Source organism: Arachis hypogaea, chromosome 19 (assembly GCF_003086295.3).
Source record: "Arachis hypogaea cultivar Tifrunner chromosome 19, arahy.Tifrunner.gnm2.J5K5, whole genome shotgun sequence".
Taxonomy (NCBI): domain Eukaryota; kingdom Viridiplantae; phylum Streptophyta; class Magnoliopsida; order Fabales; family Fabaceae; genus Arachis; species Arachis hypogaea.
The window spans coordinates 18,189,975-18,254,985 of record NC_092054.1 but is presented as its reverse complement, the minus strand read 5'-3'; the positions used below and the strand labels follow the sequence as shown (position 1 = coordinate 18,254,985).

At 38.0% G+C, this 65,011-nt stretch overlaps 5 protein-coding genes and 1 long non-coding RNA gene across 15 annotated transcripts; 1 reads left to right on the top strand and 5 right to left on the bottom strand.

The window, feature by feature from the left end:
- Window positions 1–16,530: 16,530 nt before the first annotated feature.
- Window positions 16,531–19,201, bottom strand: LOC112776678 (large ribosomal subunit protein bL17c). The gene is made up of 2 exons (XM_025820905.2): window positions 18,757–19,201; window positions 16,531–17,221 (listed from the first exon to the last, which is right to left on the bottom strand). The coding sequence occupies exons 1-2, from the start codon at window positions 19,025–19,027 to the stop codon at window positions 16,812–16,814; spliced, it is 681 nt and encodes a 226-aa protein (XP_025676690.1). The 5' UTR covers window positions 19,028–19,201; the 3' UTR covers window positions 16,531–16,811.
- A 2,185-nt stretch (window positions 19,202–21,386) lies between these two features.
- On the bottom strand, window positions 21,387–23,470 carry LOC112778042 (uncharacterized). Its single transcript, XM_025822413.2, has 4 exons — window positions 23,262–23,470; window positions 22,851–23,132; window positions 22,572–22,803; window positions 21,387–22,148 (listed from the first exon to the last, which is right to left on the bottom strand). The coding sequence occupies exons 1-4, from the start codon at window positions 23,468–23,470 to the stop codon at window positions 21,387–21,389; spliced, it is 1,485 nt and encodes a 494-aa protein (XP_025678198.2).
- A 2,462-nt stretch (window positions 23,471–25,932) lies between these two features.
- On the bottom strand, window positions 25,933–31,554 carry LOC112775682 (cation/calcium exchanger 4). Of its 7 annotated transcripts, none has more exons than XM_072228827.1 (5): window positions 30,813–30,982; window positions 29,656–29,761; window positions 28,862–28,922; window positions 27,563–28,512; window positions 25,933–27,427 (listed from the first exon to the last, which is right to left on the bottom strand). In XM_072228827.1, exons 4-5 carry the CDS (start codon window positions 28,382–28,384, stop codon window positions 26,414–26,416), a joined length of 1,836 nt encoding a protein of 611 aa, XP_072084928.1. In that variant the 5' UTR covers window positions 28,385–28,512; window positions 28,862–28,922; window positions 29,656–29,761; window positions 30,813–30,982; the 3' UTR covers window positions 25,933–26,413. The 7 variants fall into 7 exon arrangements, with proteins under 7 accessions (XP_072084928.1, XP_072084927.1, XP_025675274.1 ...); XM_072228826.1 differs by having other exon boundaries at window positions 29,656–30,216; window positions 30,813–30,950; XM_025819489.2 differs by having other exon boundaries at window positions 25,933–28,512.
- A 47-nt stretch (window positions 31,555–31,601) lies between these two features.
- On the top strand, window positions 31,602–43,237 carry LOC112775681 (uncharacterized). The gene is made up of 19 exons (XM_025819485.3): window positions 31,602–31,844; window positions 32,201–32,313; window positions 32,407–32,482; window positions 32,590–32,732; window positions 33,220–33,390; window positions 36,374–36,578; window positions 37,496–37,581; window positions 37,782–38,013; window positions 38,148–38,271; window positions 38,988–39,124; window positions 39,341–39,449; window positions 39,827–39,869; window positions 40,037–40,199; window positions 40,391–40,461; window positions 40,562–40,655; window positions 41,514–41,732; window positions 41,870–42,079; window positions 42,600–42,902; window positions 42,975–43,237. The coding sequence occupies exons 1-19, from the start codon at window positions 31,818–31,820 to the stop codon at window positions 43,098–43,100; spliced, it is 2,652 nt and encodes an 883-aa protein (XP_025675270.1). The 5' UTR covers window positions 31,602–31,817; the 3' UTR covers window positions 43,101–43,237.
- Window positions 33,405–44,482, bottom strand: LOC112775683 (uncharacterized). 2 transcript variants are annotated; one of them, XR_011878051.1, is made up of 2 exons: window positions 43,913–44,482; window positions 33,405–33,733 (listed from the first exon to the last, which is right to left on the bottom strand). It is a non-coding gene; the product is annotated as an uncharacterized lncRNA (long non-coding RNA). The 2 variants fall into 2 exon arrangements; XR_011878052.1 differs by lacking the exon at window positions 33,405–33,733 and adding an exon at window positions 41,270–42,002 and having other exon boundaries at window positions 43,913–44,459.
- A 4,876-nt stretch (window positions 44,483–49,358) lies between these two features.
- Window positions 49,359–55,256, bottom strand: LOC112776329 (uncharacterized). 3 transcript variants are annotated; one of them, XR_011877316.1, is made up of 10 exons: window positions 54,878–55,256; window positions 54,590–54,758; window positions 53,762–54,085; window positions 53,409–53,619; window positions 52,770–52,907; window positions 52,540–52,664; window positions 51,661–51,865; window positions 50,831–51,084; window positions 49,502–49,795; window positions 49,359–49,443 (listed from the first exon to the last, which is right to left on the bottom strand). XR_011877316.1 is itself a non-coding variant. In XM_025820452.3 (9 exons), the coding sequence occupies exons 2-9, from the start codon at window positions 54,694–54,696 to the stop codon at window positions 49,627–49,629; spliced, it is 1,533 nt and encodes a 510-aa protein (XP_025676237.1). In that variant the 5' UTR covers window positions 54,697–54,758; window positions 54,878–55,256; the 3' UTR covers window positions 49,483–49,626. The 3 variants fall into 3 exon arrangements, 2 of the variants coding, with proteins under 2 accessions (XP_025676237.1, XP_025676238.1); XM_025820452.3 differs by lacking the exon at window positions 49,359–49,443 and having other exon boundaries at window positions 49,483–49,795; XM_025820453.3 differs by lacking the exon at window positions 49,359–49,443 and having other exon boundaries at window positions 49,483–49,795; window positions 54,590–54,767; window positions 54,878–55,254.
- Between the last annotated feature and the right edge of the window lie 9,755 nt (window positions 55,257–65,011).

The following is a 65,011-nucleotide window of genomic DNA, read 5'->3' as shown; positions in this document are numbered from 1 at the left end:
ACCATAGTCCAAACATCAAAACCAACAATCTTCCAGTATTCTTTAAAGAAGAAAGCCTGAAACCCATCAGGGCCCGGCGCCTTAAAAGAATGCATACTGAAAACAGCCGACTTAACTTCTTCCAGAGTAACTGGCGCTGTGAGGCTACAACAGGCTTCATCATTCAGGGAAGGCAGCGGCACATCACCAAGACAACCTAAGTCTACATCCTCCGACTGGCAGAATAGGCGTTTATAGAAGGATTCAGCTTCCCTTCTAAGGACATTCGGGTCCGTTTCCCACACCCCGTCTTGAAGAAAGAGACCATGAATCTTATTATGCTTTCTCCGCACAAGAGTCTGGACATGAAAGAACTTGGTATTTCTATCCCCAAATTTTACCCACTGCTCTCTGGATTTTTGAAACCATAGAAGTTCCTCCTGCACAAGCGTGTTATTAAATTCCTCAATCAGCTGTTTTTCTTTTTGCCGCATAGACAAATCTTCCATTACTTCAAGTCGCTTCTGAAGAAAATTAATCTGTCTCTCCAATTTGCATTTTCTAACGAAAATATTGCCGAACACTTTAGAATTAAACTCCAAAGAGTTCTTCTGCACTTCTGAAAGCTTGCCATGCATCTCTCTGTAGCCAGCCTGCCATGACTGGTTCACAATATTTCTGTACCCCGGATGAGTTGCCCAAGCTGCAATAAACCGAAAAGGTCTATTCTTTTTCGGTTGGGGATGACCTGTACAGCGTACTAGGATAGGACAATGATCAGATTGAAGCCTATTTAAAATTTCTACGTAAGCCTCTGGAAAGAGAGATAGCCAGCCACTATTGATACAAACCCGGTCAAGTTTTTTCGCCACCTCAACACCATTTTTAACCCTTCTGTACCAAGAAAATTGTCTTCCAATAGTCTTCAAGTCAAACAAATTACTATCCCCTAGAGAGGCAGCAAGCCGATCTGCATGATGACTCGAGAAGAGGCAACCCTTAGATTCATGAGAGAATAGTACTTCATTAAAATCACCAAGAACAATCCATGGCCCGCAGAAAGACGAAGACTGAGTAACAAGATAATCCCATAGCAAAACTCTGGTATTAAATTGAGGACTACCATAGATACCACTGCACCTCCAAATCACATTATTTACCTGAACCTCAACTGTAACACACTGATCGAAAGCATCAACCCATTTACAGTGAACACCCTGTATTGCAGAAAGTAACCAAATACCCCCCTTGTGTCCTGACGCCTCCACTATACCAATAGGGTGATAACCAAGTCTTTCCCAAAACATTTTCAAGTGTTGAAAAGGACAGTGAGTTTCAACCACAATAAAAATTACAGGTTTAAATTTCCTAACCAGCTCTTTACAATTCACCCGGGCTAACTTATTAGAAGCACCCCTAATATTCCAAGCTATTATATTTAAACTATCCATAATATAAAATATAAAAATATAAAACAAGGAAATCAAAGTGCTTCACCAACCTCAAACCGAGGCTTGCCCAGCGGAAGTGACTCCCGTGATCTTCAGGTTTGCCAGATCTCCCTGGAATATCTCCTTAATCCCGCCTACCGACGCAGTAACAGCCGGCAATGCGCCTTCCTTCTCCAATGGAACCGCCACGGTAACACCCTCCTTCACGGTTTCAGGAAGACATGACAATGCTTCCACCACCGTGCCTCCATTCTTCTCAACTGGCGAGCTCTGTAGGGACTCCGGCCTTGGTCGTTTTCGGAGAGAGGACCCGCAAGGCACTGGGGTGTATCGGGTTGAGGAGATCGACGTCTCACCAACACGGGAAGCGCTGTGTCCGACCTTGACTCGTGACCCGACCCTAGCACGATAGGAGCTTGATCCATTCGTGTGAGAGAAGTGAATGGTGGGCCTGATTACTCTACCCGAATCGATTCTGGATTGAATGCCTCTTTGGACCTTGTTAGATTTCTTCTGACCCAGCTTGGTTTTACCTTTCCTCACAACTTGCTCCCAGCCTGGTTCATCATGCATGCAAGCCTCCTCAACATTATTTCCTTCCAAATTATTAGCCTCCAAATCTTCTTGCAAATTCGATGCAGGATTCTCGCCAGTAACGCCACCTACCACATTAGGTTCTACTTCATTTGAATTGTGAATTTTGGTCTCAGGATGTGGCACTGCCTTTGTACCATCTCGTGGCTTGGTGGCATCGGAATCAACACTCTTTCCTTCCCTAGAGTCTCTACCCAAGCACTGTGCCATATCGTGACCATAACGTGCACAAGAGTTACAAATTAAATTTAAACTTTCATACTCCACTACATGAGTTACGCCTTCCACAATGATATGCTTGATCACTGGCAGTCCTAAATTTATTTGAACACATACTCGGGCATATCGTCCTCTCTCAGCCAATTTAGTGGCTAAGTCCACTTTGATGGGAACTCCTATTGCAGAAGCAATACGCATCATGGCCTGTTCCTGATAGCACCAGATTGGGAGCCCCGAAATCCGAACCCATACAAGCGTAGACCCGAAGGATTGCTCACATGGCCGAAAATCTATATCCCACGGTTTTACAGCAACATAGTGCCCCTCAATCAACCACGGGCCACCAAGCATGACCTTCTCACGATCTTCACATGCATCGAATTTTACCATGAAGTACCCAAACCCCACATCAAGCAGATCAAAGCCACCTTTGATGCGCCAAACCATCCGAAGCTTGTGTGAAAGAGCTGTGTAACTATAATTTTTATCAAGAACCTTAATCACTAAAGCTTCTCGATAAGGCTCTGCCAAACAAAGCTTGGCTTCTTCAGTGAAGTTTACACATGGAGGTTGGGAATCGCCCTGCTTGCCCACCACCGTGGCTATACTATCCCCAGATAGAGATTCTGCAAGTGCAAACGCCTTCGATTTCTCTGGACCAATGACTTTATCTCTAAAGGAGATCTTTGTAGGATTTGAAAAACCCCCTCGTGAAAAACCCTCCTTGACACCGGATGCACCCCCACCCACACTCTCCCCCTTATCTCTTCCGACGGCATGGCCGCCATCCTCACTGTGTTTCGCCCTCAAACACTCGTTCCCGCTCTCTCCTTCTCTCATTCTCTCTGAGTACGGAGTACGTACTCTTTCTCTGCTAGGGTTTCAAAAAATAGAACAACTGTTGTTGACTCTTCAATTATCTTGATGCCATTTGATGATTAATAGACTATATGTCTATATAAATGGAATGTCAAAATACTCCATTTGTTAAATAAACTCAGCCAATTGTTGCATGAGGCTCATAATTTCATTGGTTATCTGGTATTATTGAAACTTTTAAACTATTTAAAAAATAACATATCGTTGGACATATAAATTTACAAGGTCAGAGTAATTATAGTTGGTGGAGAAGAATTGAAACGTGTTTAAAATGAAAATTAAAATAACAAAAAAAAAATCTCTATTGTGATTTTTAATTTGAACAAATACAAATATTAAATTTTTAATTGATTTATATTTAAGAAATTTTTTTATCTAAATATCTTTGTTGTAATATGAACTAGTAAATTGGTATATTTAAGAAAAAATCTACTAGTAAATTATTATTTTTATCAAAAAAAAATAAAGATTCAAGATCTGGAATATCTCCTGGAATTACAATATCAGCAAGGCACTCTGGTAAATCGTTTGAATCTTTCTCTTTCTGTTGATCAGAAATTTCTAAAGCACTAAAATTGAAACCTTTGCGATCAGATGGATAACTTCTTGCTATTCGTAAATTCTTAGTCCTTGACTTTTTCATTATCTTTTGTGGGTATAAGATAGTCAAAGTTTGCAATAGTATATCTTTGTTCTTAGTATTATAATGATACCTCGATCTCATTGTTCAATCTTTCTTTGATTATTGTCTAATTGATAAATTTAAATTTCTGATAAAATAAACTAACAATTTGTCACTGATTAATTCTCGATCAAATTAGGGGATATAGTGAGAAAAAAAAGAAAGAAACGAATATATTCAATCAATTTATATTAGATAAAGATAATAATATAAACTTGACTTTATTGTAATTTTGTTATCTTATTTTAAAAATAAGAAATTTGAACTAATCTAATTTGAATGTTTTTATTGTTAATAATTCTTATTTATATTAACTGAAGCCAGATCAGTCTAGTATTTTTTATTTAAATTTCAATTTATCTTGAGAATATTATAGATTCTTATGATCTGCTAATCAATTTAAACTAAAACATTAGATAACTTTTTATTCATGGATGGTTAGTTGAGATTTTACTTGTAATTTTATTTAAATTTAATTCAAAAAATAATTTTAAATTAACAAAATAAACTAAAATAATTTTTTGATATCCACTTGAAATAGAGATTTTGTCTAAAAAATAAAGTCCTAACTCAAAAATGTTAAAAAATTCTAAATTTCTGTGTGAAAATTCTACACAATTCTTAATCTTCTGCTATTAAAACAAGATCAAGTTCACAATGGGCCTGAACACACACTTTATCAATTGACATATAAAATTATCTACCCTAGTAGATAGTATAGCAATGCTATTGCACAGTAAACAAATTGAAAATTTCTGTAAAACGCAAATCAAAAATCCAAATTACAGAATGATTAACAAAAAAAGTTAACAAAATAAAAAAACTGAGAAGTTCACGGCAGCAGAACAGATGCCCTACGACTCAACAACTCAAAATAGTAAATCCAACAACTCAGAATCACAGAATCAGTATTATACTAACTCAGCAACTCAAAACCCTAAATCCAGCAACTCAAAATCACATAATCAGTATTATTTAAAAAAATTGAAAACAAGCAAAAATAAATTGAACTACCGCGATGGAATCGGAAGTGACAGTGACGAAAAGGGAAGTAAGCTCAAACAGAGAGAGCCAGAGAGAGAGAGAGAGAGAGAGCTCGAACAAGGAAGTGAGCTCGGACAGACAACGACCTATGGACCCAACAATCCTTCGCGACGCGATGCCAGGAGCTCGATGCAGCCCTTCTTGCGACGGCCAGGAGAGGAGGAACGTCGAGAAGATGGTCGAGCAGACTTTTCCACTAGCGACGATGGCACCCACAGCGAGAAGAAAGGTTCGACGACGAGTGTGAGTGATGGGTTTCGGATGATAGCTTGTGGGTGGTGGGCTGGTGGCTGTTGGAACTTCGAAGAGAAGAGAGGGAGTGAGGGGATCAGGGGACAAATTAGGGATTTTTGAGTGAGAAGAAGAAGAAGAAGAAGAAGAAGAAGAAGAAGAAGAAGAAGAAGAAGAAGAAGAAGAAGAAGAAGAAGAAGAAGAAGAAGAAGAAGAACAACAACAACAATGAGTAATAGCTCAAATGGCATAGATTCTCTATATTCAATTAAGAGGTTGCGGGTTCGAGTCTCCTATATTTGGTAAAAAAAAAAGCGTAATAATAATAACAAAAATAATAATGAGGGTGCATCTAATAATAATAAATAAATAAATAAATAACAGTAAAAAGATGTAATCATATTTTTTAAAAATTTAAATTAAAAATCATATAATAATAATAATAATAAGTATAATAATAATAACAAAAATAATAATGAGAATGACATCTAATAAAAATAATGTGTAATAGCTCAAATGGCATAGACTCCCCATACTCAATTAAGAAGTTGCGGGTTCGAGTCTCCTATCTTTCCAAATTTTACAGCCAATGAGTAATAGCTCAAATGGCATATTTTCAAAGAAATTCTATATATCATTAATTCATTATGTGGTTATTTTGTGAATCGGTTTTTTTATTTTTTATTAATTTATTTTATTATTTAGTCTTTTAAAGTTTAAAAAAATACTTTTTTATCAAAAAAACTTCTTTATTATTGTAATCTTGATTTTTACAAGAAACTATTTAGATTAATTGTTAATGTGAAATTATTTGTACTAATTTATTCAAATTTTAAGTACTAAAAAATAAATTACCAGAAGTTTTTATATATAAAAACTAAAACTAAGCCAGGATAATTTATTTCGTGTTAAGAATTTTCTTAAATAATATAGTTGATCATATATAAATAAATAGTTGAAAAAGTTTTAGTTACTAAAAGAAAATTGTTTATATATATATATATATATATATATATATATATATATATATATATATATATATATATATATATATATATATATATATATATATATATATATATATATTCACAATGGGTACTGATTCGTCCTGATACTGGGGTGACTGAGTTTAAGCTATTTCGAGCAGGTTGCTGACAGAGAGGAAGAGCTATACGTCGGCTAGGATCGAACACCGCGGCAAGAATACCTGCAAAAGATACTCCGACACTCAAGTCAGTAATGATCTCTAATAAATGTGTTAAGTAAAAATATGAAGACTGAGAATGGAACCTGATTCTTAGCCGAGTATATTAATTCGGCTTTATAGAAAAAAAAGCATAATAATAATAACAAAAATAATAATGAGGGTGCATCTAATAATAATAAATAAATAAATAAATAACAGTAAAAAGATGTAATCATATTTTTTAAAAATTTAAATTAAAAATCATATAATAATAATAATAATAAGTATAATAATAATAACAAAAATAATAATGAGAATGACATCTAATAAAAATAATGTGTAATAGCTCAAATGACATAGACTCCCCATACTCAATTAAGAGGTTGCGGGTTCGAGTCTCCTATCTTTCCAAATTTTACAGCCAATGAGTAATAGCTCAAATGGCATATTTTCAAAGAAATTCTATATATCATTAATTCATTATGTGGTTATTTTGTGAATCGGTTTTTTTATTTTTTATTAATTTATTTTATTATTTAGTCTTTTAAAGTTTAAAAAAATACTTTTTTATCAAAAAAACTTCTTTATTATTGTAATCTTGATTTTTACAAGAAACTATTTAGATTAATTGTTAATGTGAAATTATTTGTACTAATTTATTCAAATTTTAAGTACTAAAAAATAAATTACCAGAAGTTTTTATATATAACAACTAAAACTAAGCCAGGATAATTTATTTCGTGTTAAGAATTTTCTTAAATAATATAGTTGATCATATATAAATAAATAGTTGAAAAAGTTTTAGTTACTAAAAGAAAATTGTTTATATATATATATATATATATATATTCACAATGGGTACTGATTCGTCCTGATACTGGGGTGACTGAGTTTAAGCTATTTCGAGCAGGTTGCTGACAGAGAGGAAGAGCTATACGTCGGCTAGGATCGAACATCGCGGCAAGAATACCTGCAAAAGATACTCCGACGCTCAAGTCAGTAATGATCTCTAATGAATGTGTTAAGTAAAAATATGAAGACTGAGAATGGAACCTGATTCTTAGCCGAGTATATTAATTCGGCTTTATAGAAGCTGTTTTACCTGTTTAATGTGGATAAATCCAAGTTTGTAAGTTGGTTATGGTATTCTGTTTTGGTGATTAGGTATGTTAAGCACGTTCCCTATTTTCAAATGAGCGAGGCCGATCTTATCTGTTCATGTCCCGAGCTTTCCGGGCGGCCGAGGATAGTGGTGACGTATCATAGCCCCAAGCTTGCCTTGGTTTGGACAGGACTAAGACGAGCTTTCAAACCAGGAATACTGCAATCCTCGGTCGCTAAGTTGTTGCCGTGTATGTTCCTTACAGCACCCCCAAGCTCGGCTTGGTTCTGTGCATAATTCAAAACATTTTTGTAGTAATAGCTTGGTTCTGCGCGCCATCATGACATGATTGATGTGAAACTGTCCTATTTTTCTAGGCATCCATGTCCGTTGGATTTAGTAGTGGTTTTAATGCTTCTCTCTTTTTTGACAATTTGGAGTAAATGCAAAGGTTTGGTAACCGTTTGCTTTATAGGAGTTATCTTTTGCTATACTTCTTTTCTTTCAAACTGCTGGATTTTGGAAAAAAAAGTTTATTTTCTCTTCCTGTCTGAAAATGAGTAAGCAAGGTCAGCTTTGATTCTTCCTGCCCTTCTTCTTTGTTTTCTTGTTTTTTCTTTCCTTGCCCTTGATGGAGAACTGTAATGTGGGTGACCCATATGATTGGGTTGATGCTAGGGTAAAAGAGCGTGTGTCTCAGTTTGATTATGAGGAGTCGGTGAGGCTATTGGGGTCGAATATTTGGGTCAGAAATGGTAGTGATGTTAGGATAGAGTTATTACCTTGTGGGAGGGATGACCGGGTATGTGACCGATTAGATGATTGGTCCTTCTTCTACATGTATAGCTTTCTGTTCACTGAGCTGGGTGTGAGACTTCCCTTTACCGAGTTTGAGTGTGGGGTTTTGTATTGGTTGAATTGCACCCCAACCCAGCTTCACCCTAACTCCTGGGGTTTTGTTCGGGCGTTCGAGATATTGATGGAACTGTTAGACCATCCGCCGTCTCTCAGGCTGTTTTTCTCATTATTTCAAGCGAAAGGGGTGAATAGGGGCTTGTGGGTAAACCTTAGCAGCTATCCCCGTTGGGCTATATTTGGTCTATATAAGTCCTCGTTTAAAGACTTCAAATCTATGTTTGTAAAGGTTAGGAGTGTACCCGAGGATTTCCCCTTCTATTTGAACGAGCATTTAGTCGAAAGGTTCCCTTTATTTTGGTGTGCCGAGCCATATCAAGCACTGGATGTAGATGATAGGCTTCTTGACGATGATATTGTGATGGATTTTTTGTTTAAGTCTTTAGGTCCGAAAGGTTTGTTGTCGACTGCTGAAATGTTGAAATGGGATACTGATAGGCAGGCTGTGTATAATCACATAGGTAATTTGTTTTACTATGTTTGTTTCCTTTTCTGTTTTGATCTGTTGTTCCTGATTTGGTTGTTTGTGATTTGTAGCCGAGAAAGCTCCTGCCATCACCACTGTAGGTTTGAAATCTTACTTCAATCAACGCAAGAAAGGTGAGAAAGAGGTTTCTTCTAATGTTGGGAAGGGTCCTGCTGCTTTGGTTCAATATGGTCCTGGGCAGAAGCATAAGAGGAAGAGAGGACAAGTTCAAGGTAGCCTTGCCGAGGTCTTAGAAGGTAAAGGGGAGTCATCCATGATACTGCAGATGGTTGAGTCTGCATACGAATCACAGAAAAGGCTCCATGGATATGATGAAAATGAACATGCTAGATCTCTGTGGGCAAAGTTGTATCCTTTTAGTACCATAGCTGATGAACTTTGCTGTTTCCCGGATGACATGAAAATGATTGACGAAGTTGGCCGAATTGGTGTTAGCCGATTTCTTCAGGTACAGGTTTTTGCTGTAGTGCTGTATATAGTTTTCTGTTGATGTCACCCTTTGATTGTTTTTCTTTTTGTAGGTGATTGGTGCTCGTATTGTGGCCATTGGTAGGGCACAAGAGCTTGCTTTGGGCCGGGAGGAGAAGGAGGCTTCCCGTGTTGAGGAGCTGTCTGGCATCATCCAGGAAAATGAGGCTCTCTTCTTCCGTGGAGAAGAAAGAGCTGGAATTGGCTGATGAGAGGAAGCTGCACAAGACATCTTCTGAAAAGCTGAAGGTTATGGGGTCTGAGAATGATCAGCTTTCTACTCGGATCAAAGGATTGAAAAGTGGAATCTACGAGGCTTTTGCTCAAGGTTTTGAGCGTGCCGTTTCTCAGGTCAAGGTGCTTTACCCGGAAGCCAATCCTTCAAGGTTTGATGTTATGAAGGTGGTCGTAAATGGTCAGCTTGTGGATGACGAGGCTGCTGCTAGAAGTGATAGTGAGGAGTCCAGCATTGGTGATAAGGCACATTAGGCCTTTATTTATGCTTTATTTTGTAAGCTCTGTATATGGTACTTTGGCCTTTAGAACTTGTATTTAACTTGTTTGTTTTTGGATAATTCTGAGTATTATTCTCGGTTGTGCTTTTTCTGGTTTTCGAGTATAGAGCTCGATTTGATGGTGACTGTTTAGCCTTTTATAAGATATAATATTTTGACAAAGTTATGATAGTAGTTTTGTTTTGCAATAGCAATGGCGTTTACGTATTGAAGATGGTCGTCGATGGCCATTTTTTGGATGATGAGATTATCAATAAGGAGAGCAGTAGCTCTAATATAGGAGGTAGGGCGGAGTGAGCCCTTAGGGTTCGTTGAGAAAACATGATTTGCTATGGTTCGTTGGATTTTTCCAAGTATTATGCTCAGCGTATGTATTTTGGTTTCCGAGTATGAAGCTCGGATTATTTTGATCGTTATTGGCTGAAATATATGCTAGTTCATTATGATAACATAAATGTTTTGCTTAAAATACAAATAATGTTTGTACAACGGTTTGTGGCGTCCGGCCTCATTAAAACCCTTTCCGAGTAAAACCCATGTGTTTTGGGAAAAAACCTTCGAAGGGAAAAAAGAGTACCATCATTCGCGGATTTACAGCATGTGTCATGATTGATATTCCCTTAGTGAGGAGACATTCCATGTTCCTGGAAGTTGATCTCCTTTAAGAGTTTCTAGCTTGTAAGCCCCCTTTCTGAGATTCTGGAGAACTTGGAAAGGTCCCTCCCAATTTGCTGCTAATTTGCCATGTGCTGGAGGTTTCCGAGCTTCTTCTGTTCGTCTAAGTACGAGGTCTCCTTTATTGAAGGACCTATGAACTACTCTTTTGTTGTGTCTTCGCTCTATGAACTGCTTGCTGGCTCGTTGCTTTATGGCTGAGATGTCTCTTTTTTCTTCTACAAGATCCAGCTCGGCTGTTCGAGCTTGCAAGTTGTTCGATTGATCATAAAGCTCGGCCCTTAACGTCGGGACGCTGACCTCTACTGGGATCAGTGCTTCTGCACCATATACCAGCTTGAAAGGAGTTTCTCCTGTAGCAGATTGAATGCTGGTATTGTAGCTCCATAGGATTTCTGGAATGAGGTCGGCCCACTCTCCTTTAGCCTCGCCGAGCTTTTTCTTTAATCCCTGCAAGATAATTCTGTTAGCTGATTCAACTTGTCCGTTGGTTTGCGGGTGCTCGACTGAGCTAAAATGATGTTTAATGTTAAAATTTGTTAGAAAAACCGCAAGTTTATGGTCCGTAAATTGTCTCCCGTTATCCGAGATTATCTCTTTTGGGATACCATATCTACATATAATATTTTTCCATAAGAAAGATCGCACTTTCTCTGCCGTTATATGTGCTAGTGGTTGTGCTTCTATCCACTTAGAGAAATAGTCTATTGATACTAAAAGAAACTTTACCTGGCCTGGCGCTTTTGGAAAAGGTCCGAGGATATCCAATCCCCACCTATCGAAAGGCCAGCTTACCTCTATGGTGTGGAGCTCCTCGGCCGGGATCTCTGAGAGGGTGGCATGCTTTTGACAATTATCACATGCTTTGACTTTTGAAATGCAGTCCCTTTTTATCGTCGACCAATAGTATCCTGTTCGCAATATCTTTGCAGCCAATGCTCGGCTGCCGATGTGGTTTCCACAAACCCCTTCATGCGTTTCTGCCATAACATCTTCGGCTTCCTCATTGCTGATGCATTTGAGGAGTGGTTGGGAGTGTCCTCGCCTGTACAGGGTATTTTCGAGTACTGTATAGAAACTTGCTCTTCTTCGGAAGAGCGGCAAGTTCGGCTCTTCGCTTGGTATGGCACCTGTGTTGATGTAATTGAGAAAAGGTGTTCTCCAATCTGGTACCTGCATGATGCTTAAGATTGTGTCCTGCTCAAAGCTCGGCTTGTTGAGTGTTAGTTGAGACAGGCCCAGTGTGTTTTTCGCCTGCCTTGTTGTGGCTAACTTGGATAACACATCGGCTCTGGTGTTTTGTTCTCGATTTACATGAATAATATCAAATTTACTGAACTTTGAGATGAGATCCTTTGTTATGAGCCAATATTTCTCTAACAAAGGATCTTTTACCTGGTACTCGCCTTTGATTTGATGTACTACCAGTGATGAGTTGCAGTAAACTGTTATCTGAAGTATCCTGAGTTGTTGGGCGAGCTTTAGTCCTGCCAGCAGAGCTTCATACTCTGCTTGGTTGTTACTTGCATCGAAGCAGAATTGTAGTGATTGCTCAGCTATCACTTTCTCTCCTTCTTTTAGCAATACCCCAGCTCCGCTTCCTTCTCTGTTTGATGCTCCATCTACATGTATACTCTAATTGGCTGCTATGTGTTGTGTTTCATTAGTCATTTCCGATACGAAGTCGGCAAGTACTTGTGACTTGAGAGTTTTTCTTGACTCGTACTGAATGTCGAACTCGGAGAGTTCGATTGACCACTTTATTAACCGTCTGGCAAGCTCGGGTCTGGTTAATATCTGCCTTAATGGTTAGTCTGTTCGTACTATGATTGTGTGGCTTTGAAAGTAATGTCGTAGTCGCCTTGCCGTGGTTATTAGTGCCAGCGCTAGCTGCTCTATCTTCGGATACCTTGTTTTTGTTGGTTGCAGTACCTTACTAATGAAGTATACTGGGTTTTGCTTTTTTCATGTTTCCATCACTAGGACCGAGCTTATGGCATGGTTAGATACTGATAAATACAAATACAACGGCTTACCTGCCTCTGGTCTCTGGAGTATTAGAGGTGATGTTAAGAGCTGTTTGAGTTCCATAAAGGAGTTTTCACATTCCTCCGTCCATGTGAATTTCTTGCCCTTAGAGAATGTCTGGAAGAAATGATAAGATCGGTTTGCCACTGCGGGTAGGAAACGTGATAGGGCGGCTATTCTCCCCGCTAATTGATGGACGTCTTTTACTGTCTTTGGGCTTGTCATGCTCAAGACTGCATTGCATTTCTCTAGGTTGGCTTCTATACCTCGTGAGGTTAGTATGAAGCCGAGGAATTTCCCTCCTTGGACTCCAAAAGCACATTTGACAGGGTTAAGCCTCATATTATATGCTCGGAGTTGGTTGAAAACTTCTACCAAGTCATCACAGTGTGACCCTTGGGCAGGCGTTTTTGCTACCATATCATCGACGTAGACTTCCATATTCCGGCTTATCTGCTGTTGGAATACTTTGTCCATTAATATTTGATATGTCACACCTGCATTCTTTAAGCCAAAGGGCATTACCTTGTAACAAAAATTTTCATGTTCTGTTATAAAAGCTGTTTTGCTTTGGTCTTCTGGGTGCATCAAAATCTGGTTATAACCAGAGTATGCATCCATAAAACTCAAGGTTTTGAAACTAGAAGCATTGTCAACTAACTTATCAATGCAAGGTAATGGATATGCATCTTTAGGGCAAGCTTTGTTTAAATTTGTAAAGTCGACGCACATGCGCCATTTACCAGAGTTTTTCCTTACCATTACCACATTTGATAGCCATGTGATGAAGCGGATCTCTCTGATGAAGCCTGCATTAAAGAGTTTCTTGGTTTCTTCAAGTGCTGCTTGTTTTTTCTCCCCTCCGAGGTTTCGTTTCTTTTGTGCCACTGGTCGGACTGTCTTATCAATCGCTAGTTTGTGGCAGATAACCTCTGGGCTTATTCCCGGCCGGCGTCCACGCGAATAGGTCGGCATTCTGGCGCAGTATGTGTATGAGTTCTGTTCGTTCATCCCCCTCCAGTGCTTCTCCAATGTGAGTATACTACTTTTTATCTGCTGTTAATGTTACTCGGTGCAGGTTGTCCATTGGTTGGGGTCGCTCGCCGAGGTCTTCTCTTGGGTTGAGATCGGCTAGCATTGTGGCTTCGGCAGAATTGCGTATCGCTTGGACTTGGGGCCGAGCTATTTGTTTCGTTTGGATTTGCTTTAGACTAGCATTGTAGCACTGCCGAGCTTCTTGGTGATCAGCGTATACTGTTGCTATTCTGTTTTCCTGCACTGGAAACTTAACACACAGGTGTAACGTGGACACTATCGCTTTGAATATATTCAAGGCGGGTCTCCCAATTATAATATTATAAGGGCTATAACAGTCTACTATTAGGTACTGAATATCAATGGACTTCGACATAGGAATCTCTCCCATTGTGGTCGTTAGCCATATATGTCTCATGATGGGGACCCTCTCTCCGGAGAACCCAATTAACTCTCCTGAGGAGGGCTGTATTAGTTTTTCTAACAACTTCATCTTTTTAAAGGTAGAATAAAACAAAACATCAGTGCTACTACTTGGGTCCAGCAGTGTTTTCCTTACCAACAGCTCTCCAACCTGTATCGAGATCACTACTGGGTCGTCGAGGTTAGGGCTTGCCGATCTGAAGTCTGATTGATTGAAGGATATTGTGACATATGGGTCCTCCTCCTTCTTTGGTTGCACTGTTCCCTCGATTGCCAGCATTGCCCTATAGCTTCGTTTTCTGGCCGAGTTTGTTTCACCTCCGCCTGCGTATCCTCCTGATATGTGGCTGATGATTCCTCTTGGTGAATCAGGAGTTGCCTGTTCTTTTTTGTTCTTATCTGTCACTGCTTGTTTGTGCTCGTTCCTGTACGACAGAGGAGACGGCAACATCGGCGAACACAGAGAGAGAGAGAGAGCTCGAACAGAGGAGACGACGACGGCCACAGAACTTCCACACGACGGCGAGAAAGCTTCCTACGATGGTGACACAGCTTCCTAGGATGGTGACGGAGCTTCAACGGCGACACAGCTCCTGCGACGGCGACGGAGCTTCCGCACGCGACGCCTCTACCTAGCAGAGACGAGTTCGGCGATGACAATGAAGCGTGGTTGCGGGGCTCTAGGGGCTGCGGGGCGCGGTGGCTAAGGGCCTAGGGGGCTAGGGTTCTTTGTGCTTTAAAATTTGCAGTTCAGTTTCAGAGAGAAGAGAGGAATGGGGTTGGGGCATTGGGGATTTAGGGTTCTTTTATTAATTTTTTTTAGAATTTAAATCGGCGCCGTTTGAACTTTAAGGGGGGTGTTCTGAACCTGAAACCTTGTAAAAAACCGACCAATTTTAACGGTTCACCAATTAATTGTTGGTTCGACCAGTATTTTCACCGATTTTTTACTAGACAATTTAGAGAACTAACCGAATCAGAGTGATGACCGATTTTTAGTAAACCCGATTGAATCGGTTGATCTGGTTCGATTTTCAAAATTATGATGTTATCTTAAAAATAAGAAATTTGAACTAATCCAATTTGGATATTTTTGTTGTTAATAATTCTTATTTATATTAACTGAAACCAAATCAGTCTAGTATCTTTGATTTAAATTTCAGGTTATCTTGAGAATATTAGAAATTCATATGATCTTCTAATCAATTTAAACTAAAACATTAGATAATTTTTTTATTCATGGATGGTTAGTTGAGATTTTACTTGTAATTTTATTTAAATTTAATTCAAAAGATAATTTTAAATGAACCAAATAAACTAAAATAATTTTTTGATATCCACTTGAAATAGAGATTTTGTCTAACAAATAAAGTCTTAACTCAAAAATCTTAAAAAATTCTAAATTTCTATGTGTGAAAACTCTACACAATTCTTAATCTTCTGCTATTAAAAGCTATATGTTAATGGTTTTTATGGTTTAATAGAATATTAAAAATTTGTACGTACTAGTTACGCTAAAATTTAAAAAACAAAAGAGAAGTGCAGAGATCTTATTATTTCAAACAAATGCAGCAAGTGAATAAAACCCACAAAACAAAAATAATTAGAGTATGTCTTTTTGCCATTTAAAATTAAATCTAATTTTTTCTTTTTTTTAATAAATACCTTCAGGCTGATTTATGAATGAAAATTTTCTTCTACGTCAAGAAAGAGCATGTCTTTTTGCACATACCAATTAAGATCACATATCAATCAATTTATGTAAAGATAATAATGTAGACTATTATTATACCTTTGAAAAGATGATATTTGTTTCTTACCCTTGAGGAAATTACCAACAAACAAAACAAAACTATTTGAAATTACAATCTTGATTTCTACAAGAAAATATTTAGGTTAATAGTTAATGTGAAACTATTTGTACCAATTTATTCGAGCTTTAGGTACTACAAAATATATTATCAGATGTTTTTATATATAACAACTAAAACTAAGCCAAGATAATTTATTTCGTGTTAAGAATTTTGTCAAATAATATAGTTGATCAGATATATATAAATACCAGATGTTTTTATATATAACAACCAAAACTAAGTCAAGATAATTTATTTCGTGTTAAGAATTTTGTCACATAATATAGTTGATCAGATATATATAAATACCAGATGTTTTTATATATAACAACTAAAACTAAGCCAAGATAATTTATTTCGTGTTAAGAATTTTGTCACATAATATAGTTGATCAGATATATATAAATACCTGAGAAAGTTTTGGTTACCAAAAGAAAATTGCAAAGTGGACAACTCTCCCAAGCAAGCTCCATTTCCATCTTCCAGTGAGTATCAAATCTGGGAGAGATAGTTAAGGGACACAGACCCTCATCCATCTATGCCAACTTGCGTTGGTATGAGATATTCGAATTAAAGATAAGAAATAGGATTACTCAATTCATATGGATAGATTTATGTATATATAAATTAAGGCAATTTAATGATTTTACATATACTGCCACATTTATTAGGGGAAAATTAGGTTAACAAGTTACAGAAATTAAAATAAAGTGCAGAGACCCACAGTAAACCCAAAAAGAAGGAGACATAATTTGAGCATGTCCTTTTGCCGTATTAAAATTAAATCCGGTTCTTTTTCTCCTTTATTAATAAACACCTTCAGGCTGATTTATGAATAAAATTTTTCTTCCTCGTCAAGAAAGAGCATATCTTTCCATACATAAAGAAATAGATGAAACTAGAGAACGAGTAAAAGAATAAAACATAATACAAATAGAAGTAAACATTGAAAATTCTCTGTAGAATCAACTTAGCATTGGATGGATTATCAACCCTACATCAATTTACCATTACCAGTAATTGCAGTCAAATCAAGGCCTCATGGCTACACAAGTTCAATGAATGCCATAGGTGCATTATCGCCCCGCCTCGGTAAGGTTCTTATGATTCTTGTATAACCCCCATTTCTTTCACCATATCGCTCTGGAACCTCTGCAAATAAAGCATGAACAATCTGCTTCTCATAGATGAAGCCGAGGGCTTGCCTCCTTTTATGAAGAGAACCATCCTTGGCCAAAGTGATCATCTTATCGACATACTTCCTAATTGCGCTGGCTCTTGCCCTGGTGGTCTTGATGCGACCGTATTTAAGGAGCTGAGTTGTAAGTCCTCGAATAAGTGCTCGGCGCTGATCAGGGGGCCTGTTGAGTTTGGGCACTCGCCTTCCATGCCTCATGGCAGAGACACGACCACCATTGTCGATAATGGTGAAACAGTGATCAAAGCCAGTGAATTCTGTACCAAGAAGAGAAAAAGCAGGTAGTGTTTAATGCGTATCGAAGTCAGTGGAATCCGACTACAATATTTCAAAGTATCGAAGTCAGTGGAATCCGACTACAATATTTCAAAGCCTCATTTGTACAAGAGGAAGCAACACACAGCAATCTCTGCAGCAGTCAGACAGTGTGATCTCATTTCTTTACTTGATCTAACAAGACCAACACGTTGCTATAGATTGGTTCCTATCAGATTAGTTTCTTCAAACATATTAACCAGAATACACATCAGTAACAACTTTCACAGTTCCATTAAGTTCATCAATCAATTCCAAACGGGAATGAGGAATAAAAAGAAAACAAAGGACCAACCTTCTTGATATTGAAGAGTCATCCCTAAAAATTAAGTAGCTGAGTTGCTAATATTTTACACCACGTGCCATTAATATAAGCAGCAAATGTAGAACATTCGGTAGCCGAATCGCAGCTATACTTCTACCAAAATGCAGTTTCAGTACAAACTTATAACGAGACACTGAGCAAAATTAAGCATTTCTGTTTCACGGATAAACAGCGGACTAATAATATTTTAATACATCAAAATTAAATAAAATGCTCAAGCTAATATAGGGCAGCTCTTGCAGCCAAAATTTTAACTCAACTTTGGCGTGAACTGAAACTAACACATTACTTATTTGCACCTAGAACACCGTGATTCATAATTCCACATGTCAATGTTCCAAGTTAATGTAGCTTGAACTTAGTAAGATCACTATATACATATATAGACCCTAAGACTATAAAACGATCCTTGTTTACTCAAATTAACACGATCTTGTTTTTATTTAAAAACTAGAGTCCAATGTACCTAAATTAATCTAGCGTGAGCCAGGCAAATCCACTATAGGCTAAAAGCCTAAAACAAAAATTTCCCAGCTTTGGTTCTTTTCATTCAAAATACTCAGACTTGCAACCATGCTCAAGGGAACAGCTGCTACACCATTCGAATAAGCAAAACCACTGCTTGTTCGATATAAAAAGAGATAGCAAAAGACATATATTCCTATCTTCATGACAAAACTTCATCAAATACTCTAACGGATAATCACTAATTTGGTCCAAAAAAATCAAAATGCTGATAATTTAGCCTTAGAACATTATATTTAACCAAGATTTCCCAATGAACTTGCACCGTTGGACTAACAAAGCAATCATTAAGACTGCTTTTGGAACCAAGGACACGATGGGATAGTACATTGAGACAAAGAGAAAAACAAATTAGTTCTCTCTTTCTCTTTCTCTTTCTCAGTACTACCAATCATATCTATCTACCTCCTTGTTTATGAAAAATTAGTTCCTAAGCAACAATTTGCTGAATCCTTTAGCAATAACAGAATCTATCATTGGAGTATATTTTGGTGGAAGCTGAATTGTCAGGAGCCTTCTCCCATATACTAGGGTTCAAAACAGTAAAATAAAAATAAAAAGCAAGAAAGTAATTTAAAAAACAGTGCTAAAGCAGCAGAAATTGAAGCAAGATGGGTATAGATTTACCTGAAGAGGAAGAACCGGAGAGGAAGAGAGGGTGGAGAGGGGCAAGGCCAGTGAAAGAGGGAAGAAGCGCTTTGGGTTTGGAGCGCGAAATTCGGAGCGTTCGCGAGGAAGAAGAAGAAGGAGAGTGAGGGAAGCGAATTGAAGAAGCAGGAAGAGGAGGAAGGGATGGGAGAGTGGAACGGAGGGAATTCATGCACCAGCTGCTCCTGCTGGTGGTGTCAGCGGCGGCGGTGGTGGTTGCAGTGACCGCAAAGGCTGAGGAGAGCGCCATTTGTGACGTTGAGAAACGAGGAAGAGTGTTTGAGCTCTGTTATCCGTCCCACAAAGAAAAGAAAAGAAAAAGATAAACTAGAGAGAGAGAGAGAGAGAGAGGTGTTTGTGTTTTTTACTTGCGAAATAATAATTGAGTAAATAGCTGCGATTGGATTTAGATCAGAATCGCTGTGATTTTTTTTTTATCTAAAATTAAGAGTGAAACTTAAATATGTAATCTTTAAACGAGTATAAAAGATTGGGATCCTATTTGATACTCTAAATTTTAATAGAGTTTTTCTGAGATTCACAAATTGCATCGATTTAGTCTCTAACTTTTCAATTGCATTATTTATGTCTCTGAAATTGAAAAAAATGCACCTAGTGAGTCCCTTCTCCCTTTTCCGTCAAATCTCCTTTCCGGAGGTAATGATGTGGCATTTTTTTGCCATGCTGGAGGAAGTAACGGTTACCTGACGTGGCCCATGGAAAGTTTGTAACCCAATGTGGTCCCTGAGTCCCTTTTTAATCCTAACTGCTGAAGGAGTAGCGTATGACTCGTTCTTCTTCTTCTTCTTCATCATCATCATCATCATCATCATCATCATCATCATCATCATCTTCTTCTTCTTCTTCTTCTTCTTCTTCTTCTTCTTCTTCTTCTTCTTCTTCTTCTTCCCTGTTCGATTCATTCGTCGTTGCTGTGTTGGGTTTAACCATGGTTGGACGTGCAAATGAGGGAGACGAGAGTTCTATTCGATCGACCACAAGGACACCTAGTCGCAGCAGAGCCTCACGAGTTCCAGATCGTTGTGGGTGTGGGAAACGCCCTGTGCTCCGATGGTCTGGAACAGATGCCCACCCAGACAAACCCTTCTTCGGATGTCCGAATTATAATGTGAGTTTGAGTCTAAGAGATGTTGTTTCTGTTTTGTAATGTTCAACTCCTGAATCCTTAAATTTACTGGTGACAGTGTAGTGGAAAACGGTGGTGTGAATTTTTTCGATGAGCAGATGTTGTAGAAGATGATAATGGCAATTTTGAAGAAGCTGCAGCATATAACAATGAAGAAATTAGCGTGAGTGTTGCAGTGAGGATTGGCAATTTGGAGGCTGAATTAAGGAGCCAGAAATATGTAATACAAATGTTAGGGTTGTTGATTTTTTTCCTGTTAGTTGTTGTAGTGGTTGTGATTGTTAAAATGTAACAGTTGTGTATTGTTTAAGAATGAATGGGCAATCTTTGAATTATTGGTGTGATCTGTGTAAATAGTTTACAAAGATAATAACAAAACTGAATAAATAAAACAGAACAAGTAAATTGATAAAACCATATTCTGATTATAACTAAGATATTGTCAAACATTGTCAAAGGAGTAGCAGCTGATAAACACCAAAATACAGCACCAAAAAGGAATAAAATAAGCCCAATTTTAAAGGTTTATAACTACCAAAAATAAAAATTAACCATTACAGTGTGGTTATGTGCTACTCCTAAATGAAAATATCCAAAATAAGGAAACAACTAGTGCCTAAATTCCATATGTGATCAGTCAAACTTCAGCAGCCACAACATCCAATTACTTAGTGTTTTTCTTCCTTGGTGGTTTAAACCCTGGAGTTGGAACAAACTTCAAAAAGTTTGCCAACCTAAAAGACGTTGCTGCGCTTGCTCCTTGCATGGGATCAAGAGAAGCAGATACTGGTGATGGTGAGTTCTTCCTTTTTGTTGGCAATTTATCTGGCCTTGTTGTTCGTGGTGGTGGTAGTGGGACCTGATGAGAAAAGTTATAAAACTAATAAGATGATAAGAGCAATTAAAAAAATGTCAGAAGACTATATATACCATACATATACCTCATCTTGTGTCCACCATAATTTGGTTGGGATAAGTCAATCTCGGTAACCTCCACTTGAGCATGATTCTGGACAGCTACACCAGGAGGAGCTTCATCTACTTGTGGTACCACATTAGAGGTGTTTGTAGCTTCAGCTGCAGGTGTACTCTCAGCTGGGACAGTTTTGGACTTGGCTGCCGCCACAGCAGCTGCTGCAGCAGCAAGCGCAGCAGCTAGTTCATCGGCTCTTTTTTTTTACATCCCCTCTTGGTGTGGCCCTTTATTCCACAGTATGTGCATGTGAACGGCTTTAGCTGTCTCTTTAGAGTAACGGCTCCCTTAGGTTTCTTGTTTCCACTAGTACCCTCATCAGCATCCTTTCGTCTTTTGGTTATCAATTTTTCAAGTCTACGTTTAATGTTAGGAGTTTGGGACTGACTGTAGGCTGATTTTTTTCATAGGGATGCTAGGAGAGGATTGATGTGATGTTCATATGTCTTTCTGTATGAGTCCATGGTGACTAAGGGATGATAGAAGTCCTCATGTCTCTTGTTCACCCGTGCAAGAGCAGCACAAGCATGAACACAGGGAATGCCTATAGTGAATAAACCAAGAAATGATCAACTCCACAGCAGCCAATATAATCAATGACGTATAGCGATTCATAATAAAGAATAGAATAAAGTTGGTATAAGGGCATATAATATCACCTGTTAACATCCAGAACTGACAAGTGCAAAGTCTCTTGCCTAAATCAACAACCATGTTAGTTGGGTGTCCATGGACCTCAAATTTTTCATATTCTTCATCTCCAGTCCATATAGGAACCCAATTCTTTGATTCCTTGCGAACCTTTTCCAATCGGCTCTGAATAACAGGAGGTAGTTTCCCCACGTGGTTGTTCAACTTTACTTTATTCTTTGCAATCGATCGCATAACAAACATTCTTACCTCTTCAAGCAATGTGATGATTGGCTTGCTCCTAGCCTCCTTGATTCGTGCATTGAACACCTCACAGGCATTGTTGCAAATATTATCCAGCTTTGGCCTGTGGCTAAATTGAGACTTTGTCCATGAATGCATTGGCCACTTGTTCAGGTATGTCCATGCCTCCTCGCTGACCCTATTTATTTTGTCCATGTTATCAATAAAGTCTTGAAGCGTGGTTGACCTAGCAGCATCCCAAAGAAGTCTCCTCAGCTCAAGATCCTTCCACTGTTTGTTGAAATTTCGCCACAGGTGCCATACACAGAAACGATGATGGACCTGTGGCATGACATCTTCTACAGCAGAAATCAATCCCTGTTTAGCACAAACACATGTATCAGAAACCAAATTCCTTAAGCGTAAATCAATAATATGAGTTATCCACACAGTCAAGCAATATCCATGGCTCATGGAACTATTTTTCATGGAATGAACCAGTCTCATACAGTACTATATAATCCAGACTATTTAAGTAGGGTCAACCACTTCCACATATTTATGCAAAATTCAGTAAATTTATGATAAACACAGATTTATATAGTTTATGAAGTCCAAATATGATCAATCAGTATCACACCATGGTTGCAATATCCAAGAATTAACCAACAACGTAACAAATGTGTAGCTAATTGAACAACGTAACATATAGTCCAGTATCATAAAGTCCAGAAAATGAACAATTTAACAAATGTGTAGATAATTGAATAACACAACAAGTTAAATTTAGGAATTGATTACCTTCTGCATGTCAGATATGAAACACCACCCGTTTGCCTTATAGTCTCCTAAATCCTCGTGGAGTAGCTCAAGAAACCACTTCCAGTTCTCCTTATTTTTAACATTCACTATAGCCCAAGCAATCACATATATGTGATGATTTGCATCTTGGGCTACAGCTGATAATATCTGGCCTCCAATCTGTGTCTTCAGAAATGCACCATCAAGTCCAATTAGTGGGCGGCACCCTGATCTGAACCCGTTCTTGCAACCATCAAGCAAACGTACATTCTCTCAAACATGACTTGTCCATCAGGCAATGGAATCACCCCAATCTTTACAGTAGATCCGGGACTCGTTGTCAGAAGCGTTTCAGCATAATCCCTTAACAAGGCATACTGTGCCTTCTCATCGCCATAAACAACATTCCTTGCATCGGCCAAGGCTCTAGCTATTGAGTTTCTATGCAGAATTAGATCACATTTCGACCTAAAGTACACTGCAGTCTCACATTGCTTGAAATTAGGATACTTTCTAACCTTTTTAACCAACCTACTAGCCAACCATGCTCTGTTTGCAGCCCTATTTGAATTTTTTCTTGGACATGTATGATCATCATAAAATGTCTTTATCTGCCAGCAACAGTTCTCATGATCTCTTGAAGCATACACAACCTATGCACACTCTTCTACTTGGCAAACTGCCCTACACCTGATATTATCATTCTTAACGAACTTAATCCCCCTTCCCTCCTGAATGGTAAACTCTTTCACAGCCTCCCTGAATTCTTGTTTAGTATTGAACTTCATGCCCACTTGAAGTTGCAGCTCACCAAACCTTTGGCCCCCTTGGAATATGGGAAATTCATCTGAATCCCCATCGGATTCCATCTCATCCTCAGAGTTAGGAGGAGTTTTCATCTCCTCCGAGTGCTAGGAGTTGGCTCCATCAGATTCTGCACCAGGGTCGAGAGCTTCATACCAAATTCCTTCACCTGGACTTCCTACAAAACCCAGGTCCACCTCTACATCTGATAAATCCTCAACTATTGCATCATCATCTTGCATTATATTATCTTTTCCTATCTTCTCCTTCCCTTTAGCCATGCCTGCCTTCTTTTGAACCTTTTTGACCTCTTTCCTAATTGGTTTCGAAACTCTTGCAACCAATTCTTCATCATTGCTAGAGCTGCCATCACTACTTCCTGATTCATTGACAGTTAAATCCACATGAAGAGGTCCCTTGTCTTTGTTAGTGCTCTTTCCCTTTGCCTGAGATCTTGTTATTCTTTTAGGTGGGTTAAATTTGGGTTTGGGTTTGGAAGTGAAGTTAGACTTGGACTTTGAATGAGTTTTCTTGGGCTTCAGAAGGTTCTTGGGCTTTGGAGTTGGCTTCTGATTATGTTTCACAATGGGAGCTGGGTTGGATTTTCTACTGAATTTTGGGTTGGGCCTATAATTGGGTTTGAGATTTTCAGGTTCATCCATGGGGTTGAGCTCTTCATTGGTGGGATTTGTAGTGAGGGGGTCAGCAGCAGGATGGTTTGGAATGGGAGTTGTAGTAGAAGGAATTGTGTTTGTAGTTGAGAGATTTGGAATTGGGTTTGTAGTCGATTTGTCAACTGGGGTTTGATTTGAGGTATCCACATGTGTTTCCTTGTTACTCTGTAAGTCACCATGTGAAAACTCTTCTACTTCATAATCAAGTAACATCACATCCCTTTTTCCCTCCATCAGTTCAGGTGTGGAAACTCCATGTTCAAAAAACACATCAACTACTCCATCATTCCTCTCTGCATGGAAGCACATCTCCCTTAGTTCATCATCACTTGTCAGAGCTCTCAGTCCCACCTCCAAGCTCCTTCCAGAAACCAGCCACCAGCACTCAACTACCTTGTCATACCCCAGCTCCTTGAAATAGTTTCTCACGAAAAAAACATCTAGGGTATCCTCATCTAAATCTCCTAAACAACTTCTATTGTCAGGTGAGTGAACCAATTTTCCATCATCATTCTTCTTAAAGGTCCCACCATGGTGGAACATGATATCCAGCAATTTTTCCATCTACAGTGAAAAACAAGTATCACAATTTATCTAATGTATGCTACTTATAATATAATCAACAAACCACAGTACAACATAATCCAATATTGTTTAAAAACAGATACTTCATCACATTGCCATTGTAAAAACACCCTCATTCCCTATGTGAAAACAGAGCATTGACAAAATCCAAACCCACACCACCCAGTACCCTAAACCCTACCTAATACTATAGCATTCAATAATTTTTCATCAACCAACACAAAATTTCCAACTCAAACTCACAACAATGGATACCTTAACTCTATAAAAGATAAATAAAAAATAGTTTATTCACTGCATGTCTACCTCTGTGTCACGGGATTCACGAGGAAGCTTTGCTCCTTCCTTCCCCGATTTTGAACGACCGATGAGCAAGTTTCGAACCTCTCCAATTTGTCTTACCACAGAAAACCTCAAAGGACTACCAGAACCCAGGCTATGGAGCTTTCAGTTCAAATGTGATGAAGAAGATGAAGTGACGAAGTCTTTGAATATGGGGGGTATAAGTTTTGGTAACTCCTTCGTGAATGAAGCGGCGTCGTTTTTATTTTTTAGCGCCAAAATACTAATACGACGCCGTTCTCCATAGTCCAGCGTGGCAAAAAAATGCCACATCATTGCCGCCGGGAAGGAGATTCAATGGAAAAGGGAGAAGGGACTCACTAGGTGCATTTTTTCCAATCTCAAGAATATAAATGGTGCAATTGGGAAGTCAGGGACTAAATCGGTGCAATTTGTGAATCTTAGGGACTACTTTGGGGTTTAACTCGGAGTTTCAATGTTCCAATGACAAGATATAGACCAAAAATATATGTTTGAAATTTTAAAGCTCCATAAATGAGAAGGAAGAGAATATTTTTATTTGCCAGAACCAGTTGACCCATTTTAAATTGGATGACAATTGTTGTTAGTATTTGATATTACAGCTGAGTAAAAAAATATTTGGGCTAAGAACTTTATTTTATTTTAGTATATTTTATTTTTTTTAGACTATTATATTATTAACAAAAAAATAAAAATAAAAAAAATTGAAAGAGCTAAAATTATAATTATATCTTTTTAGAGTTAATTTTATAAATTAAAATATCTTTTAAGATTAAAGTAATTTATATTGAATTAGAAATATGATAAATTTTAAAAAAGAATAAACTATAAAAACAAAGATAAGGAGAATCAGGAAGGATAACCTAACACAGTAACACCCTACTTATCTGCCTAAAAAATCTAGCTATTCAACCAGTCCAGTTCTCTAACTCTTGCTCAAGACAAATGAAGTTTAATTAAAAGGCCAATCATAATGAAGAACAAAAGATCTCTGCAAAGAAATCCATAAAACACTATAAATTCCTCATCTTGTCAACACAAACAAAAATAAAATTCCGACAGATGTTCTATTTTTAAGTTATTTATCACATAATCTAATACCAGATTTCTTAAGCATACGAAATGCCAAATGCCCCGAACAGAGTCATTATTATTCCATTCTGTGCAGTACGCGGTTCCAGGAGATGATGTACATTTCTTTTTCCCAGTAAATGCAAATAGACTCTACCTACTTCTATTTCGCCTGATGACTACATAATAGTGTTTTCCATATACAACAATGGCCTTCAATAGGGGCTGCAACTTATTCCTGCCATATGACTACCAATTTATATATTCCGTAAGTTTTGAGGGTCCTATCAGATGCAGGACAGAAATCATAGCAGATTGCATCAAGGCTCAAAGGGATGCTCAAACCACCTATATTGGCGGCAACATCGTTCAAATGTGAGAAGTTCAACTTGAACCATCAACTGTTATGAGGCCCATGGAAGTGCACAACCTGAACGAAAGAAACACCAAATAAAGGCCGATGAGACCAATTCCTAGTACTCGATTAGGATGCATATTGTTGCGAGGTAAAACAACAAGCGCCCATAGCAGTCCAGCGATAAGAAATCCCAGTGTGTAAAATAAGGTACTGTCTTCCGGCACCACAAACAATGCAGGTTTCTTTGACCATGCCCCGAGAAGCAATGAGATCCCCAAACCAACAAGTGTGTTGAACATAGGACCTGCATAGCACCCAGATACGGCTATCTGAACTCCGTCTTCTCCATCCAATGCTAATGCAACATTTGACATCAAATCACCCATAGAATTTCCCCATGCTAATACGGTTAATCCAAGGATGGATGGATTAATTCCAAAAATTATACCAAATGCAACCAATAGAGCCACAAGCTCATTTGCAATTATGTAGAACCACACTATGCTCATGAAGAATCCTCCAAGAACCCAAGGAATTAGATACCTACGTGGTGGATGATCAGGCCTTGTATATTTATATGCCAGAATACCAAGGGTGCATCCAATTGCAATACTAATACAATAAGATAGTATTGCACTCAAAGAACTCACACTATCTTGTGTGCTCCACAAGAAGGCTAGGAGAATGGGAGCCAATGTAGCACAGGCCACAGCATATGGCTTAGACCAGACTTCATCATTGACCATCGGAATTGTAAGCTGTCTAGGAATTGCCAATGGCACCTCCAGCAGCAAAAGAAGTTTCATAACAGAGAAAGACCTGTTGTTTTCAGTGGGCTGATCACTCCATCCCCAAGGAGGCCTTTCATCATCTAACATATGAATTTTATTTGCCTGGTTTGAATATATTGCCACGTTTGAAGACCACATCCATTGAGGCAAGGAAGGAGGTAACCGGGGTGGATCACTCTCGGTGTCTAAGTCAAGGAAAGGGCTATAGACAGAAGTATCCTCTTCAGATCCCATAGAGAAGATGCTTCCCTGGACAGGAAGCAACGGCATGACAACATCCAATTTCAAACTATGTGCATGTTTACGTAATATCTCATTGGCAGCAACAATGAATGCATAAACAACATAAATCGACACAAAAGCAATGGCTGCTCCAACGCTCACCTTACCTACAACCAAAATCACTAGCAGCGAGATAAGAGTGATTAGAAAGAAACTAACATCCCTTATAAAGCATCTGCGATCAACTTGACTCTCCTTATCTGAAACACACAGAGAAACAGCTCCAACAACAACACAGGTAACAAATAGAGCTCCACCTAACACGCTGTTAAGACCTACTTGACCTGTTTCAGTACCCACAAAGGATGCTATACTGGAAAACACATCAGGTGCACCATTACCAAGAGGAAGCAGCACGACCCCAGCCACAGTCGGGGGCAATTTCAAGAGCCTTGAGAGATGCTCAAGAGAAGGGCAAAAGTAGTCAGCCGCAGTGTTACCTAAAAGATAAAACAAAGCAGCAAGCCACACGCCCAATACTAGATAACCAAGAACTCTGACACTGCCACATGTGCAATAGAAAAACCTCAGGTAATCAAGATATCCATCCGAAGAACACTGCGGATTGGCCTTTAGGTAATCACAATGGGTAGCATAACCAGCATGGTTTCGCAACCCATTACACATTCCTGGCATAGCTGCAGGCAAATCTGTGTCTGAAGGCTCACTAATTATACTTGAACTATTGAGGCTAATTTCAACCATTCTACGGTGAGTAACCCCAGTGTGAGAATACCTATATCTCGATATTGAATTCGGAGGCAGGTGGTGTTTTGCCAAATTTGCAGATTGCCTAAGAAGCGGGTTATGAAGAATATCTTCTCGGTTGTAAAAAAAGAAAAACACAACCACCGCACAAAGGCCATTGAAAACCCTACGAAGCTTTCTGCTTCTTGGACCAAATAAGCCACTCAACTTCTTCATTACCAATCTTTTTATCACCTCCCAAAATTACTAAGATCACTCACAGCGTGGTATCAGCTCCAATATGAAAACAGCCTTATTAAAATTGAAATAAATCCACCAGCAGGATGGTGACTAACCACTTGAACCTGAGCACAAGGAGTAATCAAAGTCAAGACATGACAAGATAATATACATTATAATAGCAAATTTTTTTTTTTTTAAGAAAGAATAGTAAACAAACATAATAAACTTTCACATACTCCAAACTTGCTAATTTATAAGGATTGTCAAGTATAAACTAAAAAATATATGCCAAGGAAATCATGAACAATCCAACAAACAAAATGCATGATTCCCAATGCCATGAGCAATAAAATTTGCAAGCAAAACATAATAGTTGTTTTATGTATTACCCAATACTATCTCCTCTACCTTTTTTCTAAACCTTTAAAAGAAACTACAGAGATGAACAAATGGAATAGCTAGGTCAGTTACCTTGGATGCAAGGGTTTTCGAAGTGCAGATCCGAGACGCAACACCTTCATCTGCCAAGGTCCTAAAATCATATTTCATTGTAATCAGGAAAATGATACCAACATAGAATCAAATATTCACCATAGAGAATATTTTACCCTTAAAAAATTTTAGGATTAAAAAAGGATGTTTTGACACAAAACCATAATGTTCAAAATAAGTTTTAGTTTTCAATTAAGGTATAAAACAATAAATTTCTAGAGATGTGAGAGAGAGAGAGAGTGTGTGTGTGTGTTAACACTCTTAATTGAGTTTTGGACAAAATCCAATTCAGCAATTAAAGTATAACAGAGATTAAATAAGGACAGCTCAATACACAAGCTCCCACGTCAAATTGCTATATAACTTTATAATGTCTTACATAGTGGCTATTGATATGAGAAGGGTGGTGTGATTAGCACTGTTTTAGCAGGATAATTTACAATTTGTATCCTAGTAGAGTTGTATTGGTAGCTGAGCATTATTAGTATGTAATATCCATGCAGATCAGAAGAAAAGGTCTGGAAAGTTAAGATTACAATTGATATCACAAAAATGGCAGAAGAACATGGTTTGAAATTCATTATAGAATATAGATTATGATATGCAACTTGTTCAAAATGAGTATAAAACACACAACACATATATATTTCAAGACATTAACACTTAAACCAAAAAGTAATTCAAGCAAGCTCAAACAAAATTAAAACTGAAATAAATCAAAACTACTCAAATCGGGAAACAACGATTATCTTAAAAAAGTAAAAGCCAGTTACATCTTGACTTAAATCAGCATCCTTTTCTAGGAAGGTCTCCCTGCTACAATTATCTAGAGAATAGATGTAATAGATCTGGTCTGCAGCATTGTAGATGGAAGGACATCTGCATACAACAGGACAACAGAAACATCCAAGCCTCCATTGTAAGCATCTGTAATAGAGAAATACTGAAAAAGGCATGATGAATGAAAGTGCCTCTGCTGTAACTAACATAATTGTCAAATGAAGTCCAACTTGAATGTATCAACCAAGTAAACATTCAATGGAACTCTAATGTGGACTTTTCCAACAATGAAAAAAGTGGAGAAGAAACTCAGAATTAATACATCAAACTTCTCCTTCTTCTATTTAAAGTGATCAAAAGATGGACATGATTTTTTCTTTTGTTTCCCATGAGGATGTGAGCTTCATTTGGGGTATGCTGCCAATGGATTGCTGTATATACAAGGTGAGAGTCAAAACCCCCAACCCTTACTTAAGCAGGTGAGTGAGCTAACTATTCTACCAACCAAAGTTGGTTAAAGATAAACATCTTTAAACACATTATCTGCCCAAAATCTGTAAACACTAAACACCCATCAATATATGCTCAATGTCTTAACCCAATAAAACTCCATAATTGTAGTTAAAATGCAGCAAAAATCATTATAACCAAAATAAATTTTTAATTCAAAGAAATGAATTTGATATTTACTCCTAAAAAAGCACAAAATCCGAAACCAGAACAAATATAATGCCCTGCTTACCTCTACACATTCACTAAGAAAACACAGTATTTTGGTGAAATTTTAGTGTATTCATTGCAAACAGTAGTTAAACTATCAAACTCATATTAGTTTAAGGAAAAGTCTAGGGGGCCAACAACTTTGTTAAATTCTGGCCAGCATGTAACCAGCAAAGAAAAATGAGCCATTGGATGAAATCTCACACCAATCTCACACTATTAAAACCATCATTGATGGCTATTTGATGGCTACAAATCACAAAATTGCTGGCCCCTAGCATTCCTCTTAGTTTATATAGACATCCGATGATCATGCCCAAGCCAATAATTTGATTTAAATAACAAAAACTTTTATAAATAGTAGCGGCAACAATAACATGCAACAACGTCACATTGATCAACAACAAAAATTAGAAGAGGCGGAGCAGACCGGCGGAGCAGAAGGAAGAAGCAGGCCGCCGGAGCAGAGGAAAGCAGAAGCACATGCACGAGAGGAGCCGCCGTGCCAAAAGCAAATTGACGAGAGGGGGCGACGGCAGCAAAAGAGGCAACGCCCGCAGCACCAGAGCAGCCTAAGCACAAGAACGGGAGAGGAACCCTAGAATCGCAAATTGTAGAGCTGTAGGTTAGGATATGATTGGGTAATAATTAAGGTAGCGAAAATCCCGTTCTCCCTCGTGGAATCGGACGTTTCTACGCTTCAGGAAAAGTTATTTGTCTCAGTTCACGCTTCCGGCGTCGGATGAGGCAGGGAATAGTAGAATCGCCGTCCAAGCGCGTGGAATCGCGGATCGAGGCGCTTCCACCGCATCAAACTTGGCTGCTCAAAGGGGGAAAAAATTGGAGCCTGTCGGTGACATTTAACTTGTCTCGCAGTTGAGGTAGTCCTTGGGGTTCGTGAAATCCTCCGGTATCACTCCGGCTGGGACTGGTGGTCGGGGGCAGAGCTGTGATGGTGGTGGTGTGGTCGTCGGGAATTGTGGGGCGGAGATGGTCTGCCTCCCACTGCTTGTCAATGGGTGGAGGAGTGGGGAGCGCGGCAGGAAGAAGAAAAGCACAATGTTTTGGTTTGAAGGAGGAGGAGGAAAATGAATAAGTAGTTGGGATGTTGAAGAAAAGCACAATGTTTTGTTGGATGAAGATTGAAGAAGATGAATTAACGAAGAAAGGTTGTTGAACTTAAGCTCACGCCATGTTTTATTGTTTTTTATTGAGCAAATGATCACGCGATTTTTATTTTGGTCACAATATGAAAATTCAAGATCAAATTAAGAAAACTAAACAATAATGAGGCCCAACAATTCCCCTTGAGGCCCATTATCCAAGCTCAGAGACTTACGTACAGTGGTAGTGGTAGTGGAAGTGGAAGTGGCGGGAACAAATAATATCTCATTTCTTGAGACTTGAGAGCTTCGAGGTCGCATGTAGTTTCACCATGGACACTATGCTCTCTGTTCTCAAGGTACCCTAAGCACTCTCTTCTGTCAGTCAGAAAATTTCTTGTGCATTGCACTAAGTTCACTGTTTTTATTTCTTATTCTTTTTTTTCGTTGTTGTAGGACAAAGTTTGTTAATTTTGATACCCTATTTCGTTTTTAGAGAATAAATTATTGAAGTTTGTAAGGAAAATGAAAGGTGATTGAGTTTAGTTGGTGGGTATTGAACAAAAGGATTTGACTTTTTCTGTTTTATAAAAGAAAAAGAAGGAAAAAAAAAGGGGGGGGGGGATGTGCATTGTGGAGAAGTTGTTATCAAATTTGACTGTTTGGGGTCATTGAATGCTTCCGAGTTTTGACATGTTTGAAATTGGATTTCCAGCAATATTTTGGGTTTTCAGATTTTCGGCCTTATCAGAAAGATGCCATTCAGAAAATTATTGAGAAAAGGGACTGCTTGGTAGTCATGGCTACTGGTAGTGGGAAATCCTTGTGGTAAATAGCATTATCTTAATATTTCACTCTTATTTGAATTTATTAGTTACCTAAATTGAAGAGTGAGATAGAAACTATACCTTTTCCAAACAGTTACCAGGTACCACCCTTGGTTGTTAGAAAGACTGGGATAGTTGTTAGCCCTCTAATATCATTGATGCAAGACCAGGTGAGTTGATTTTAGTCCAAATGCATCTTTTTTTTTCCCTCATTTCCTTGCTATTAGTTGTTCAAGTAGTGATTATCTAATATATATATAAAAAATGAGGAAAACAGGTAATGGCTTTAAAACAGCGGGGCATCAAGGCTGAATATCTTGGAAGTGCTCAGAAGGATTCCACTGTTCAGAGAAAAGCCGAGCAGGGTCAATTTGACATTTTGTTCATGACTCCGGAAAAGGCTTGCACAGTTCCTACCAGGTGTTGTAATAAACCTATGTATAATCTTAAGCTGTGTTCCTTACCTTATTTTGAGTGAACAAACTATTGATGCTCTCGTGTCGAATGACTCTAGATAACTTAAACATTTTCTTTTTATTTTTGGGATAAAATAGTGCTTGGAGTTTATTAGTTGGACCTGAAACTGTTTGTCTTGGAGGGTATCATGCCTGGGTATCTAGTTCATTAAGTCTTCTACTTCTAGTTGTGCTTATCCTGCTCCTTTCTCTGTGTTTGTGTGCTGTGTATTTTACTATGACTTGAACATTTGAGTTGAGTTATGAATCCAATGCTTCTTGTATGGTGGCATCCTTTTTGTATATTTCTTTTTGTTTAGATGATAATGCTTTTATTTGACAAAAGTTTTCTTATTGTTTGATATATTTTATGCCATAGATCATTAACTTTCGTGCATATTATGCTTTGTCTAATTGTGATTTCGTGTTATATTTCATCTCATTTTATGCAGTTTCTGGTCTAACTTGCTGAAGGAAGGAATTAGCCTTTTTGCTGTTGATGAAGCTCATTGTATATCAGAATGGGGGCATGATTTTAGGGTGGAATACAAGAACTTACACAATTTACGTAGTGTTCTGCTAGATGTTCCTTTTGTTGGCTTAACTGCAACTGCTACTGAAAAGTAAGTACCTTGTGTTTGGCTGATAGTGAAGCATACCATTACTAGTTATCTTGTATTATTCTTCTCTTTGTCTTAATGAAATTCTTCTATCAAAGGAAACAAAAAGAAGCATATCATTGCTGTATTTTACAGTGATCCTGATGCACATTATGTACCTCCTTTATCTTTTACATATTTTCCTCTTCATCTGCTTTCTGTCGACAATTTTATTATGGTTTTCTACTTTGACTTGGAAGCTTTATCACCATCCTTTGCTAGTTTGAGTGAACTAGAAATTTCAGTCTCTGTAAATAGAAATTTCATCTGTTTTTCTCTCTCATCCATACATTTTTTTTCAATCTTCCTGCAAATAATGAGGGCTAATACTGAAGAAATATGAAAGGATTACAAAATCAAAAGATCGAGCTGTGAAGACTAAAGTAACCACATAATATAATACTATTGTTTTTTGGCATAGAACAATCATAATAAAAGGCTCCTCTGTCATAGATTCATAGTGCAATTTGTTGCCTGAGAAGTATTGTTTTTCACAATTTATTTCTGTTTCTTCGGGAAAAAGAAAAACGAAAAAGAAGAAAAAGCTATACTACTCTTAATAGAGTAAGCTAGGAAACTCTCTAACCAGATTAGAAGAGTTTTGAGTTGACAAACTAACCCTGCCAGGTAGGACTGCCAGCTAGATTAGGATAACTAACTTATGAGCTAAATACCTAGTCTATCCTTTATGTAACTTCTCCCACAAGCCTCCTTTACAGTTGTATATAAGCAGCGAGAGAGAGCTAACAGAAATTCAGTTACTCAATTTTACACATTCAAAAAATATGCTCTCTCTCTCTCTCTCTCTCTCTCTCTCTCTATTCAATTTTCTGTTATGGAATCCGAGCTACAATTGCATAACAGCAATGGAGATTCTGATCCACTCCTCACTGAAGCGCTCAATTCCGCCACCTCCTCTCCCTGTTTCTGAAGTACTGCCAAGGACTGCTGCCTACTCTATCGTAGAAGCTTGAGATATAAACTTTCTCCTATGGCTCCACCAAGCACTCGCTGCCATCAAGGGCAACAGACTCTACAGACCCATTTGGAAAATCTTGGCAGTGGTAGGCCTTATGTTTGAAAGAGATTATTAGTGATGAACAAAACCTTTAAAATGGTGCTGTTTGTGGCAAGAAATGAATTGTCCAGTTCAGGAGTTAGTGACTAATAGAGTGAACTGAGTAAAAGTCTAAAAGATCTGGCCCATACACTCATGCACACTTCCACACACGTAGTTTCCCTCGAACCTAGGTTAGTAAGTGAAGCCTTGGCCTTATCTCAGTGGTTTGCTGCAATGAAAGAAGAGTTTCAAGCCCTCTCTTGCACTTCCACTTGGTTCCTCTTCCCCCAACCCGCACTGTCATTGGCTGTAAGTGGGTCTTTTGTGTAAAACAGAACTTAGATGGCAGCATCAATAAGTTAAAGGCTTGCCTTACCACCAAGTGTTTCTCACAAAAGGTTGGCTTTGATCATTCGGAGACTTTTTCACCCATTGCGAAGCCTGCAACTATTTGGGTGGTTCTAGCTCTTGTCCTTACAAATGGTTGGGTCCTGAGGCAGTTAGATGTGAACAATTTCTTCCTAAATGGTGTGCTCACTAAAGAAGTGTACATAAAGCAACCAGAATGGTTCTTGGATGGGTCTGGGCTAGTGTTCAAGCTGAACAAATCGTTAAAACAAGCACCATGGCATGATTTGAAACACATAAAGCCTGACTCAAGAGCTTGGGGTTTAGCAGTGCCAAGTGTGACCTCTCTCTTTATCAAGACTCATCAATCTCATGTTAACTATGTCCCTATGTACGTGGATGATATAATCATCACAGACTCTTCTCCTTTCTACATTCAAGAGCTCATCACTCTTAACAGCAAATTTGCACTCAATGATTTAGGGGACTTGCACTATTTCTTAACATGTGTGCAAAAGCGCCCAAATGGTTTATTGTGTGGGTCGCGGGATAAATATGTTTGAGACCTCCTCCAAAAGAGCAAAATGAACAAAACCAGAGCTCTCTCCATTCCAATGGTCTCTGCTCTCAAATTCTCATATAGTGGCAGTGATACTATGGATAATCCTACTCTCTATAGATCAATTGTAGGAGCTTTATAATATGCAACTGTTACAAGACCCCCGATCTCCTTTAGTGTGAGTGCTATAATGCTAGCTCACAATCCTGTGTTGCATAACAGATCAAAGCACATGGAGTTAAATCTCTTCTTTGTGAGAGAAAGGGTCATGGAAGGAAGGCTACTGATTGTTTATATTCCCACTGATGAACAACCAGCAGATATGGTAACTAAGGCAGTATCTAAAGCAAAGTTTCTGAGCCTAAGAGAGAAATTACTTGCAACAGTTCTCCAAAGTAGTAGAGTGTCCAGTTTCAGGGGGCATAAATAGAGTGAGCTGAGTAAAAGTCTAGAAGAGTTAGAAACAGTTAAGCTAATCTGTTAGGCAGCTAGAGCAAGTGCCATCTACGATAGATTCCCCTAAGTAACTTAAGCATGTAAGACTCTTCTACCCTTTGCACTAGCTTGCTGAACAAGCTTCTCCTCTATTTATATAAGCACAGATTCACTGTTTCAATAGTTAGTGCTTAAGAATGAACATTTCGCACTATTCTCTCTGATTCACTCTCTCTCTCTCTCTCTCTCTCTCTCTCTCTCTCTCTCTCATTTTTAGTGAATCTCCCAAGTTGTTGCCAACTCTTTCATCGTCACAGAATCTTACTATGTCTGTTGGGTATTTTTACTTTTATGAAGCTCTCTTTTGAATATTTCTTTATTGGTCTTTCTACATTCTAAACTTTGTTCGGTGTTTTTATGTGATGCCTCTTTTAGTTACCTGCTGTACGCCTGTACTTCATAGTTTCATCAATAATATGCTTAACTTTATTTTGTGAAATGAAACAAACACCACAGTCATGGTCATTTACATGATATACTGCCAGGGTTCGATTTGACATTATCAACTCCCTGAAGTTGAAGAATCCATATGTTTTGGTTGGTTCATTTGATCGCTCCAATCTTTTCTATGGGGTCAAGCCATTTAGCCGTGGACAATCTTTTGTTGATGAACTTGTACAAGAAATTTCAAAAGTTGTTAGTAGTGGTTCAACTATAATTTACTGCACAACAATAAAGGACGTAGAGCAGGTAAATATACTTGAAATGTGATGGGAATTTTGCATGCTTCTATATAACTACTATCCACATGAACCTTAAACTCATCTGATTGCTACTTTTGTTTCTGTATTGAAAGTAATATTCTAGTTCTTTTTCTTGGAAGAGTTTACACATTTGATAAGCTGAGAGACAAATTTCCTGAATTTACCACTTGTGAAATTTTATCTTTTGGGCATAGTAATTCAAAGTAGTTCTGCAGGGTACTATATAATCAGATGGCATATATTTTAATCATTAAAGACAAATATGTGAACTTTCAACCCATCACATTATAAGAGAAATTTGTATAACTATAAAATTGCTTCACTAGCGTCAGCTATGGATTCTTTCATATGGGGAAGTTCTTTTTTATTATTATAATTTTAATTATTTTATTAATATCTTTTTTTAATTCTTTATTTTAAATTATTAAAAAAGAGTAAAAGATGCCATGCCGCCACTCGGACTCGAATCGAGATGCTCTAGCACTGCTTCCTAAGAGCAGAGTGGTTGTGGAAGATGTTTTCTTGTTGTTACCCCCCTTTTTTTGAAGAAAGAGTTGAATTGGTTAGTTATCCAGTAAAGTAACAAGTAAAAAAAATAGCAGTAATAGATACTTTCTCAATATTAAGAGAGTAAGACCGGAAATGGAAATAGAATAGTTAGGTTGGCGGCAACAATATTGAAGTGAAATATTTGCCTGGCATAATGCCTAAAATTTGATGTCTTTATATGTAGTTCTACAACATGTTTTCCGTTTTTTTTTAAAAAAAATCTAAAACTAGTGATGTGTCCCTGTTTTATCTATTTACTGGCACTCTTTGGGAGTTTTCCAGTTGAAATATGCGCGAACAGATTGACTGTGGCCTTTTCTTTTGTTAATATTTGCTTGATCTTATTTTACATAGATATCCAAGTCACTTGCGGAAGCAGGAATTGAGGCTGGAATGTACCATGGCCAAATGGATAAAAAATCTCGTGAAGAGTCTCATAGGTTAATATTCTGTCTTGTGTACTTTCAGAATATCAAATGAATCATTTCCCTTATGGTCCTTGTGAGTGCAGAGCTTGCTCCTTCCCAATTCCCATATCCATTTTCTTCTTTTCTTCCCTCGTGTTTTTTGTTATGTTGAATATGCTAGTGTGCTTTGATGTGCTTTTAAGCCTAACTAAACTGTTCACAAATTTCTTTAGGTTATTTGTCAGGGATGAACTGCAAATCATGGTGGCTACTATTGCTTTTGGCATGGGCATAGATAAGCCTAACATAAGACAAGTGATTCATTATGGTTGCCCTAAGAGTCTTGAGTGCTACTACCAGGAAAGTGGGCGCTGTGGTAGAGATGGTATAGCTTCTGTTTGTTGGCTTTACTACACAAGAAGTGACTTTGCAAAGGGTGACTTTTATTGCGGAGACCTAAAAACAGTATGTTTACATATCAGGAACAGTAGCTAATATTCTACGGTTTAGTGTACATTGAAGTTGCCACTTCATGCATATTTCACATTACAAGTTATAACCATTTCCTGCCTAATATATTCCGGCTTCCAATTTGCCAGGAAACCCAAAAAAGAGCTGTTATGGAGTCATTGCTCGCTGCTGAACGTTATTGTGTGCTTGCAACTTGCAGGAGAAAGTTCTTGCTTGAACACTTTGGGGAACAATATCCAGCTGATAGATGTGGTTTGGCTTTCACTTGTACCCTTCAATATAATCATACAGTTTTAGTAAAATAAAAGCTTAAGCTACATTATTAGCCTGCTTTTTCATTTGCTCGACTTAAAGCAGCATTTTTCTTGCCCTGGGCTATAACCTAGTAAAATCCATTGCATCTATTTAACTTGCGATGCATGTTATTTACTTCTCCCTTTTTAATTTTCTTTGTGTAGTGGGAATTGTATATCATCTTTGGTTTTGCTCACCATTGAAAACATGGTCTTCGTACTCTGTTTCTTTGTTCTTTCATATTGATCTTGTCTCTTGATACCAAGGTTCCTGACAAATTAGACCTTCACACAAAGTGTAACATGGCCTAACATGTTACTACCAACCAATACAATTTGTCTAACTATTGTCAGTATCATTATTTGAGCAGAAAAGATGTTAGTTCTTAAGAGTTCTGGTTTAGTACTTTAGTATAATGACTTGTTATAGACGGAAAGGACAAGATCTGCAGCTTTTGAGCTTATGAACTCTGAATCACAAGGTAGCAATCATAATTTATTGTGTCAAGGCTCAGACTTTGAAAGTGACTACCATGTCAGATAGTAATTTTTACTACTGATGATTACCTTGTTGCGCTTGATAAATTGAATCCTGGTTATGAATATGTTATCTTTCAATGTTCCGTGTTACTTATTTAGTTACATATTCATATTTTATTTCATATCTTGTTGCAGGAAACTGTGATAACTGCACAGTCTCAAAGAAGGAGCGCGACATGTCTAGAGAAGCATTTCTTCTAATGGCTTGCATTCATTCATGCAAGGGAAAATGGGGTCTTAATATGCCCGTTGATATCTTGCGTGGGTCTCGAGTAAGCTTTTCAAAATTAAAGCTAAGAAACATATTAACATTTTATTTAAACTAAAAGTACTATTTCACTTAGAGTCATTGTTTGGTATGTAGGATCTTAGTTTTGTTGGTATCATTTCTTTGTGTTCTTTTCAGTACACATTCTCCATTATCTTACCCTTGTACTTTCCATACTTTTTTGAACTGCTGATAATGGTATATGCTTGTGGTGTTGCAGGCGAAAAAGATTCTCGATGCCCAGTTTGATAAGCTTCCCCTTCATGGACTTGGAAAAACTTATGCACCAAACTGGTGGAAAGCACTCGGGCATCAGTTGATCGCTCATGGTATGTAGAGTGCAAAAACGTACTCAGTTTCTGTTATCTTTTGATGGTTTTAGGAAATGGAAGAAAGCCAAATATCTTGTGGTAGTGTAGTCTATGCCACTATTTGGTTTATTTGGTTGGAATAAAGTTCTTGTACCCTTTGATGACATACTTTTCGACACAACTCTTATGGGAAAGATTAGGAATTTGGCATATATTTTGATTGAAAGGATGATCTTTTAATAGGGAATTTCCTTTAAATAGTTCATTTGGTTTATCCAAAGACATATGGCATGATAATTTATGATTAACACGATGACAGAACATTTTCTTTTATACAACAAATGCCATTACCAAAAAGTACTAGATGCAATTTATTGTCTTCTACTGATCCACAGGTTATTTGAAGGAAACTGTCAGTGATGTGTACAGAACTATAAGGTAGGTTATTCAAGTTATTGGGTAGACTACATTAATTATTTAAATTCCATTAATAAAACTTTTTATTGTCTATAAGTTCATCTACCGTGCGCTGATGTTTCTCCAGATCTTATTATGTTTCAAAGTGAATGTATACTCAGCTATAAAATTTGTTCTTCATGAATCAGTGTCAGTTTAAAAGGAGAACAATTTTTGGCCTCTTCTACACCTGATTATCAACCTTCCTTAGTTTTGTCACTGACTGCTGAGTTGCTCGGAGAAGAGGAAAATATGAGCACACAAGAAGAATCAAAAACTCTGGCCACTTCAGATTTAGACGGGTTTTCAGAGGTTGGTAATTCGATGGCACTATGTTTATTCAACTACCTTTTTCCTCTCCTCCTCGGTAATGCTCCATGGAAAGGTGGCCTTATTACCTTCCATTTATTGTTAGTAAGATACATTAGCTTTATGTCATATGCCGTACAGATACATTTGGCATCCATTAACAATAGATCTTTGCATTCTAACCCTCTATTCAGGTTGAGCGACAGCTCTACCAGATGCTTTTAGAAGAAAGATTAAAGCTTGCAAGAAGTGTTGGAACTGCTCCGTAGGTTTTTATTAATTTTTGAAACATTTTTAAGGCTACCAATTCTTGCAATTCCTTTGATCAATAGTTTTTTCATAAAGCTCTTTTACCTTCTTTGTAGATATGCCATATGTGGCGATCAAACAATTAAGAAAATTACTCTTGTAAGACCATCTACAAAAGCAAGGCTAGCAAACATTGACGGTGTGAATCAGGTAGATTTTCTAATTTCCTGATTTTGGTCTGTATTTTCAAGCTTAAGGGCTGCAAAAATGATTATTTTTATTTCTATCCTTATACCTGTGATAAGAATTGGAATTTTTCCCCATTTTACTTTCTTAGTCTGGTTGACAAGGTTGAAGGCATCTATTGAATACTTTTTAAGTAATTTTCCTTTCTCTGTTAATAAATAATAAATAGGTAAAACACAAAATAAACAACCACATTGCATCAAAGGAATGAAAATTCTTTTTGGTAGAGTGAAAAGAGAGTTAGAATTAATTTTCCTATTTGAGTTCATGTTTTCCATTGTTTGTTAAAATTCAATGCTGGTTCACATGATGTTTCTATTCCTGGCTGATTTCCTTACTTTCTGGTTTTCAATGAAAACTGAACTAATAGGTTTATAATTTTATGGAGTTCCATTCCCTGATGCATTGGACACTCTTTTCACAATTTTAATAAAAAAGCTTATGTAGTTTAAGCAGACATTATTTTTGACAAATTATTTGATTCTTGATTTTGTTTCTATTTTTTTTTTTTTTAAATATCTATTGTTTTATATTTTGTTTTGTCAGAATAATGAATGTTGATGGGTGATAGTCAATCATAATCAAACCATTCTACTGCTGGATTTCAGTGTCTATTAAATTCTCTCTGAATTTTTTCCCCTACATGGAAGCCAGTACTATAGGTATTAAGTAGTAGGTATTTTAGCAGCATTTACAATGATGGTAGAGTGCAGTATGATTAATCCTTTCATTGGTTAATCATTTGACAATAGTCTACATACCAAAGCATGCTGTTTTTTTCTTTCTATTATCTAAATGACTTGCTCTGACTATTTTCTGCAGCACCTAGTAACAAAATATGGAGATCATTTTCTTAGAGTTATCCAGCAACTGTCACAAGGATTAAACTTATCATTGGACGGGGAAGCTAATTTACTAAATAACGAAGTAAGGAAATTATCTACAGTGTCAGTAAAAAACAGTTCAAAGAAGTTGACACCAGCAAAGTTTGAAGCATGGAAAATGTGGCATGAAGATGGTCTTTCTATTCAGATGATTGCTGTATGTCATTATTCTATTGTCACTCTTTCAGATTTATCGTTCATGTGTCTTTGACTTCTTACTTTACCCTCTGCTTCCCCTGCTTCTTCCTCCACCAAACCAATGAATTCAAATAAACAAAATCTTTGTAATCTCAGAACTTTCCAGGTAGATCAGCTCCTATAAAAGAGCAAACTGTTGCTGAATATCTGTTGGAAGCTGCACAAGAAGGATTACCTTTTGATTGGAGTAGATTCTGTGAGGTGATAGGACTGACGCAAGAGATCGAATCTGAAATTCAGGGTGCTATTTTAAAGGTTGGATCTAAAGATAAGCTGAAGCCTATAAAAGATGAATTGCCAGAAAATGTGAGTTTGTTACCTTTATTATTCGAGTACTTTGATAATTGATAGTTTGTTTGATACATATGGTTCATTGTATGTTGTGTTTCTATCCAATGACCAATCAGAGTGGATAATGGTCAATGAGCAAGATTAGAAACAGCTGGGTACTTCAGCAACAAGTTGTAAATTGTAACTAACACTGTTTGGATACAGGGTATAAGTATGGAGGAAATTTTAATGGATGATTTTTGTGTGTAAATTCATACATGGAGCTTATTCATGAAAATTTTCATCCCATGAAATCCCTCAACCAAACATACCTCTACAGTATCGTCGCAGAATAGAGATTTTTATTATTATCTTTTTCACCCGTTAAGTTTTTCTCGTGTTAATAAGCATTTATCATTAATGAATGAAATTGAGTGTATCAAAAACCTATGCAAAGTTCATTTTCATATAATGCATGTCAGTAATATTTTGTAATCTATTTGAAATGCTTGTCACTTAGTTGAGCTTGCAATTGAATAGTTTTTCAATCTCGCAGGTCACTTATCAGCACATCAAGACTTATTTGACAATGCAAAGCTGTGGTGTATCCAAAGATGACATCCAGACTCAGAAAGACAGCGAATCGGAAATACAGCAAGTGGAAACGCATTGTGAAGCCAACATTTCTGACCACAGCTTGATGGAAAAATGTGACTTGGAAATGGATAAAGTAGCATCTAGACCAGTGGAATTCACAACCAAACGTCAGAAAGTCAGTGACATGAAGGAAATAAATTCAACTGACTTCAAAGCTACTGAGAATTCTATATTAGAGTGGCTAAAGCACCATGATGAAGGGGTTAGTGAAAACTCTAAACGTGTCTTTGCTTTGTGGTTGCAATTCTAAAAAGGTTTTGTTTATTGGTTTCAGGCTACTTTGGTTGAAATTCAAGGGCACTTCAACGGGTCTGGCGAAGATTGTGTGGTTGATCTGCTGAATTTATTGGAAAGTGACTTTTTAATTTATAAAAAAGGTGGCATGTATAGGGTCCTGTAATTAAGTAGATTGTGTGGTTGAACCACTGAATTTCAACGGCCAACTGCATCTTTGCGACTTTGCCAAAGGATAATGTTCTTACATGATCTTTTTCACACCCAGGTAGATTTTATCGGAGATAACTCTTTGAACACAAACTACAGGTACTTAACCATGGTAGGTACTTCTCTTGACTAGTATTTGAACCATGGTAAATCCGGTTGTGGGAACTTAACCTCTTCGGCTGGATCCAATTTAAGTTTAGAATAGAGTAATATCAAAACTAACCATGAAAGATTATGATGCTAATAAATTTGATTATAAAAAAATTAAAATTAATTTGTAACTATTAAAGATGGATTTTGATAGACAAAATTATCCAAATCTTAAAAAACTACAAAAAATAATGATGTGACTGTTGCCAATACACACCAAGACAACGACTTTTTTGACGCTGGTGTTTTGTGGGTGCTTTCCTCAAATACGATCTCGTCCTCTACACCTGATTCAAACCACCGCCAGATGTTCAGACTAAGATCGGGGGTGGTGGTGCGTGACAATTATATCCTTTCGCCGAGTTGGGATTCAAAACGATAACGGAAAATGTTGACCTAGAAGGGTGGAGACTGAACTGTCTGTTTTGGTTGATGATGTAGATGGGGACAAATTGTTAATAGTAGTCCTTATACTTTAAAACGATGCCATTAACAATTTGTTTTAGAATAATAATAATTAATTAATTTGTATGCCATTCATAAGGTTTTTTTCCTTTTTGGTTTCACAAAATTCATGGTGCCATCATCAACAAGAATAAGAAGAACAAGAAAGAGTACCTGCGCTTAAGAGCAGAATTGCGTGGAGATGAGATCTGAAGTGCGGAAGCGTTGTCCAGAAGATGGCAATCTTGCTTGTTGGAGGGGATTGATATTGCATTGACCATGGCGTTAACATTTGAGAGCATAGAAGGAGAAGAAGAGGAGGAGGAAGAGATGGCTAATTTTGAAGACGAAGAGGAACAAGAAGAAGAAGTGTTATTAGTGCTGAGAGATCTAAATCATGTTCGAGAATAAGTTGTTGCAGCTAACTGTTATAAGAAGAAGAGGAGAAAGATCTCATGTCATGTTAAAGGGGTGCACCACCATAATAGTTATAACATGGAGTAAGCAAGGTAGGCGGCGGCAGCGATGGCGGTGGTAGCGGTGGTTCTTCGAAGTAAGACGAAGAAGTAGGAGGGATGTGGAGCTGGTGAAGGAAAGGATCTCTCATGGTTGAGAATGGATCCCCAAAGTAGTAGGTGGTGGTGTCGTTTTCAAGTTGTTGTTGCCAGTGATATGATGAGGGCGGTTCATCGGAAGCGGTGGCAGCACTGCCATATGGTCCTCCACGGAGTATACAAAAGGACCGTTTCGAAGTATAAGGACTAATTTGTCTATTAACAATTTGTTCTCCATCCACGTCATCAACCAAAACGGATAGCTCAGTTTTCACCCATCTAGGTCAGCATTCTCCATTACTGTTTTGAGTCCCAACTCGACGGAGGAATATAATTGTCACGCGTTTTATAAGGTGAGGGATTTAAATGTATTTTTCAATCTTAAAGAACGAAAATGTCCGCGTTTAAAAAGGTTAGAGACTTATTTATTTTTTATTCTAATTTTTTTATGATCAAATTTATGAATATTATAATTTTTCATAGTCAGAGTTTTAGCATTTTATTCAATGAATAAATAAAATTGGTCATTCTTAAAAATGTATAGCGTTGGCAATATGGTCCATGGTAGTACAGAGGCTTCGTAGTTAGATGGCAATTGACCTCAGCAATCGGGAAGAGTGGCAGTTTGGGAGAGATGGCCTGACTAATGTCTTTAGAGACTCTAGCATATACCAACACATCACACTATTTTTTTTGGCTATTTGAGTTACACAGCAGTGTCGTCGTTTCTATGGGGTTCAACATGCCAACTATCAGGCCTCAGCACGCCATTACGGAAATAGGATTAGGGGTAACGAGTTATGGAGGTCAAATTTAAAAGACCAAATTGAAGTTTGGATCAAACTTCAGAAACTAATACGAGTCTTTAACACAGGTTTACCATAAAAAATATATCATGATCATCCAATATTAAGTATAATTTTTTCCAAAGCTTTAAACTACTAGATAAATACCTTTGCACGAATGGCATTTATAGATATGTATATATAGTGGCCAATTTGTTCCCCTAACGCGTTATTGGCTAGGGGTGTTCATGGTTTGGTTAATCTAAAAATCAAATTAGTTTTTTGGTTAATCAAAAATATAATTTTGGTTAATTAACTAAACTAGTTGTACATGATAAAATTGGTTATTAATCAGTTAGTAAAATTTGAAATCGATTTTTAATTGATTATTAAAATAAAAACCAATTTTTAAAAAATAACCAGTTTTTATATAGAAAAACCGATTTTTACACCAAAAACCGATTTTTACACCAAAAAATTGGTTTTTATACCAAAAATTAGTTTTTACAACTAAAAGCCGGTTTTTACACAAATTAATTTTTTTACATACAAAAACCCAAATTTTTAACCTTTTTTTTAATTGAATTTTTTTAATCTAAAAATTAATTTTTTTCTTTCTAAATGATACAAGTAACATTTGTAAATAATGAAATCCTTTCCATTGCTTCGTTCCTTTTTCTTTCTATCTCTTTTCAACATTTTCTATAAAGAATTTTTTCTAATGTAAATAATTTTCTTTCTAAATGATACGAATAACTTTTTCTTATCTCCTTCTCTCCATCTCTCTCCTTCTCTCCCCTCCTCTCCTCTCTTCCTTCTCTCTCTCTCTCTCCCCTTCCCCTCTTTCTCTCCCTCCCCTCTCTTTGTCTTCCTCTCTCTCTCTCATTTTTCTCTCGCCTCCTCCTCTCTTCCTTTTCTCTCTCTCCCCCTCTTCTCTATCTCTCTCTCTCCCCATGCTCTCTCTTTCTCCCCTTCCCTCTTTCTCTCTCCCCTCCTCTCCCTCTCTCCTTCCCTCTCCCCTCTTCTCTTTCTCTCTCTCTCTCTCCTTCTCTCTTTTTGTCTCTCTCCCCTCCTCTCTCTCTCTCCCCTCTCTCTTACTCTTTCTCTCTCCTTGCCTCTTTCTCTCTCTTCTTCTCTCTCTCTTCCCCTTCTTCTCTCTTCTCATCTCTCTCCTCCTCTATCTCCTCCTCCTCTCTCTCTCTCTCTTCTCTCTCCTCTCTCTCTCGTTTTGGAGAGAAGAGGAGAAAAGAGAGAGAAGAGGGATAGAGAGTGAGAGAAGGCTGAGAGAAAAAGAGAACAGAGAGAGTAGAAAGAAAAGAGGAGAAGGAGAGAGAAGGAAGAGAAGAAGAAGAGGAGAGAGAGGGAAGGGGAGAGAGAGAAAGAAAGAAAGAAGGAAAGGAAAGAAAAGAGAGAGGAGCGAGAGAGAGAGAGAGAGAGAGAGAGAGAAAGAAAAAAGGAGAGAGAAACAGAGGAGAGGGGAGATAGAGAGAGAGAGAGGAGGGAGAGGGGATAAAGAGAGAGAAGGGGAAAGAGAGGAGAAATGAGAGAGATATGGGAGAGAGAGAGAGAGAGGAGGATATAGAGGAGGGGAGAGAGGGAAAGGGGAGGAGAGAGAGGAAGAAAGAGAAGGGAGGGGGAGAAAGAGGGTAAGGAGAGAGAGAGGAAGAGACAGAGGGGAGAGGAGAGAGAGAGAAGGAGAGAAAGAGAAAAGCGGGAGAGTAAAGGAGAGAGAGGGAGAGGAGAGAGATAGAGCATGGGGAGAGAGGGAGAGAAGGATAGAGAGACAAAGGAGAGAGAAAGAAAGGGAAGGTGGAGAAAGAGGGGAAGAAGAGAGAGAGAGAAAAAAGGGGAGGGGAGAGAGAGAGAGAGAGAGAGGGGGGAGAGGGGAGAGAGAGAGAGAGAGAGAAAGAGAGGGAGAAGGGGAAAAAGAGAGATAGGTGAGAGAAAGAGGAGAAAGAGAGAGAGAGAGAGAGAGAGAGAGAGAGAGAGAGAGAGAAAGGAAGAGTGGAGGGAAGGGAGGGGGAGAGGGAGAGAGAGAGAGAGGGAAAAGAGTGTGAGAGAGAGAGAGAGAGAGAGGGAGAGAAAGAGGGGAGAAAAGAAGAAAGAGAAGGGAAAAAAGAGAAAAGAGAGAAAAGAGAGAATTTAATTTGGTTTTGGTTAACCGGTTAAAAATTGATTTTTTTTAATTTAATTTTGGTTAACCAAATCTAAAAAATATGGATATGATTTTTAAAATTGTTTTATTAAACTGATGAACCAAAATGTGATTATAATTTTTTAACCGATTAACCACATTTTAGTTTTTTTATGAACACCCCTAATTAGCTAAATGGTTGTTTTAGTGAGCCACGAAGGCTGTGACAAGGCATGCTACCATTAGATTGCTATTGATTTTTTTTTTTAATTAATTTGTCTTATTGAAATTTAGTGAGCCACGAAGGCTGTGACAAGGCATGCTACCATTAGATTGCTATTGATTTTTTTTTTTTAATTAATTTGTCTTATTGAAATTTGTTGCCGCAAACAGAGAACTTTTAAGGGAATAAAATTTACACTATTTTTTATATTGGATTGCCAATAGTGTTTTTTTGGACTATAGACTATTAGTGTGTTAATTTTAAATGTAGCACCGGTTGATTTTAGATACAAATTTCTATTTCGAACAAATTGAAAAATTTGAGATTAAGAAATCTAACCTATTTATATACCTTCTACAATTTTAAAAAACATTAACAATTAAAATTTTTAAGTATATCACTTATCTTATTTTCATAGAGAAAAAAATTAGCCTAAAATTTAAGCTCTCGAATAAAACATACAAAACAAGGTTAAAAGTGATTTTTCTTTTTCTAGTAGTGTTAACTCTTATGAGAATTTACTCCCATAGCCAAAAACTCTTAAAGACAATCTATCTATGATAGTTAAATAAAGGGTTAAGTATAATTTTGGTCTCTAAAATCGGGGCTGAAAATTTATTTCGTCCCCAACCTTTTTCTCGCTACAACATGATCCCAAAGGTTTAATTTAGTTTTAAAATCGTCCTTCGGACAAAAATACCCTTCCCCCTTCTTTCCAAAATCACCCAGAAATAGAACAGAAGCTGAAGCTGAACCAAAACCCACAACCACCACCATCATCTTCATTGAAGCATCAGTAACAACAACAATCCAACAATGTAATAAACATTAAAAAAAACAACTAGAAGCAGAAGCAGAAACAATGAAATTAGAATCAAAACCAAAACCAGAAGCACAAACAACCAGAAGCACGAGCAGAATGAAATTGAATTAGAAGCAAAATCAAAACCAGAAGCACAAGCAACCAGAACCAAAAACACAAGCAACCAGAAGCAAAACCAGAACCAGAAGCAGAATAAAATTAGAAACATAATCAGTAGAAATTAACAAAATCAACAAACGGTGAGGAACATAATTAGAAATCAATCTAATTAACAAAATCCACAAATCAAATAAATTCAACAACATAAATAACAAAAACGATGAGTAGCAAAAATGGCGAGGAGAAGAAACGGCTGGCAAGGAGCAGCTATGACCAGCGACTGAACGAGGAGGAGCAGCAGAAATGACGAGCGGCGCGCGACATCCACCCTCTCAAATCTACTGGCGTCAACGTCGAGCAAAGAAGAGGAACAACAACGAAATCTGGCGGCGAGATCCAGCGGCGATCAAGGACCGAACGACGAGGAACAACGACAACGGCGGCGGCAAGGAGCAGTGGCGACTAGGATTCCCCTTCCCTTCTCCACCTTCCCTTCCCCTCTTCTTCCCCTCCCCCCTCCCCCCTCCCATTCATGATTCCCTTTAACTTTTTTTTTTGTTTTTTTTTCTTTTTTTTAATATTTTTTAGTTAGAGATAGTTTGATAATAAAAATAAAAATTTTGGTAAAATAGACAATTTTAAAACAAATTAAAACCTTTGGGACCATTTTGTAGCGAAAAAAAGACTAGGGACAAAAAAATTTTCAGTCCCTACTTTAAGGACAAAAATCATACTTAACCCTTAAATAAACATTAGTTACAAATTTGAACTTTAATGAAGAGAATTTTGTCCACTTATAGTGGAAATTTTTTCTAACAGAAGTCCAAATAGAGAAAGTGTCATACTACAAATTAAGGAGATTTAGGTATTTTGATTTTATTTTTCGAGACCATAGAGAAATTGAAAATGGCATTAAATACGATTCAATTGGACAGATCATATGAAAGAGTGCTTGAGGCTTTATATGCAAAAGTTTACTGTTTTAGGGCTGCACGAAGAAAGGATCCCGAAGCTACCCATGGTATACCAGTATATGTATTAACGGCCATTAAAAAAAGCCTTCAGATAAGTCCAAAAAAAAGAAAGCCTTCCGATGTATAAAACATATAAACTAGGGAAGGCTCACTTGAACAAGAAAGAAAGACGCAAATTTTTAATTTACAAAAATTTATACAAAAATTTATCGCTAATCCCATCGTGTATGAAAGCCAAATATAATGATTATAAGAAATATACCGAACCACACAAAACTGCACCTGTTTGTAATCTCTCATTTCCATCTGAGGGACTGCCTAATGCCTGTATAAATAAGTCCTAGAGACCTCCCTATCAAAGTAACCAAAAAGAATGAGATTGCAGAACTCATTTTGTCAATAACTGCTCTAATCAGAGGCATTGATATGTCAGATAACTCCAGGAACAAGCTGAAATAATATCGCCTACAATGCATTACAACAAAAACAAGTAAATATCTGCTTCAAGCAATGCCACTTTTACAACAAAAAAGTATCCAATAAACATTCAATAGATAAATGTTTATAAATATATTTTAAAAACATGTGCACAAACCTGTTTATCACAAATACAAAGTCATTTCAAAACAAAATACACTTTTCATTTGCGCATACACACATTTCAAAACAAAATACATACTGTTGTTCTCAAATTACACAAACTTTTCAAGATGTAAAATTACAAATATTGTTCAATTGTGTTCAAAATACACAAAAACTGTTGGAAATTTGTTGGATGTTTTCGTGTTGTATGCAAAGTATTTCTGATATGGTCAAAAATCGATTTATTTTTTAATGGTCACATCACTAACTAGTATTTGAAAGAGAGTTGAAATTCACATTGGCAGATTTTCCAATTTCTTAATTCCAAAGATTCATTATTTCATTCACCAAAGCATGAGTTCTGTTTAAGGATGACAGAGATGCCCTCTTCAGCCCCTAAACATAACTAGAAGTCTAGAATTCTCAATGTAAACACACAGATTCTATACATCCAGAAGGGAGAGTATGTTACGAGTATAAGGCCTTTACCATAAGGTACCTTCCCCAAGTGGGCTCGTTACATTGTAAAAATTTACTTAATAGAATTTCATGTCTTGTTTAAGAAAAATATAATAAACGAAATAAAGATTTGACAGCCTAAGCTTAATCTTTATATATATTCAGACTAAAAGTTCATTTTCAGTCCCTGATGCATACAATGTACTTCTCACAATCAATTTCCTTTGTATGTTATATCAATTCACAAGTCTAATAAAAAATTAAACGGGAATAAAAAATTGAAAGGAATAAAGGCAGAGTGACAACTAAGCCTTGTCCTCATAGAAGAGATCAGCTACAGCCTAAATGGATCAAGATGTCTGATAGAAAAGGATACGAAGAAAACCATTTTCAAAGAGTTCAAATAGAAAGAAAGAAAAAGAATTTGGTAAGCCTAAATAGAGTAACAAGAAAGTATACCATCCTGCCAAGGCTCTTAATTCCTTAGTCCGCTTTACTGGCATTGAAAAATGATTTATCACCAAGTACTGTAATTCAGGGGACACAGTTTTTGAATTTAGCTGGCTAAGCCTCCTCCACCAACTTTGTGTTTCAGTCTGACTAATATTTGGCAGATCAATGCGCTGACTCCCAAGTGTGCACAAATCAAATCGATCCTCATACATTGACACAACCGTATCCATGTTATGGTACAACCATTGGTTCAAAGCCACCTGATATCAGGTGTATCAAAGTTTCCATCAAATTTCATGGGCAGTAGAGAAAAAAAATGTAAAAATACTGAAAAACAGGTACATCTTGGGAACCAATGAACTTTAATTATTGTTCCTTTTACAAGTTTCCTCAGATAGCAGGACAATCCCCAACTCCCCAAACTCTTGAAGGACCAGATACAAAGCTGAAGCCCACTCTGGCGCTGAATTGCAAATGAAAGCTATGGGCTTATGGCAAATAATAATTTTCTGATTATTTTAGCAATGTTTAAGGTTCCGAATTTAAAAATAAATAGCAAAGGATGAAAGAACAGCGCGCATAAGAGGACAGTTCATAGTAGAAAGGTGTGAACAAAAGGAAAGGGAAACATGGAGAAGTGATGATAACAAAAAACGTGGGTAAGAATCCTAGTGGAGGTACCCTATCATTTAGTGGATAGTAGTATGCTGCTGGGTCAGGTACTCAGGTAGACGGAGTAAATAAAATATTAAAATTAAAGTAAATAAAAGAAATTATAAACGTAAATGTTTTCAAATTGCAACAAGCATCGGACCAGCATAGATGTAACCATGTACCTCATTACGTAATTTTTGGAGTTCTCTGGTGGACAAAGCACATAATGACATGTCCAAGCTATTGGTTTTACTCGATACATCACTATCAACAGAAATAAACTCCAGATATACACTTGCAACCCCATCTGCTATAGCTATCACTAAATCTTCCAATATAGAAATGCCATGCAAACCAAATATACAGGAATCATAGCAACAATCCTCCCTAATAAGATATGGACGATCAATTAGATTCCTTAAAGATTATCTCAAAAAAAAAAAACATAATTTCAAAACTTGTTGGAATTGAAAGAAAAAACTACAGCACAAATGCATAATCATAGCCTCAAGACAGGAAAATGACATTTGTACATCTAAATGGGTATTTCACTTTTAATAACTTGATGTCACAACACTCATCATCATTAAAGCAAGACATGTCTTCCTTTGTATACTAGGCCAGATCTAGATTTAGAAATCATGCAATGGCTGCTAATGCATTAGAAATTTCACTGAGAAATCAGGCATTCTTTTACTCTTTTTCCAACTTGAAACATTTTTAAGTAAAAATAGAATCCAGAAGAAAAAAATCTCTTCTCTGATTATGTTTCCTTTGGAAATTAAACAACACAAAACATTAACCAAGTGACAACATCAACAGAAACCTGGATGACAACAATATATGTTTTTCACATACAAAAACAAAGCTAAAGATTTTATGCCCATTGGCAGCAGACCTCAACTAGAATTCATGTTATCTATAGCATTGACTATATACATGATAGAAGACATACTGATACAATCCAGAGACTGCATGAATGAAAGTGTAAGGAAAAAAGCACATTGAGTAATAGAAATGATTAAAAATATTATATAGGTAAAAAAAATGATAGGGTTTACCTAAGTGAACCAAAACTAAGATACTGCAGTAACTCCAAATATAGATCTATCTTTCCGGACCTTGTAATGCTCTGTACAATAGAATTATCTTGTTTTACCTTTTCAAGTATCACAGAAGAAAGCTCCTAACAAGAAAGGCAAAGAAGTAGAATCAGTAATTCAGTAATTATTCAAACATACTGGCAGTAAGGACATGACTAAAGTCACTAAAATTTGCTTTCCTGATATACCTTGTCAAAATTACCCTTTAATAGGGAATATTCATCTTCCAGCCAACTGTCGCAGATAGAATGACAGGATCTTTGTATAAATTCAGAAAAGAAATTATCCTCCATGGCAACAGATCTAGTGCTCGAAATATTCTTAACCTGGAAAATAAATTTAAGACCATTCAAAACAATATTAAAAGGTTGCAAAAGTAACTGGCGTCCATAATCACATTGGTATGCATCATTGAATCAAGAAATAAATTATACAGAGAAAACTTAGCAACATAATGGGGTAGGGAATCAAACTTGGAAACTGATTTTTTTTTTTTCCTGACAGTTTTCCCAAGCCCATAAGAGAAAATATTTTAAGTTTCTAATGACATCTATATAATAAAAAAAACTATTAATTAGACTTTCACAAAAACAAGCCATTGCTTGATTTCTCTTTCATATGAATGTTCAAAGAAAATACATCTCCAAATTAGACTTTTCACAACACATCAGCAATGAAAAACTATCATATTGATATCTGAAATATATTTAAACGCAAAACATGTTTCAAGTGTTTATTCAAATAGAACAACTGCTCATCCCAAGCATGTCAAAACTCCAGTCCAGATGTGACAACATAACATATGAGAAAATAAAGACAGTGCCTACCTCTTCCTCAACTTTCTGAAAGGCACCCCAAAGCAACCTTAACTTTGGAGCCCCAGCGATAGCATTTAAACTCAAGCTTTGTTTAGTAGAATGAAGGATGATATCTCCTGAATAAGTTTTTTGCTCTAGAGCATTGAGAGAATTCAACAGCTTTCCTCTCACCGCATTGAATGTATACTTTGACTCAAGTTTATAATTTTCTTTCACTACACTGCAAAAATACATAGGTACCAATTAAATTTTAAAAAAAAAAAAAACCTATAATTTTCTCTCCGAAATCCTAAGAAATTTTCTTTACATGAAAAATGATGAAAATAATTAAATCCTGATATCTTTGACACGCTTACCCTTACCTACCATAGTTGTCGGAGCTTCCAGAAAGCACTTTTTTATCAGAAGTGATCTTCTCATAACTAGTAGAAGGTTTCCCAAAATTAACTATTCCTGCCGTATACGTGAGAAATATGCTGGCCAACAGCAGCACTTGATCAACAACTGGCACCAAATTAGAGACTGCTACACCATCCAAATCAACCAAAGCCCCCAAGCCTATGCACTTGAAGGAGGTCACCTGAAGACGACTACTAATTTTGCAATGTGTGGTGACAGATGCATTTGGCTCAAACATTTTCCAAGCAGCGAAGCGAACTAACTGACATTGATTTCTGGAAGAGTTTCTGGTAAAAAAAAAGTTGGAATTTTAGACTAGCAACTTCATAACAATAGGCAACGAAGCAACAAAGATCACCCAATTTATCTCGTAGCAAAGCACAAAGATTTTATTTCCTAGCTCCCACGTATAAACAAAGCATTTAAGTTATACAGGGTGAACTAGGAGAAATGGAGAACTATTAATGCTGATTGTAATTTTAGAAACTTAATCAAGAGAGAAAAAAAGAAAAATGCATGTAAGGAACTAAAGTTTCAGTTTACATAATGCATCCACACTGACTATGCAAAATTACCCAGGACTCTCATATTGTACGACAATTAAAGGTTCGGTTTTCAAAATTATATTTTTAATGATATACCTATTTTGGCTAGAATGAGTAGAATATAAAAAATTAAAAAGGGTTCAATACGCCATATTTACAGTTCTTACTATTTTATAAATAGTAAATATTCAATATATGTTGAATTACTGATACTTTCAAAAATGACGTAAATAAGAGGCACGAAACCTGTTAACAGTCTTGAAACTAGGCTGATTTGAGTAGGCTCTTGCTCTAACAGCTCCTCTCTGCAAATGTGGCATACTAGAGAACGGGGAAGCCACACATGCCGCCATTGATCAAACCTCTTGCTTCAAAGTCAACACATTGTGTGCTTTTCACATACGTATTTGGCCGACTGCAAAACCTCCAAAAACAAACATTAGCAACAAATTATCAATCACAAAATTCTGAAATTTTGAAACCCTAACAGAAATTTAAAAAATAAAATAAAAAACCCTAGCAGAGATATCATACCTTGAATCTCGTGAGTGATAAAGAGAGGGATGGAGGAACAGTGGAGATCCTCGGCGGCGGAGGTGGCGGCGGTTGGGATCCTCGTGAGTGGTTGCGGTGGCGGCAATGTGGTAGTGAGGGATGGAAGAGTGGGAAAACAGAGAGCGAGATGGATAGAGTGTCGGATCTGGGAATAAACGGAAGAAATGGGTCGGGGTTTATGGATAAATGAAATGCAATGTGTTTGAGTATGTGGTTGCCTTTGGATAATGAACTCTAGTGTGCGGCGGGTGGGAACAAACGAGACGAAAAATGTAACGAACTTTGTTATTACCCTGCCTAATCGGCAAATCCCATTTTATTTGTCTTTGTTCCCATTATGGTTTATGGAGTCAAATCTAATATTTAGGATTTGTTTGCACGAACTTTTAAGGAAAAAAAAAATTAGTTACTTTTTTTCTAAAGATATTATGAAAACAATTATTTTTCGGGTTTTGACGTACAAATTTTTTATCGCAACTCTATATATTTTATTTCATACCAGACATTCCTTTTTTAGCATGTTAATTTTACGCACCTTCTAATTTAACAGATTTTTCAATCAACGCACATACGTCTTCTTCTTCGTTATCGTGGTCATCAACACCACCTCTTCTTCCTAATTCTCTTCCTCTTTCTTTTTTCATTGGATTTTCTTCTCTTCCTTTCTTTTTCTCTTTCTCCTCCATCATCAGTTATCTCGTTATTGAATATAATGAATAATTCAAGTTCAGATTGTCAATTGAATCAGAATGAAATTAATTATTATTTTTGAATCCAATCAAGTGGCTGAGGTGTGGTTCAATCCAAAAGAAAAAATGTGGCATTAGAGGAAATATTTTTCTGTATTTGTAGCAAATTTGGGTGTAACACGAAGATTTTTGAGTGTATTTTTATTCTGATAAGTTCTGCATAATTCAAAATTCTTCTTCTTCCTCCTCCTCATCTTCTACTGCTGCTTCTTTTTTTTTCTATTATCATCACTATCTTCTTTTTCTTTTTTTCTTATTCATCTTTTCCTTTTTATTTTACCTTCTCAAGTTTCTTCTGGTTTTACTCTCTTAATAAAATAAAAACAAAAAAATCAAATAAAAAATAAGAAGAAACGCATAATGCTCCAAAATTACTTGGAAGATGATGAACTTACATTCATTTAACTAAAAAAAAAGAAATAAGAAAAAGAAGAAGAAGAAAAAAATGCAGCATTAGAGGAAACATTTTTCTGTACAAAAATGTTACTTGTACACTAAAATCAGCCACCAATGTATTTGTGTATAAATACGTGTGTGGTTTAATTTATTTTTAATGTATATTTTTATTCCAGTATGTATTTTATACTGGTGGCTAACTTTGGTGGCTAATTTTAGTGTACACGTAGCATAACTCATTTCTGTATTTGCAGCAATTTTGGGTGTAAAACGAAGATATTTTGGTGTAACACGAAGATATTTGGATGTGTTTTAAAGAATTTTAGGTGTATTTTTATTTTGATAAGTTCTGCATAATTCAGAACTCTTCCTCTTCCTTCTCCTCATCTTCTGCTGCTTCTTTTTTTTATCATCATCACCACCATCTTTTTCTTCTTTTTTTTTCTTATTCATCTTTTTCTTTTTGTTTTACCTTCTCAAGTTTCTTTTTGTTTTACTCTCTTAACAAGAATAAAAACAAAAAAATCAAACAAAGAAGAAGAAGAAACACATAATGCTGCAAAATTAATTGGAAGATGATGAACTTATATTCATTTAACTAAAGAGTAAATAGCCAAAATCGTCCCTAAAAGATACCCCAATCTCTATTTTGGTCCTCGAAAGATAAAGATAATCAAAATCGTCCCCGAAAGATACACGATTGGTCATGTTAGTCCTTCCGTCAGTTGGATGATGACGTGTCACGTTAAGTGCCACGTGGCATATAATGACGTGGAGGGCTAATGCCACGTGTCACAAGATGATTGGTTGACATGTTAGATCAGTGGCATGATGCCACGTGTCAGGTCAGTGACGTGGCACTTGACATGTAAAAAAGTTATTTATAATTAAAATAGTTTTTGAAAGTTCAGACGTAAGTCATTTTCATCCTTAAAATTTTAAAAATTAATCAAATTATTCCTTATATAATTTTTTTTTAATTTTTTCTTGATAATATTAAATTTAAAATATTTTTTATACTACTAATTTTAATAGAAATGTAATTGAGAATAAAAAAATTAATAATTGTATCTTTTCTTCTTAAAATTTTTTTCAATAAAATAATCTCTCTCCTTTAATTCTTGTCAAAATATTTCTTATTCTTTTCTATTCTAAAACATTTTTCTTACATTATTACATTTTGCTGGAATATATATATATATATATATATATATATATATATACTCAAAATTGAAATGTATGTATTTGTTAACCTAAATAAAGTTATATGCTCAAAATAAAAATTTATGTATGTTAACCTAAACAAAGTTAATAAAAATTTATACATCTTTTTTTTCATTACGGTATTACTTTCATTTAGGTTAACATACATAAATTTTGATTTTGAGCATATAACTTTGTTTAGGTTAACAAATACCTACATTTTAATTTTGAGTATATATATATATATATATATTGTTCATACCCTGCCCCAATGATAAGGCCCAGGTCTAAATAAAAGGCCCAATCCTAAAGGATGAGCCCCGCATTTCACCCACCTTCCTCCCAGGAAGTCGGTTCCTACCATGACTTACTCTAAAGAAGTCGGGGACGAGAGTTAGCTGGCAGATAAACACTCGTTTGAATGAGTAACTGCCCCTAGAATCTCTCTAACCACTTCTAGGAGCCATATCTTAACCTCCCTAAGATAAAGGGACGGTTAACACCCTAAAAAAGTGGCACTACTTCAACGGTGGTTATTGGTTCACCACTATAAGTACACTGACATCCCTCAGGTATCTCTAAGTTCCAATACTCTCTAGACCTGTTTTGCTCCCTTTGCTGACTTTGGCATCGGAGTGTCTTTGCAGGTACCACCCCCCTCACCTCTCACGAACAGGTCGGACAGAGCCTAGGGATCGTCAATCCATCTACATGCCTCCTTTCTCATACGTTTGGGCCAACCAATACTATCCAGCCCATTAATCTCCGGTTACCCATCGTAACATTGGCGCCGTTGCCGGGGACCCGAGAGATCAACCAGTGATGGCGGACAGATCCCCTGAGGAGGGTCATGTAGAAACAGATTCCAAACAAGAGAATCTGGATACCGGAAATAACGACGCGGACCTAACCCTCCGCCAGGAAACCAACGATCAACAAAGAGAGGGTACCTCCGGAGTCAAAACCCCGAAGGTGAATTCCTCTGAAGGCCGTGAATCAGAGAAGGACGGACAGTCCCATGCAACTGAACTTATGGGATTAGTTCATGTCCACCAAAGTCGCTTGGAACAACTAGAACAGGAACGGGAGCGACAAAGGGAGGTAGAAAAACACCTAAGAGAGGAGATGGATCGACGAAAAGAGTTAGAGAAAAAACTCTTAAAGTTGGAATCCTCCCTCAGAGGTCGGAACTCCCGTGACGATAGAGAAGAGTCGCCCCTAGGAGGGGAGGATCCTTTCAGTGAGGACATAATGAGGGCAAACGTTCCAAGAAACTTTAAAATCCCCGATATGGACCTCTATGATGGAACCACAGATCCAAAACATCACTTGAGCAACTTTAAAAGTCGGATGTATCTGGCTGATGCTTCCGACGCAACGCGTTGCAAAGCTTTTCCGACCACCTTGTCGAAAGCAGCGATGAAATGGTTCGACAGCCTCCCCCCGAGGTCGGTAACCAGTTTTGAAGACTTCTCAAGGAAGTTTTTGATGAGGTTTTCTATCCAGAAAGACAAAGTGAAACATGCGCCAAGCCTCCTGGGAATAAAGCAGGAGGTCGGAGAATCCTTACGAGCCTATATGGAAAGGTTCAACAAAGCATGTTTAGAGATTCAAGACCTGCCCACAGAGGCAGTCATAATGGGGTTAGTCAATGGGCTTAGAGAAGGTCCCTTCTCACAGTCCATATCTAAAAGACACCCCACCTCCCTAAGCGATGTACAGGAAAGAGCTGAAAAGTACATCAACATGGAGGAAAATGCTAAGCTGAGAGACCTAAGTTGTCGACCTAGGCACCCTCCCTCAACAAAAGAGAGGGAGAGGGAAACCAAGAAGAAGGAAGAACTCGGTCTTGATAGACCAAGGAAATATCACTCTTATACTCCTCTAAAGGTCTCTATAGTGGATGTATACAGAGAGATTTGTAATACTGAAAGGCTGCCACCCCCCAGACCCATTAAAAATAAAAAAGGGGGGAGTCGCAGCGACTACTGTGAGTACCATAAAGTATATGGTCACTCCACAAATGACTGCTACGACCTTAAAAATGTGATAGAAAAGCTGGCTAGAGAAGGTCGGCTCGACAGATATCTCATAGAAAGGTCGGACAGTCATGGGAAGAGAAAGCGACATGATATGGATAGAAGAGACCCACCACCGCAGACTCCAGAGAGACATATCCATATGATCTCAGGGGGGTTCGCAGGAGGGGGACTCACCAAATCCTCTCGCAAAAGGCATCTCAAGAGAGTCTATCAGGTCGGAGGAGAGTCATCCGACCTCCCTACCATTTCATTCACAAAAGAAGATGGGAAAGGAATAATCCCTGGACACGATGATCCAGTGGTAATAACTATGATCCTAGCAAATGCCCATCTCCATAGAACCCTAGTAGACCAAGGAAGCTCAGCGGACATTCTTTTCAAACCCGCTTTCGACAAACTAGGGTTGGATGAAAAAGAGTTAAGAGCCTACCCCGACACCTTGTACGGATTAGGTGACACGCCAATAAAGCCACTGGGATTTTTGCCCCTCCACACCACTTTTGGAAAAGGGGAAAAATCAAAAACTCTGAGTATAGACTTCATAGTCATCGATGTAGGGTCAGCATATAATGCTTTAATCGGCAGAGCTACCCTCAATCGACTCGGAGCGGTGGTATCCACTCCCCACCTTTGTATGAAATTCCCGACCTCAGCGGGGATAGCAACGGTAAAAGGAGACCAGAAATTGGCAAGGAAATGCTACAATGAAAGCCTAAACCTGAGAAGAAAGGGCCGAGAAGTCCACACAATAGATCTCGGAGGTGCAAGGGCCAGAGAAGAGCTGCGACCACAGCCGGGAGGAAAAACCGAGGAGATACAGGTAGGCGAAGAGGAAGGGAAAAATACTCACATAGGAGCCAACCTAGGGGAAACCCTAAAACAAGGGTTGACTAAGCTCCTAAGAGATAACTCCGATCTCTTCGCCTGGAAGGCATCCGACATGCTTGGGATAGACCCCGAGCTCATGTCCCACAAGCTTTCGGTCTACCCGGGGACCCGACCTGTACAACAAAGAAGATGCAAGCTTGGCCCAGAACGAGCCCTGATAGTAGAAGAGCAAGTACAGGCGCTCCTGGAAGCCTGTTCCATCAGAGAAGTCAAGTACCCAACATGGCTAGCCAATGTAGTGCTAGTCAAAAAACAAAATGACAAATGGAGAATGTGTGTCGACTATACCGACTTAAATAAGGCCTGTCCCAAGGACCCTTATCCCCTGCCAAGCATTGACACCCTAGTAGACTCCAACTCGGGGTATCAATACTTGTCGTTCATGGACGCCTACTCGGGGTATAACCAAATCCCGATGTATGAGCCAGACCAAGAGAAGACGTCATTCATCACGCCCAGAGCTAACTTCTGCTACGTGGTCATGCCATTTGGATTGAAAAATGCAGGAGCCACATACCAGAGGTTGATGAATAAGGTGTTCGCCTCTCACCTTGGAAGCCTAATGGAAGTATACGTCGACGACATGTTGGTGAAAACCGAAAAAGAAGTCGACCTCTTGTCAGATCTCTCACGAGTCTTTGACACCCTAAGGTTACACGGGATGAGATTAAATCCCGCAAAGTGTGCCTTCGCGGTAGAAGCAGGAAAATTTCTAGGGTTTATGCTGACACAAAGAGGGATCGAAGCAAATCCCAATAAGTGTAGAGCTATCCTGGAGATGAAAAGCCCGACTTGTTTAAGAGAGGTCCAACAACTGAATGGCCGACTTGCAGCCCTTTCCAGATTTTTGGCAGGATCAGCACTAAAATCCCTTCCATTGTTCTCCTTATTGAGAAAGGGATGTCAGTTTGAATGGACTCCTGAATGCGAGGAGGCGTTCCAGGAGTTCAAAAGATTCTTGAGCCAACCTCCTATCCTGACCCGACCTACAGCTGGAGAATACCTCGTCCTATACTTATCTGTAGCAGACAAGGTCGTCTCATCGGCCCTGATAAGAGAAGACGAGGCCGGTCAGCACCCTGTATATTTCATCAGTAAAGTTCTACAAGGTCCTGAGCTAAGGTACCACAAACTAGAGAAGTTTGCCTACTCCTTAGTAGTAGCCTCACGAAGGCTACGACCTTACTTTCAAGCTCACACAATAAGAGTCCGCACGAACCAACCCATGAAGCAAATCCTCCAAAAGACGGATGTTGCAGGGAGAATGGTTCAATGGGCAATAGAACTCTCTGAGTTCGACTTAAAGTATGAAACTCGGACGGCGATTAAAGCCCAGTGCCTCACCGACTTCATTGCAGAATACGCAGGAGACCAAGAGGAAAAACCAACTACATGGGAACTCTATGTAGATGGATCCTCAAACAAAATAGGAAGCGGCGCAGGCATAATATTGGTGGATGAAAGAGGAACCCATATAGAGATTTCCCTCAAATTTGAATTCCCAGCTTAAAACAATCAGGCAGAGTATGAAGCCTTGATTGCTGGATTGAAGCTGGCGGAAGAAGTCGGTGCTACAAAGGTGATGATATATAGCGACTCACAAGTGGTGACCTCCCAGATAAGTGGAGAGTATCAGGCAAAGGACCCAAATATGAAGAGGTACTTGGAAAAAACTCTGGAACGCCTTGGGCGCTTTGCAGAAACCGAGGTCAAACACATAACTCGGAATCTAAATAGCAGAGCAGACGCCCTATCCAAGTTAGCAAGTACCAAGCCAGGAGGGAATAACAGAAGCCTGATCCAAGAAACTCTCCAGGAGCCCTCCGTAGTAAAAGAGAAAGACAAACAAGAGGTCCTTGAGGTAGTCGGATTAAGCCTCGGATGGATGAACCCCTTGGTCAAATACATGAAATTTGACATCCTCCCAAAAGAGGAAAAAGAGGCTAAGAAAATCCGGAGGGAAGCACAACACTACACCTTGGTAAAAAATATTCTCTACAGGAGGGGGATATCAATACCATTGTTAAAGTGCGTACCGACCTCAAAAATCACCGAGGTATTGGAGGAAGTCCATAATGGGATCTGCGGAAATCATCTCGGAGCAAGGTCATTAGCCAGGAAAGTGATCCGAGCTGGGTTCTACTGGCCGACCTTACAGAAAGATGCGACCGAATTTGTGAAAAAGTGTCAACCATGCCAAATGCATGCAAATTTCCACGTGGCTCCCCCGGAGGAGCTCATCAGCATCACTTCTCCATGGCCCTTTGCGAAATGGGGAATGGATTTGTTAGGTCCTTTTTCCCAGGCGCCAGGACAAGTCAAATACCTGATCGTGGGAATAGATTACTTCACAAAATGGATAGAAGCAGAACCATTGGCCACCATCACCGCACAAAGAAGTCGGAGGTTCCTCTACAAAAATATCATCACAAGATATGGGATACCCTATTCCATTACTACAGACAATGAAACCCAGTTCACCGACTCTACCTTTAGAAGCCTAGTAGCCAGTATGAAAATCAAACACCAGTTCACCTCGGTGGAGCACCCGCAAGCCAATGGGCAAGCTGAGGCAGCCAACAAAGTCATACTGGCAGGATTGAAGAAAAGATTACAAGATGCAAAAGGAGCCTGGGCCGAAGAGCTCCCACAAGTGCTATGGGCTTACAGGACAACCCCCCAGTCCGCCACGGGAGAAACGCCCTTCCGACTAGTCTATGGCGTAGAAGCCATGATACCTATAGAAGTCAACGAACAAAGCCCAAGAGTAATTCTCCATGACGAGATCAGAAACATACAGGGGCACAAAGAGGAGCTCGACCTGCTCCCCGAAGTCCGAGAAGAAGCCCAGATAAGAGAAGCAGCGTTGAAGCAAAGGATGACTATAAGGTACAACAAAAAAGTCATTCGAAGAGCATTCGCCCCGAACGACTTGGTCTTGATCAGAAACGACATTGGAGTCAACAAATCAGGGGAAGGAAAACTCGCTGCAAATTGAAAGGGACCATATAAAGTCAATGAAGTCTTAGGAAAAGGTTATTATAAAGTAACCGATCTGAACGGAACCGAGTTACCAAGGTCGTGGCATGCTTGTAATATGAAAAGGTACTACAGTTAAAAGCGAACTCTACTCCCTGATGTACTCTTTTCCCAACTTCATGATTTTTTTCCAAAAATCAAAGGGTTTTTTCTGGAGAAGGGTTTTTAACGAGGCATCATAGTAGAGGCTAAGGGAAATAGATTGTCAAAAATCCTTAGTAGCAATAAGGTACCTCCCCAATTAATAAAGATCTTTTTCATCTTACAAATATCTCTTATAAATTCCTTCTTTGTTTTCTCTTTCTTTCGACGAAACGCACCGACTTAAGCTCGACAAAACGTGAAAATCCCATTAACCGACCTAGATGGTCGTCAGGATAAAACGACGAGGTACAAGTCGGTGTAAAGAGGTTACAGAGGTTGATCATGATAAACTCGGAAACATTCCGACTCATAAGTCGAGATAGAAAACCGAGTAAAATAAAAATGACTCACAAAAGTAGCCTAAGTCATAAAAACTCAATAAAACAAAATTGAGTACGAGGAATAAACAAAAGAGATCGAAAAAACCCAGGAAAAGGTCAGAAAGTTGTCCTAAAAATCCTTAAAACAAAAAGGTTCAGAAAAACAGACAAGCCAAAGAAAAGATTTTTCAGAAAAAGATCAAGGGGGTTTGAAAAATCACTATCAAAAAGCATGCACACATAAGGTAACTTAAACCCTTATCCAAAAAAGGGTATTTATTTTTAACTTAAACCCTTATTAAAAAAGGGTATTTTAAATATTTTGTTTACGGCCTTATAAGGCCAGAAGCAAATTGTTCAAACAGCACCAAACACAAATAAAAGTTTAAAAAAGGGGGGACCCACAGGCCGGACCCCCAAATAGCCAACAAATTACTTTTTCGAAAGAGGAGTAGACGGATCACCACCACCAGAGTCAGGAAGAGCGCCACCAGGACCAGGGAGAGAGGCATCCATTGGAGACGAAGAGGAAGTCGGAGGAACTGCTGAAGAACTCGGAGCGTCCTTTGAGTGAGGAGGGGACTCAATGATCCTCTGCCCCCGAGTCTTCAATTCTGACTCGGAAACGATCATGGGAGCAGGGGGATCAACTATGGCACCGTCAAGGACAACTTTGTCAGGATCCAAAGGAGAAAGATCCAAGTCAAGGGCAAATACTCCAACTTGCTCCTTAAAGATCCTCCAAGCCTCTTCGGCAGCCTCGGCAATAGAGTCCTCCAACTCGGTATATGCCTTCCGAGAATTCAGCAAATCATTCTTTACAGACACAAGATCTTCAAATAAACTTTGGTAGCTGTCCTGCGCTGTTTTTCTCAAGCCCACCTCCATGTTGCATTGGGCTTGCAACTTCTTCTCCCTCTCCTGAAGGCCATCTCTCTCCTCCCTCAGCTTGGCGACCTCCTCCTTCAACCCCCTCTCATGCTCTTGATATACAAGAAGCCTTCCTTCTAGCTCCTCAACCTTCGAGGTTGAACCCAAAGAGCTGAGAGGAGCCTTCTCAAAAATATCTAAGAGTTTACCACAAACACCCGCCGCCCTGAGACTCTCCTCAACCAAAGTGGTAAGGTGATTCCGAACAGATACACCATCCATCCTCATATGAGCATGGGGGTAGATGTACTTTCGGACGAATGCAAGGGCATCCGCCTTAACCTCACCCTCAAAAGAAGAGCCAGACTCAAAAGTCTTGCGCTTCCTCCTCTCGGGCTCAGGAGAAGGTCGGGCGGAGGGGGGCGGCTGAGAGAAAGCTGAAGAAGAAATCACAATGGGCTG

Bases quoted from the DNA above. Each gene is read 5' to 3' on its own strand.
- LOC112776329 (XM_025820452.3), bottom strand. From the start codon at position 54,696: ATGGCGGCATGTGTGGCTTCCCCGTTCTCTAGTATGCCACATTTGCAG. The intron at 54,086-54,589 runs GTTTCGTGCCTC...TTTTTTTACCAG, and splicing joins AGTTTCAAGACTGTTAACAG to AAACTCTTCCAGAAATCAAT. The intron at 51,866-52,539 runs GTAAACCCTATC...ATATCTTATTAG, and splicing joins CTTAGTTTTGGTTCACTTAG to GGAGGATTGTTGCTATGATT.
- LOC112776678 (XM_025820905.2), bottom strand. From the start codon at position 19,027: ATGGCGCTCTCCTCAGCCTTTGCGGTCACTGCAACCACCACCGCCGCC. The intron at 17,222-18,756 runs GTAAATCTATAC...TTCTTGGTACAG, and splicing joins CTCCGGTTCTTCCTCTTCAG to AATTCACTGGCTTTGATCAC.
- LOC112775682 (XM_025819494.2), bottom strand. From the start codon at position 28,384: ATGAAGAAGTTGAGTGGCTTATTTGGTCCAAGAAGCAGAAAGCTTCGT.
- LOC112778042 (XM_025822413.2), bottom strand. From the start codon at position 23,470: ATGAAAACTCCTCCTAACTCTGAGGATGAGATGGAATCCGATGGGGAT. The intron at 23,133-23,261 runs GTGTAGGGCAGT...AAATTCAAATAG, and splicing joins GTTAAGAATGATAATATCAG to GGCTGCAAACAGAGCATGGT. The intron at 22,804-22,850 runs GTTTGAGAGAAT...GAACGGGTTCAG, and splicing joins TTGCCTGATGGACAAGTCAT to ATCAGGGTGCCGCCCACTAA.
- LOC112775681 (XM_025819485.3), top strand. From the start codon at position 31,818: ATGGACACTATGCTCTCTGTTCTCAAG. The intron at 39,450-39,826 runs GTATGTAGAGTG...ACTGATCCACAG, and splicing joins GCATCAGTTGATCGCTCATG to GTTATTTGAAGGAAACTGTC. The intron at 42,080-42,599 runs GTGAGTTTGTTA...TCAATCTCGCAG, and splicing joins AAGATGAATTGCCAGAAAAT to GTCACTTATCAGCACATCAA.